This window comes from Anomalospiza imberbis, chromosome 4, assembly GCF_031753505.1.
Source record: "Anomalospiza imberbis isolate Cuckoo-Finch-1a 21T00152 chromosome 4, ASM3175350v1, whole genome shotgun sequence".
NCBI classification, from domain to species: Eukaryota; Metazoa; Chordata; class Aves; order Passeriformes; family Viduidae; genus Anomalospiza; species Anomalospiza imberbis.
In genome coordinates this window covers 35,688,792-35,760,880 of record NC_089684.1, presented here as the reverse complement: position 1 = coordinate 35,760,880, position 72,089 = coordinate 35,688,792, and the positions used below count along the sequence as shown (strand labels likewise).

The 72,089-nt window shown below is 37.2% G+C and overlaps 1 long non-coding RNA gene across 1 annotated transcript; it reads right to left on the bottom strand.

The window, feature by feature from the left end:
• Nucleotides 1-34,261: 34,261 nt before the first annotated feature.
• Nucleotides 34,262-43,469, bottom strand: LOC137473397 (uncharacterized). The gene is made up of 3 exons (XR_010998763.1): nucleotides 43,327-43,469; nucleotides 41,620-41,764; nucleotides 34,262-34,490 (listed from the first exon to the last, which is right to left on the bottom strand). It is a non-coding gene; the product is annotated as an uncharacterized lncRNA (long non-coding RNA).
• Between the last annotated feature and the right edge of the window lie 28,620 nt (nucleotides 43,470-72,089).

Here is a 72,089-nt window from a genome sequence, read left to right as displayed (position 1 = left end):
GCCCATCTAAATAGAAAAAGACTGTTTTCATGGGTGGATTTGAAAAAAGCAAAAAAGCAGAGAAGTTGTCCTTCAGTTCTCAACCCCTATCTAAGTCGACAAAGGAGATTTTGCAGAGAACTCCAAAAGATTTAAAGAAGAATTGGTGGCTCATCATTATTGTTCAGCACAAAGCTGCAAATCAGCCTGTTTCTGAAGAGCAGATGGGCTATATTAAATAGGCTTATAGTTCTGTGCTGGCAGATTCACATAACTGAGCTCTGAAAACAAATCCCCAGGTATTTGATGAAATCCCTAAAGAAGGGCCATGAGGATAACCTCCCTACCTTGCTTTCCTGACTTCACATTATTTTTTGATGACCAGACCCTGCAAAATGCTGAACTGGGGTCTAACATCTTAAAACAGGCTTTGCATACTGAAGTTCATTTAACGTAATCTGATGGTATCTGCTGTCAGGAATTCAGGACAGGTTGCACAAGGCTGAGGACAAACAGCAAATAGCCTCTCTGAAAGTACTCCTGCTTTAGTTTTGGCAATCACATACTTGAAAGAAACAGGAAATGGGTAAACTGTGCAGCCTGAAATTTCCTGCAGAAAAGGAAAAGTCTCCAGAAAACTGCAAGGACACTAGAAAAACAGTTCATTCTTTGAGTGATATTGAGGCCAACTCCAGCCATCATCTCTTATGGCCAACTTTAGCCACCTACAATTTGGCTCTTTCTGTTCCATTGGGCAAGGGGTGGCAAGGGATGGGAGGAGACAGAGGGAAGGAGGGAGAGACATCTGAAAAGCAGTTCTTTTAAGAGCTGGAGGTAAATGTCTACCCATTCTGAGCAATATCATACCTTCCCTAAAAGTAAGGAAAAATTCAGGGTGCCTTCAGTTAACTCTTCCAAGTTTCTTGTCGAGTTTGATGTCTTTAGTTGCCTCATGCATTTAACTCCTCTGAGTATATTTCATGCATGAAAAGTTGCCTACTTATGAAGTTCATTTCAAGTGAAAATTTGAATTTTTACAGAAGAAAATGAAAATGTAGTGAATTTAATTTAATTTCTTCAATTTCCAATTTTATCACCGTAATTGTTTTGCCAATTTTCTTGGAAAACTTGACTTTTTCTCTCCTATAGTCCATCCTGTAATTAGATTTATAGACTTCTTAAGGAGTCTTGAGATTCACCTTAATTGATCAAAAATATTTTTACTCTATTTTATTAATTCACAAGTTAAAAATGTGTTTAATATTTTGTGTGCACCATCAATGTTCTACATTGCCAACATATTAAACATAAATGTGAATTGTATTATATGCTGCCCCATATGAATAATGAATAAACATCTCTTCCGCAGAACCTTTACTAATTGCCAAAGAGGAGAAGAAAATGAGCTATTAAAAAAATTAGTGAGGTAGAAATCAGATTTCAGATAGCTTATCAAAATAGGGTCATTTTTTAAATGCTTCCCTTTTGTTATGTACTTTCTGGTTGTCTAATTGAACTGCAGCTACTTTCAAAATTAATTTCAATATTATAAAACAAATGTTTCCAAATGCATTTAAATTCTTCAACACAATTTCAAGTGATTTACCATTACACTGTTAGAGATTGCTTTCTCCTTGTGACCAAGTACACATATTGATTTCAGATTATTTAGTTATGGTTTCTTTCTGTCACCTGGAAGAAGGTGGAAAACGGGACTACTGAAGTTGTTTTTGTTTGGTTTGTTTTTTGCTGCCACTTATAATCACTGCCAAGAGCAGTCCCTGCTGCCTGTAATAGCTGATACCTCACATGTCAAAAATTTACCAAAACCCCAGCCTTCAGCTGAGTGTCCTTTCCAGCACTCATCTGAGCCTGCCACAGTGTTCGCACTGCACAAATCTGTTTACTCAGGGGAAATGGCTTCTGAACATTGGTGTGTTAGCAGTACTGGTCCAGAAGCAAGATGTTTGTTTGGATTTATTGTGTTTTGGTATTTACTGTGAGTGCAGAATGTTTATGTGACTGTGTTATCACTTAAAATAGGTAATCATGCTGCTGTAAAACTGCCTCTTGTAGATGTTCACCTGTACTTCCCCATCTGTGGACACTTTTATTTTTCCCATCTACGGGCATGTGTGCACGCGTGTATGCAGTATGCATGTTTTTAATATACATATTATGTACAACTATGCATGTTTATACATATATATGTACATAACAGCTGTGTTCCTCTATTTTAACTCTTAACAGCTTTTGCCTCTCTCTGTTTTTACTATTTCACTTTCCAGCAAATGTTCTTGGTTTGGTTATCTGGTGCCAGATTAGGTTTCTGTTAATAATTTAGTGAAGCCAAGTAAGGAAGGAGACAAATGTAACTCTGAGAAGCACTGAACATCATCTCGTGAATTCATATCCCAAATCCTTTTCTCAGTAGATGGAATTTCTCTTTTGTACTTCAGTAGCATCAAAAGCTTCTTTAATTCTCTTCTGCCTCATGGTTGGGGTGAAAAACCTGTGAAGTAATGTTTGTTTGCAAGATCAAATTATTTTTATTTATGATAGTGCATTTCTAGGGAACTCTTACTGGACTTAAAAGTGTGTCCTTTCAAACTTTTTTTTTTTCTGAGAGTTTTAAGCACTCCTCCAAAATTGTAAGGTACTGTAGATGATGGAGTAGTATAACACCATTGACTGCAATGGAGTTCCTGTGAGGATCAATGTGGTGTGCTTGTTGCATTTTTTCTGTGTTTTTAAATACTTTAGCCTTTACTGATTTGATTGGTACTGAATGATTCCTAGGTTTTGACTCTGTATTTTCTTGATAAAAAGAAATATTGAAAGTTCATGAGGGATTTTTTTTTTACCCTTTCATATAATTTAGAAATGGTATGAAATAGTTCAGAATGACAGCTGGCCTGATAGCCAGAAGATGTAAAGGAAAGAAAAAAATTGTCAGACTGGTGAGTGCACAAGGATACACTGGTATTTCACACATTCACTCTGTGTGGCAATACAGAATCTTATCTTCTGTGGAAAGCAGAGGTACATCCTCCAGATGTTAGCCTAGAAATCTTTTCCAGTCGCTAAGTATAATTTGAAGCTGCAAGCCTTAAATTCTTTCACTTGTATACAACCCACTTTATGACTTTATATTCTTGTGTCACAAATACTTGTCTATGCATTTCTTAGCTCTCCCTGCTTACTTGCTAAATAATGAATCCACCCTCAACCGAATCACATGTGGGTTTTTTTTTCCTTATCCTTTTGGAGACTATTTACCTTACTAATTTTCAGATTCTGAGTGTGTGTGTCCTTCAGCACTCTCTTGTCTGGGGTTATTGATTTATATGGAGACAGTTTGTATCCACAGCATCAGAGGTTAAAGTATGTTATGAAAATGAGTATCAGCTGCGTCTTTCTTCCCTTAAAAGAGTATGCAAGACCTCAATGTTCACCAACAGAAAACTATAACATGCTCTAATGACTTGGGCAGACAAAGTGAGTGAACATTTATGAGCCTTTTGTTACAGGAATCCCTCAATGATCTGGCATAGGAAGCCATCATGTTCTAAATTAAGTCAAGGTAGGCATGGAAGACAGGAAAAAAAAGAAAAATTTGTCTAGGAAAAAGAAAGATTTAGCTTTAAAAAAAAGATTTAGCTTTAAAAAATATTTATCTTTATTTTTTATTATAATTTAAAATATATGTGTGTGTGTATTGTTCAGGCTTCCTTTCTGGAAGTTACCTTTTCCTTTATTTTGCTGACACCTCACGATGCTATAAATGTGATGTATTGGAGCTGACCTAGAATATGATCTTCTATTGAGTTGTGTGTTTATCCAGTCCAGGTAATTATTTTCTTAAACATTTCTGACAAAATATTTCTGAGTTGCAAATAAAACCAAATGACAAGCAGATATGTGGGAATTGCCTATTGTAAAAATCCAATCTGTATTCCTAAATCTCAAGTGTTTCAGCTGTTCAGCCCTAATGCAAGAACACTAAAGTCTGTTAGATATGAGGAGCAAGTAATATGATACAGAAAATGAGAAAAATATGTAAAAATGACACACATTTTTCTGGATCAGGGTACAATTCACATTGCTTGATCACAGATACATTATGCATCCGCTACTACATGACATAAGTTATCAAGCAGAGATCATAATTTCCTGTTGGGTTTTATTGACAAGAATATAGGGAAATTATTCCTTGTTAAATATTTGACTACACAATTTCCTTCAGGTTTATGTGCACATACATTTTTGAGAGAATACAGAATCACAGACTGGGCAAAGTTGGAATGGACTACAGTGGGTCCAACCTCCCTGCTCATGTGGGCTCATCCTAGAGAACATTGTACAGGATTGTGTCCAGATGGTTCTCGAATATCTCCAGTAAGGGTGAATCCATACCTGAGGGTGAATCCACATCCCCTCTGGGCAATCTGCTAAAAAGTGTGATTACGTTCCCAGTGAAGAGATTCTTCCTCATGTTCAGGTAGAACTTCCTGCACATCAGTTTCTGCCCACTGCCTCTTGTCCTGTTGCCCAGCACCACCCAGCACCACACCTTGGCACCTCCCTTCAGATAGTGACAGACATTGGTGAAGTCCCTTCCCAGCTGTTCTCCTTGAGGCTGAGCATATCCAACTTTCTCAGCTTTTCCACTTAAGAGGGATGCTCCAGCCTCTTAATCATCTTTGCTGCCCTCCACTACACACAGCCGAGGAGCTCCACGTCTCTCTTGTAGTGAGGAGCCCAGAATTGGACACAGCCTTCCATATGCAACCTCAGAAGGGTTGAGTAGAGGGACAGGCTCACCTCCCTCGACCTTCTGGTGATGTTTTTCCCAATGCACTGTGGCAGAGGTGCTTCCAGACTGTAATGTTTAAAAAGTTTCGCAGTTTATAGTTAAAAAAAATTACCTGTTATGATCACTACTGTACTGCTAAAGCTGATTGCTAAAGCTTCTATCACAGGATCAAATGTTCAGGTGCAAATCAGTAGCTAAGAGTTCAAATAGGGAACTTGAAGAGAAAGGCCTTTAATTTTTTTTTATGTAATATCTTCCGAGCACAGGTAAAATGTATGAAAAGTAAGCATAAAACACTTTGAGAGGAGTATAATTAATTTTCTGGGAGAGTTCAACATTGCATATTAGGAATTTAGGGAAAGAATTCAGAACAGATGATGAAACATTTCAATGTCCATCCAATTATATTAATGCTTTCTCTTGAGTCTATTCCACATAACATATTGGAAAGATGTTGTGCATTTAAAACATCCATTACACTGTACATGTACAGACAACATCTTAATTTTGGGTTTTTTTCTCAAGAGCAAACATAATCTGTTATCTGAAGACATTCATTAAAATGCCTGTGTTCTCTAGTTTTATACATATATGGACAGAGACATAACATATGAGTAGCATATGGAGTGACATTTATCTATTTTGAATGAAGAAAGGTTAAAAAAATATTGTGTTAAGAAAACACGGGTATTCATACAATTTGAAAAAATACATTAATATTCTCTTCTACTTATGGAGAGAATACACTAATATTCTTCTACTTATGTCCAGCAAAAACTAACTCTGGTTTAGATTAGTTATGCTGACTAGTAGCCTCTGTCTCCTTTGTCAGTTGTTCAAGTAATAAGTGTTAAATATTAGTGAAGTAGTAATAATTTTGAATTTTAGAAAACACATGATGAAATGGTTTTAGGTTTATTTGCTTTGGTTTTTGTTTCCCCCAGAAGTGATTATAACAAAACAGTGAGTATCTGGTTCTCAGTACTTGCAATTTGACTGCATGGACAGGAACAGCTGAAGGCAACAAAACCTTTGCCTTAATAACAAGGAGAAAGTGTAATAAATAGAGATCCAAACCACCCCAGCTGGCTTCAGGTACAGGGGAAGTCTAGGCCTTGATGCCTCAGAGTTACACAGTAGCTGCGTGACTCTGAATCTAATATTGCCATTTAAGTACAAAGTGTTTCAAGCACTGAAATCTGAAGATCTCTATATTTCTTTAGTATGTAGAAGGATGAACAGAATGGATGTGTCTAACACACATATTCTGCATTGCATTCAAGGATGTGGTAATTACAAGTACACATGGTGCCTATGTAAATGTGCAAATAAAATATTTCATAAATAAAAGCATATTTTCATTAGTACACTTTAAAGCTGGCTTTTATGTTGTGAAATCTACTTGACTTCATGCCTTTCTAGTAATAATTACAGTTTTCTACAGTTTCCAAAGAAAAATAGTATTTTCTACAAGTTTTAAAATGTTTATTGAGGGTAAGATTTCAATAATGGGTAAGTAAATAAGAAACAATTACATAGTTAACTTCTTACTCTTGTATGACAAATTTGAAAAGTTGTACAACAGCATGTAAGTCAAGGGCATGAAAATGTATGCTGTGATCTGCAATATTTTGTAGAGTGTATTTATATACAGAACTCAGTGTTTTATTTAAATCTTTTACTTGTCAATTCCCAAGTCATTTTTTTTTTCTCTTTTTTTTTCATGCTTTAAGGAATTATAAGCCAATATTAATTTACCATAGAATATTACCACAATTTGGTATTTGTTGGCACTCCCTCTTATTATTTGTCCCATTGCTAATGAGGTAACCATGTAAAAACAAGGTCTTACCTAGTAGATCTTATGTCCTCACTCATAGCTGCCTCCTACACAGGTTTCCCAGCCACTACTAGTAATTAAAACCAATTAATACATAAAAAGAAGCAAAACAAAAGCAGTGTAGTAGGTGGAATTTTACTGCAGTGTGCAGAATCTTTTGCTCGGACCTGCAGGCAACATAAAGACTTTACATGTCTCAATGAAAGAGTGAATACTGTGTTGTTTCTTAGTCTGTATAATGTGAGCTCTAATAGCAGACTCCCCAATCCACCTAGGACCTGAACATGTATATTTTTTTAATCAGCAAGGGCAGAGTAAGTCTTCATATGAACTTTTTTTTAAGCTTGTAGTAAAATCTTTTAACTAGGCTTTATTAGTCTACTAAAGTAGAAGCTGCCTGTCGTGTTTATATGCAAAGTGTAGAAGAAGAAATGAAACCTTAAATGCCGTTGAAACCTCAGTATTTAAATCTTTAGTTTGACTTAGAAAAGAAGCTCTGTCTTGCTCACACATGCAGTCTGTGGGGTTTGCTTTGTGCAGCTGGGCCCCTTTGACCCTGGCACCAGTAAGGTAAACTTTTTTCCTTCAGGCCTTTCCTTTCTTTCTTTCATTAACTTTCCTTCCAGCCACCTGGTCTAGTGGGAGTTGTCCCTAATCATGGTCCCTTCTAAAGAAAATAGATAAAACTTTGTTGTGGAGTAGAGTGCCATCTCAGCTAGCTGGGAGAAAGAGGTGTTAACTGTCATTAAGAAAATTCCTCAAAAAATGTCTACATATTTCTAAAGTCTAATGTTACTCAGTCTTCCTGCCCCAAGAGATTGTAAGGAGGCAGGGTGTACTCCTATTCCATATATACTCCTTTCTCTCCCAGTCAACAGTGCCAAAATTCTCATCCTTCACTCACACCTTAAAAAAGTAAATAAAAGCTCAGCAATGATTAAAAAAATTAAGCATAAAAAAAAAGGAAAATACTGTAAAGCAAAAGAAAAAGATGTCCCTTTGGAGTGCTAGTATGTTTTGCATTCAAAGAGAAAGTCATTTTTGATTAACAAGGAGGTAATGTTTCCCAACAAGGGTGGGTTGTAGATGATGAATAAATAATGTAATCAAATATTAAATTAACTTTATTCAAAAAACTGATTTGCATGTTAAAAGCTTATTGATGTAGTATTTTGTTTACTGTTATTGTTCTGAGGCAATTTTGTAACAAATAGAGACAGGGAGAGGTAATAGCATTCAGTCTTTCAACACAAATGCCTTTATATTGATTACCTCTTTTTCTAAAAAATTTGTGAGCTTTTCCACCTTTCTGCATCAAAATTTCTTTGGAAACATATTTTTCTTATCATAATTGAATGTTTTTCAGCGGATGGTGTAAAACAAATGTTTGTTCTCCATTTCTCTTTATTGCTTTGTATCGCACCAAAGAGAAGTAATAACATCCAGTTTTCTGACACAGTTAGGTCAAGAAGGAAGGGTCATGCCACGCCAAAGAGGAAGAGTGGCCAAAGGACACGGGCTGCACTTACCTTGTCCAGTACAGAGCTGCCCTGGGATTTAGATTAATTACAGCAGCCCAACAATGGAGCCAAGGCTGGGGCAAAGGATCAGTGAAATATAAATGGCCCTGCTCTGTGCTGCAGACAGTATTTAGCCTTGGGGCTTTCCACTGAGAGAATAGGAAATCAGTGTGTTTTGGTAATACAGTTAGCTTTGGTTTTCCCTAATCTCCTGTGAAACTGGTTCTGTAACAAGCTTCTAGCAGAAAAGGGAAGAGGGTTCTTGTATTTCTATCTTGATTTTGATAGTGCAGCATGGTAGTGTTGCAGGATTCTTCTGTGATTTAACTCTAACACGTTCACTATATTTTAGACTTGCATAAGTTCATGTAGTATATCTCCTGAGGACTATGTTTCATGATCCTATGTGACACCAGGAAGGTTTTATTAATAAAATTTTGAGAAGATTTAAAATTATTCTTCTACAAAGGAGGTTGTTGCTTCTGATTAACACTGAATATATTTGATGGAAGTGTTTCTCTAGATGCTTGCGTAGTAAATTAAAGGCTGAGGTTGCAGGCCCAACAATAATTGAATTTATTTACTAGCTTGTGTTTCTGTTTATGAAGGTGAGTTGATGGGTTTCCATTACAACCTGTTTGTGTAGCAATATAGCACACCTGCTTTGCAGAAGACAGTATCATAAAGCACTCACTTAAATGGTCTTGACATTCATTGCAGAGGTCATTGTATCCTGTGCTGTATTAATATAAGAGCCAGAATGTAGAATAAATTTGTTTTAAATACAACAATTAACCATGGTAGTCATGAGGGATATGTTACAGATCAGGATATAACCCAATTTTTTGTGGAAACATTGAAAATTTTTAAATGATTGATAAATTGATGAATCTGAAACTGGCAAACATAATAAACATATCTCACTACTGAGAGATATTGATGTCCTTTATGCTCACAGAAAGTCAGGCATACATTGTACTTCAGGGATCAGTGACATCTTTGATGTTATGCCGTGCAGTGGGAAACTGGAAGAGATTTTATGAACGTTTTAAAATGGGAGGCTTTGTAACTGTGATGTAACTCCTACAAGGAATAAAACGCTAAGCAGTGGAAGAAATTTGTGGAATGGTACTTTTAAAATGGAAATATTTGATGTGATTCCCTTGGAATTGTTGCCAAAGAAATAGTGATGTGCAACAGCTGAAATATAACAGGACTAACAGGGTTCTGAAGGTATTGGTGGAAATTTTCAGTCCCATTAGGTGAATCTGAATAGACAAGGAAAACATTTTATTTTCTTTTAAGTGGTATTTGTGATGCCTTTATTTCAAGCACGAGGATTTCCACCTCTCAAATAAGACATCAACACTTCCTGATTGTTCATGGCCAAATTCATTGCCAATAAGGTGGATGTACATTTTCTTGTTTTTGCATATTCTTCAAGCTAACTCTGAAGAATCCGTGCTTACCTCTGGCTTGGCACTAAAATGTGAGCTCCAGGAACAGAACAGCCATAGTGCAGCAATGCCCTTTCAGGGTGCTGAAAAAAGGAGAGAAAAAGCATATCACTGAGGGTAAAAGTCCCATGCATGGGGCTGAGAGCCAACAGATTACTCTATTTGTGGCTGAAGACTATTTTTCTCCTGCAAAAAGCTGGTGGGTGACAGAACCTGCAAACTGACTTACCAGAGCAAAGGGAGGGAAAAACACTGTGAAAACTCAACCAGAGCAAAGAGGTCTTGAGAAACACAAGCTGGGAACACTCCTGGTACTTCAGTATTTTATAGTATGGGAAAATTTCCATTAATAACTTTGGGATTTAATTTGGACTATACTTTACAACAGGTATTTTGCAATGTGAGGTTGGTGTACCTGCAGTGATACGAGCTGCAGCTAATGAACGTCCCTATGACAGGCCTATTGCCATGGAAACAGGAAGGGTTGCAGACTACTTGATTTATAGAAATTACAGATTCAATAAAGCATTTCTTGCTCTTTTGAGTTCTGATTTAATTAGCAAGCAGAGTGATCTGTACAGTGTAGATGCTATCTCCAGCAGTTACTGGAGCTGTATATTAACATAGCTGTTGGCTTGCTCCATCTTAAATTCTCTGTGTTTTGACTGCTAAGCAGATCCAAATCTACCTGTCTAATCTGCCAGAATTGTTACTCTAAGGGTAACCCAAACTTCATAGGATAGTCTGAGATTGGTCTAGAAGCATGGCCATGATTGTGTTAGAAGGAATCTAGGAAAGAAACTACTTCAAACTGTGGCTGATCCTAATTTGCCCTTGGCCATAAAATGATTGTGTCTATAAGGTGATTTTTTTTTTTGCAAAGTAACTTGCTTTCAGAAATTTTAGTCAATTTTTATATATTTAAGGCTATACTGGAAATAGGGTGTTGGATCTTCTCTGCCTCTGAAGGAATTTTTCAATCTTAAAAAATATATTTCATGAGTATGACCCAAGTGTTGTTGTACCTTGCCCCTCTTTCTTAGAGATACAAAAGCAGATGAAGTCAGAAATTCTGGCTGAGATAGTATCCAAAAATAAGTAAAAACCCCTTGTAGTACAAGTTCTGTCTGATGGCATTAACATGTGTTGCACTAATTCATAAGCCAAAGTGCCAACAGTTTGCTGGAGAAGTCAAGAGGGGTAGTGCAAAACAAGAAATGTTTATACACATAGAGAGGAATGATATATACATACATATGGAAATAAAACAGAGTTGTAAATGGCGATATATAATTTGAAAATATGTTTATCTCAATGCAAGATGCAAAGCTCAATTTTAGAAGCAATTTTATTAGAAAAATTAAAAAAAGAGACCCTAGATTCTCTCTGACTTCTCTCTGTACAAGTCCCTGCTTAGAAGAATAAACATTTTAGAAGTTCCCAAATATGCAAGCTGATATGTTTTGAGATTTACCAAGTAGTGCCATCCCCTTCTTTCTCCCTCACTTAATATGTTGTGGATGTTTTAATGCAGAAATAGCCATCAAAGTGACCCTACATAATACACACTCCTGCTAACAGATCTGAAAAAAACAAATCTTTCAAGTGCTATAAGCAAAGAAGTTTAGAATAGATCTAAGAATCAACTGTTGCAAGTTTAGAAAGGAACAATTACTGCCACAGGCTGATGTGTGACACCATTGCAAATATTAATTGAGAAAAACACATTCTTATTGTTTACACCTTCTTTGTCCAAAATAACTGTTGACTTGTACAATTAATCATGTATTCTCTGAAGTCCTGACCAATCATCTTCGTGTCATATAGACACAGTATAGCAATATTTCTACAAGGCTTAGGAATTAGCTTAATGTACAGCAGATATATAAATATGTCCCAGGAGTTATTCATCTCAAGATTATAGTAAATATCTATTTCCATTTTTTTAGTGCAAACTGGGAAAGTGAAAATTAGTACTGATGATAGGTCAAGGGATAAAACTGCATTTTTAAAATTTCTCAGCTGTGAGTGAACTCTTACTACTTGGTCTGATGATTTTGTAATGTGCGCAGCAAACTGAGGACATCTATGCTGCTTAAGTGGCCTTTCTAGCCCGATTAGAAAGACTTATCATGTTTAATCACTTCACTTTAGTCACTTACAGTTATACCAGTGGAAGGAGTGATGGTGACTGTGGCCAGAACAGATGAGCAGAAATGCTCAGGTGTGTCTTCTACCTTGAAACAGTTCTGTTGACATTCCTGGCATTCAGATTAAATAGCAGAGGGAGAACTCATCTGAAAGGCTTTGCACATGGAAGTGTAGCTGCCTTGACATCAGGATCCCAGCTGTTCTGAATGAAGTTTTGATCAGTTGGCCCACTGCATGGCTGAAGGAATGCTATTCCAGCAGTCTCAAGGCAGTGGAACATCCAGATGAATAGGCTGATGGTACATTGCTTCAGAACAGCCACTGATCTGGTAAATAGTTTTTTTCCACAGCAGACTTCAAAGTTTCTCTTCTCCTAGTTGGGAGTAAATTTAGGGTTTAGCTTAGTTTTTCTAGCATTCTAACCACAGAAATACATGATTTTTCTTTCCTTCCTTCTGGCTGGTATTTTTTTCAGGAATGTCCTCAAGTTTTCATCTTCATTCTGGATTCATGGGTAAAATATACTCGAATTTGGAATATTAATTAAATATATTACTATATATAATTAATATAGTAATATTAATTATATTAATCAGAGCAGGATAAAGAGACATAAAAGAAGACCTTAAAAACACCTTCCCCCACCCTCCCCACTTCCCAGCTCTACCTTTTCCCCCCACAGTGGCACAAGAAGACAGGGAATGGGAGTTATGGCCAATTCATCACAGGTTGTTCCTGCTGATACTTAGGGAGAGGAATCTCTCCCCTGTTCCACTGTGGGGATCCTCCTACAGGAGACAGTTTTCCATGAACCTCTCCAATGTGAATCCATCTCATGAGCACCAGTTGTCCACAAATTACTGTAATGTGGGTCACTCTTCCATGTGATGCAGTCCTTCAAGAATAGCTTGTTCCAGCATGGGACCCTGATGAGGTCATGAGTCCTACAGTCCTACCAGGAAACCTGCTCCTGTATGGGTTACTCTCTCCATGGGTCTGCAGGTCCCTGTCTGCAGGTCCAGGACAGGCCTCCCATGGGTTCACAGTCTCCTAGAGGCATACACCTGCTCCTCCTTGGGCTGCAGGTGGATCTCTGCATCCCCGTGGACCCATGGGCTGCAGAGGCACAGTTGCTTCACCATGGTCTGAACCACAGGCTGCAGGGGAATCCCAGTCCTGGTGCCTGCAGCATGTCCTGCACTTTCTTCTTCACTGTACTTGGTGTCTGCAGAGTTGTTCCTCTCACATCTTCTCACCCTGTTCCTCTGACCTCAATTACATCTGTGCAATAAATTTTTCCTTCTTATTATTAAATCTGTTGTCACAGAGGTATTACCATAATTTTTAACTCGCCCAGCCTTGGCCAGCAGCGGGTCTGTCTTGTAGCCAGCTGGCATTAGCTCTGCCAGACATGGAGGAAGCTTCCAGCAGCTTCTCAAAGAAGCCACCCCTGTAGCCAGCCTGCTACCAAAGCCTGGCCATGGAAACCCAATAAGGAGATTCTGTCATGACTTAGCATATCTTTCCACTTGAGCTGACTTACAAGAACTCCTGCAAGAAACAGCACAGGTGTATGTAAATAGAAGAAGTGGGAATCTCACTTATTACATTTGTATATTACATACATACATTTGTAATGTATGTATTACATTACATACATTACATGTATGTAGGTACATTACATACATAATTTGACTTATTACATTTGTGAATCAATTACATTGATTCACATACATAAGTGAATCTCACTTATTACATCCTTACACTAAAGCATAGTGTGCTTTAGTGGAAGGACTCAGTCTCAGGACCAAACTTACTGTTGATTTGCTCCTTAGAACTGTAAAATGTGGTTGAAATATGGCTGATAGCCACTCTTTTTAGATTATGATAAGGTTGTTAAGAACGAACTACTTTTAGTATTAACTAGTTATGATGCTTCTGTGTTCATTTGGACTGGTTGTCTGTTTGCTACCCACTGTCATTTCTGTGAACAGTGTTGTGTAGGTACAATACTCTCTAATCAGGATTTTGTACAAATCTCACTGTGGTGGGTTAAATGCTGGCCAAATGCCAGTGTAACCACTAGAATATATTTACTCATTTCTTGCTGTGAGATAGGATTAGGAGGTAGGCAAAGCAGGATCAAGACTCTAAAGGGGTATAAAGAGAACTTTATTACCAGTTACTAAAAGAAAGAATAAGAATCAGAGTAAAACCTTTAGAACACTTCTACTCCCATCTACAACCTTTTCTTTCCCACTAACAATGTACAGAAACAATTCAGTCAGCTTATCACCTCTAGAATAGTTTTTCTCTGGTTCACTTAGGGAGAGGAGTCCCTCTTGTCAATTTATGGAGACTTTCATACAAGAAAACAGTTCTCTCCTGACTTTTAATCTCCACAAGCAGCAGCTGCACGGGGATCTGCAATCATGAAGTACCTTCTATTTTTCACAGCTTTCCCACATCTGCGTTTATGGGCCACATCAATTTATGGGGTATTATTTTAAGGATGAGCTGTTCAAGAGCAAAGGTTCTCTTTATCTATCTCTGAGATAATTTTATCTCTGGGAACAGAGATCTTCTTCTTTCCCTGGGGACAGAGGGTCTTCATCACTCTTCTCTTTCTCTGTTCAAACTTTTCATGGGATCATAGGTACTTCGACATCTGCCTGCTTTAACATAAATGCCTTTGCTCACACCTACTATTTGAACGATTCATCTTCCCACAATTTTCAATGAGTTACAGGGAAAAAGAGTCTGATGTATCAATTACATTCTTCTCCATAGCCTTACAAGAGGATTTCAGACCAAGATTAAGTCATCTCCTCATTCTCCTTACATCTAGGTCCTGACTCTTTCTTTACCGACCTTCGTGACTTTCATGTTGTTCCTCTACGTGCCTTCACTCTGCCCTTTTCTCTCACCGGAGGGAGAAGTCTTATCTGTGCACTAAAGAGTTACTATCTTGCCCAGGGCCTGTGGATGGTCATGTAATCCCTGCCTGGCAGTGGTCGAAGCAGTGGCAGTGATGGATTTTCAGGCTGCACTGGGCAGAGGCAGTGTCAGGGATCTCAGGTGGCCTGGCCAGAATGGCGGTGGCCGCTCTGGCGATATGGCTGGTCTCTGGCCCTGCTTTGTTAAATTTCAGCTGTGGGCTGATGGCTTCCCCTCCCCCTGCCCAGCAGCCACTGGGACCAGGGCCAGACCCCGTCAGGCCATCTAGACTGTGGCGGGGGGGGGGGCTGGCCCAGACTGTAGCCGCTCCTGGGGCTTGGTGGACCCTGACTCTGCCCGGGCCGGCAGCAGGGCAGGGCTTAATGTCAGCAAGATGCTGTCAGCCACTGCCCGGCCCTACCTTTGCTGGAGGCCCACGGCCTCCTGTTCCCTGCCCGGCAAGGACTTCTCTCTCCAGACACAGGAAGTAAAAGAGCTTTTCCCAGGGTTTGTTTGTTTTTAACCTGTGTGTTCACAGAAGCGTGTTCAGCTTTCTAGTGGTTTAACAAAGTGTCAATATTCAAAGCTAGTCACTGATTGGTTTTGTCAGGCACAGAGGAAACTATGAGCAGCTTCTCTTAAAAAATCACTTCCATGACTGGCTTCTTCCCTCCTCACCAAATATCAATTAATGCAAAACCCACACATGGAAGCTGAAATGTTAGATATCATGTTTACTTATCAGAAAAATTTTGATTTAGCAGAGGAATGCCAAGTATTCTAGAAAGCCATAAAAATGTAAGGTACACTTAGTGCCACACTTTGGATCCCTTTGTGTTGAGATCCAGCCAGCTTCCTTTAAAAGTGGGGTGGTCAGTCACACGCTGCATATTCCCTGGTCACTTACAAACATCACAGGCTGCTTTGTGAAGCACTGGCTACTTCTTAGGCTGCTTTTAAAGAAAAATTAAGACATAACCCCAGTGCACAAATAAAAATACATTAATTGATAAACATATAATATTTAATATATTCTTATTGATTTATAAACATATAATATTTAATGAATTATTATTATTGGATTTTCATTTTTACCAAGAGATTTATCACTTGGTGGTGTCCTGGACAGCATAGATACATACATGGGTAATGTATATTAAACCATTCCTTTAGATTATTGTGCTAATTTTTTAAAAATAAGCATGAAAAACATTCATTCTTGGTTAAAAAAAAATCCAACTTAAACCAGTTATATTGTGCTTACTTATTGTGTTTGTCAAAACAAACTACTAATATTTTTTTTTGTCAAGTGTCCATACCATATTTATTTCAAGATAAAACTTGTGCTTGGAGTTCCTAATATGCTTTATTTCAGTCACCATAGGACTGAATTTGCCAAAGGAAGTGCTAGAGAACAAAGCAATGGTTAAACATTTGTCTTTATTACCTGGGACACATAACCTTGAATCTCCTGCAAAGACTTCTTATAGAAAAGGAAATCTGCCTTCAGGAGTCTTGAAACAGTCACATCCCATTCTTTTGTTCTTTGGGGTGTGTATGGATGCTCCATCTCTCTGTCTCTTTCTCTCAGGCAAAATGAAAGCACGCTTAGAATTCCAGTATGTTTCTTTCATACTGGAAATTTACTCTATACTAGAAGCATGAAAATGTGTTGTTACCCAGCATTTTTTAAAATACATATTAAACTTTAGGGCTAACAAATATATTTCTAGGAAATCTTTCCCTCATACATTGCCTTGTACAGGGGTTTGTTCATGACAGGATGAAAGTTAATCAACCCACCTAAAAATGATACTAGCAGTTATTTTCCATGTGTTTGGAATGAACTCATGAAGCCTGTATGAAGGAATGGTTGGTGAAGCTCCCTAGCAAATACAGGTATGGGTTTCCCCATCTAAACACAGGAATATGTTCAAGCATGTACATTTGTTCTGTCTTGGACTGGAACAAAAGATTCCTATTTGAGGAAAGAGACGCAATTCAACAATGTAAAATTTTAATCAAAGCAAAACCCAACCAGTTAAATCAAATGAATGGAAAACCAAAAAGCTTTGATTTAGTTTTAGAAGTCTTTTTTTGTATGATTTTATTCCTTGAAACTGGAAACAATCTATTCCCATGGAAATTTTGGGTTTCTTGAATGAATATTTTTTTCAAAGAAAGGAGCTTTTTTCTAGAATATACCTTTATTATAGTTTTTGAATATACCTTTCAGCAGCAAACAAATTAGAAATGCACTTACAAATTTCATTTTGGGACAAATAGGCTGGGAGGGGTCATCTGTCACTGTTCTGATCCATATAAGTACTGTTAGTGATAGACAGTGTATCCTAGAGTTATAAAACTGTCATGCTTTAGCACCAGCCAGCAGCCCAGCCCCACACCAGCTGTTCAGTCACCCGTACCAGTGAGATGGGGGAGAGAAATGGAATGGTAAAAGCTAGAAAATTCATACATTGAGATAAAGACAGCTTACAAGGGAAAAGAGAAAGCCATGCAAGCCAACAAAGCAAAGCAGGAAACTGTTTCATTACTTCCTGTGCACAGGCAGGTGTTCAGCCATGCCAGGAGAGCAGGGCCCCATCATGCATAGCTTGGGAAGACAGAATCATCACTCTAAATGTTCCCTCCTGTTGCATCGCTGTTTGGGGTCTAGGTTAGGGGTTCTGATGTGTTAGCTAGCCGTCTTCTGTGTACCCCCGCGCACCCCCTGTGTCTGTTCCCCTTCCCCCCCCCCGCGGCTGTTCACTCCAGGTTCCTGGCTGTTAGAGTCACTCCTGTGACCACTCCCCGTCCTGCCCGGAAGGTTCAGGGCCCCTCACTCCGAATTCCCATCCCCCGTCCGCCCCAGAGCTCGGGGTCCGCCCCGGCCATGTCCCCGTTAGGTGCCGTGGTCCACATCATCACCACGGCGCCTGCCCCCATTGGGCGGGAGGGTCCCTGCTCTCCTTGCTCTCTCCCCGATATAATCCCGTGCCTCGGAGTGCCCGAGGCCGTGTTTCCTCACACGCAAGCTGGGAGCGGGTCGCGGCGCCTCGGCTCAACTCCCCGCGGCAATAAAGGACTTTCAGCCTTGTAAGCGTGGGAAAGGCGGACGTTCCTTCACTCTTTACTGGTGTCTCTCGCTCGCAGTGGCGAGAATTCGCTGGCACCCCCGCCTGGACTGCGGCACGGAGCCGAGCCCGGAAACACGCGGCGATCCCAGGTCCCGGAGGGAGGTGGCACTGCTCTAGGTGCCGGAGGTGCTCGGGGACTGGGAAAACACGGAGAGACACCGCACCTTCCTTCCTCTTTCTTCCCCTCATTTTATGTACTGAGCATGATGTCACATGGGCTGGAATATCCCTTTGGTCAGTTTGGGTCACCTGTCCGGGTTGGGTCTCCTCCCACCTTCCCGGGCATCCCCAGCTTCCTCACCAGTGTGACAGCACAAAAGCCAGAAAAGGTTTTGGCTCTGTGTAAGCCCTGCTCAGCAATAACAAAAACATCTCTGTGTTATCAAACCTGTGTTCAGCACAAATCCAAAACACTCCCATAACAGCCACTGTGAAGGAAATCAACTCTATCCCAGCCAAAACCAGCACAAAGACCCAAACAGAAAGTTCGCATTTTAATACTGTACACGTATGTATGCATATATTTAGCTGGATTAAGTTAATCAGATAAATAGCTAAAATTATTATTGGACAAACTGTTTTAAGAAGAAAAGTCATCAAGAGAGCATGAAAAATTTTTTTTTTGGTGTTGACAAAAACATCACAAAACAGAACAATTTGGTATACAAGTTAGTAAGGAATGTAAACAAAACCTGTCTATTTCTAAATCCAGAGTGGTGAGATTTTTGAAGACTATAGAAATGATATAGATTGATAATTGATCTGATAACTTGCAAAGCAACCACATGTCATTTGGACCCCATAATGTTGTAATCAAGATTTTTGAGTAGAGAACTTGTATCTCAATTCCACAATATATGACTTCATTATGATCACATTTCATCACATTTTAACATAACATTTAAAAAATGGTGAGGTGCCAGAAATTAATTACCAAAATTATATATTTGTATGAATAGATCAAATAATTGGAAAGAATCTCATGGTCAGTAAACCTCAGATGATAGACCAGATGAAAGATAGTAACAATAAGGACAATGAATATTAAATGAAACAAATTATAGAAAAGAAAAAATGCAATTAGGAAATTAGATTCAAAACGGTTTCTAAAGGGTATCTAATAAGTTCAGCTTAATAGTTCATTTTAAATAATATTACAGGCTTTTCAGCTTGCTGAAATACTGATGCGACTCAGCTTTTTCCATTTGTGACTGTGCTTTGATTCACATTCAGGTATTGTAGACATCCTGATAAGATTAACTTAAATGTAAATAATATGTACGTTCAAGATGGCTTGGAGGATTTTTAAATGATGACTATAATAATCTGAATGTTTATAACACAGATGGTTTAGGAAATGAATACTCTCAATTTCTATGATAATAAAAATCTCTTCATTCTCTTTAGATAGAGTATCCTGAGCTTTGTATGTCTGGATACTAGAGCAGAGTTTTTCTTAAAGTTTACATCAGGCAGATGAGGTGTGATTCACCTTGTAAATGACAACATGATTCTATAAATAAAGAAAAATAAACTCAGTGCAGAACTCTAACCCAGTCTAAACAAGTCTCTAAATGCTGGCACATTTTCAATAAACTGTGTCTACTAAGTCAGAGCTGTAATTGCCACTTAAGAAACATCCACAGTGAAATATCTCTTTGTATATTAGGAGAGACCAAAGAGATATTATGTAAAAATTGGTAATTAAGAGAAAGCGATTTTCCAGTTGATTTGCATGTTCATTATATATTGAATCTTATTTAGTTTTTTGTATCCTTTTTGTTTCTTGTAAACTTGACCCAAGGGATCCAACACGGTAAAAAGACATATAAATTATAAAATAAGACGTATATTTAACTGAGTCATTGAACTTTTGTTGTCACTAAGGATTCTTCCTGCAATCATTGCATTAGGGAAAACATTTCTTTTTAAGTAAATAATGTTCACTACCTTGTAAAGCTGCTGTCAGTGAAAAGAAAATAATCTACTGAAATATCTATATCATTTGATGATCTCTCTGAGGGCATCTTGTAGATTTAAATTAAACTGATCAAATAGAAAGTGATATACCCTTCAAAATACTTCAACTGATTTGATTACAAAGAAAAATAAAGTCATTCCATGTAGTTATGAGGAATTACTGGCAGGCTGAGTTTCAAGAAGAAAAGGATTGATTATTTTATTGAAATTGAAGTCTTTTCCTTATGCATTTTACTCATATATGGGTATATTAATGAAGAATCTAGCTCTACAGAAAGAAAGAACTGTGCCACCTTTACTTAGATGTAGTGTGCTTACACCTTTTCTCAGATGTAGCATAAATCAGGGTTGAAAACTGCGTGGACTCCAAGATGAAGTATGGTTTTTCTGATAATCTGAGTTTCCTATGGAACTGATTGATGACATTCTGTTTGAAGCTGATGGGAGACTTGCCATTGATGTGAATGACAGATGCCAGTATATTTTGGAAATCAATTTCTATGTGGAGTTTGCTGCTGATTGAATTTTATTTTGATTTTTTGAAGGATCTTCTTTACCTTTTTTAGCAGCTTCAAAGGTTCAATCTATGTGCTCCACTATAAGGGCTTGTATGAATAATTACTGCTAATTTTAATTAATGTGGTGATAAAGTTATAAGATTTTTCATTTACCGATTACTTCATTTGCTAGGAAATTTTAACCACTTCTGGACCTGACATTTTGCCTACTTGTATTTAATTGTGATGAAAGGTGTAAATAAGAAATTATTTCATAAGCATTGCATGTGAATAATATTTTATATTTCCATGTTCCCTAAATTCTTACAGAGATGATTTTCAAGCAGGCTTGCAAAGAGAGATGTAATTAAAGAAAAAAAAAATCAAAAAGTCACAGAAAATAGCCAAATATTTTGGTTTCATGATTTTTTTTTCCATATGCAAAGAAAAAAAGAATAAAGTTACTAATTTTCAAATCACAAAGTACTATGAATAAGATATCAATTAAAAAAAAACCCATAATTTATTACTGACATGGACTTTTCCTATTGGTTATAGACTCTATAATACAAGACTACAAGATACAGTGGTGCATCATATATTGAAAACCAGAGTTTGAGCATTAAAACTGTGTTTACCCTCCTGAATAGGATTAGGGGCACAAAATAATTCCAGTTCTCCGTTGTAGGAATGGAAACTGCTGTATTAAAAGACAAATGAATGAAACACTAGATGAATTTGAACGCTTATTATCTAACAGCATGAAAAACACATGAAAAACTTCCATTCCTACCTTGTATATTCAATATCTTTAAGAAATCATTTAGTAAATATTTTGATCTCTTACAGCAATCTGTATACACATTGTCTGCTGCCACGGATTTGGCACAGTTAGCAGTCAATAAGGCTGACCTCCTGTTTTCTCATGTAAAACCAGTGATTTTTATTACACAGGCATTCTGTGAGATCCATTCAGGCAGGATCATTTACCGCAGTCTTGGAGAGTAGAGTGTAGTAGTGTTCTAATTCTTACATTTCTCTTCATATATATCTGGTTTATCTTTTCCTCTTTTTGATTTGTTTGGGTCCATATGACATACAATGGGTAGAAAACATTATCAGCTTGGTAATCAAGTGGACTTTTTATTGCTGCCTGAAAAAGTAGTGCCCCAAATTCCACTCCAACACTTACAATATTTACAGAACAGCCAGAGTTCAGTTTAAAATTTTTAATGGTGTGAACAGAGATTTGGTAAGCAGGGAGTTGCTGCCTGGTATAGGTTCCGGTGTTCTCAGGAATGAGCCATTCACTCAATATGTTGCATTCACTTAGTTTGCACACAGAGAAAAGGAGTATAGTGGCTGAATCAGAAATAATTCATTTTTTCCTCATATTCTTAAATGCAGATGGAAATCCAAACCACTTTGGACTAGCTTTAATAGTGCTGGCTCAGAATAGATATTAAGAAAACCCCTTATATGAAGTTATTGCAGTAACCTACAAAATCAAACCAGTTTAGTTTCTTATATTCAGCTAGTATTTAGCATTCAGTGTATGGATAATGAATATATCAGGCAAAACTCACTCAAAACAACAGTAATACGGGACAAGCATAACTCCCAGCAGCCTGAAGATCCAACAGACCTAAAACAATAAAGAGGCAAGGAATAATATATCCACCATATCAATTGAACAGTTAAAATGGTCTACAGATGTTTGAAAGCTTTGGAAATGTAGAGACTTGAGGTAAGGTGTTCAGAGATGTGTTTATAAATACTGAAGTCGCAAGGTACTGAAGTGCAAGTAGGTGATATCAGAACAAAGTAAAATACACCAATGCAAAAGCTGCAGCTGCACTGTCTTTGGCTGATGTATCTGAGCTTGCTTCACATGAGTGTATTGCTTTAATCAGAAAAGTTTGTTTTGTTTTTTTGTTAATTTCTTAGTTTTCCAATCATTTTTGTTAAAGAGTTCCCACTTCTTTAAGGGGGAAGAACTGGCAGTATGTCAGAATCTCAGTATATTGTTATGCAGCTGGAATATGTACCAGGAAAAAAATATAAATCAATTCTGTGATGCACTACTGAATGTCAGAAATGCTTTTCAGAGATAGGAGAATCCCATTACAAATGCTGATTTTTCAAAATTATTGTAAATCATTTCCAATACTCACTGAATACTAAAAATTTAACAATGTATGCCATTTAATGATGCTGCCTCCAGAATATATGTCATGCTGAATTACCACCTGGCAGCCCTTCAAAATAAGGATATTTTTAATATCTCAGGTCATGTAAAACTAAACAGGTTAACCTAAACCCCTGTGCACTGTCATTTGTACAAACTGCCAATAACCATCACAAGGTAAGCACTTCTCTCTTGTGCTAAGGAATGCCGCTAAGAGGATCATTTTTCTTCTCTTCTTGGTTGAATCCGATTGTTTCATTCAATGGAGCTTCAATTCAGCCAAAAGCATTCTGTGCACTCTAAGATAAGGAACAATCATCAGCAAAAGGAAATACAGGTCTCAAAAGAAATTCTTTGAATTCATGGTTCTTGCTATATACCACATTTACTAAAAAATGAAAATACAAACACAAACAAATATATGCATATACACCCCCATGTATACACGTATATACAAAAACCACTGCCATCAAGAAATAAAATTTTTGCTTTTAAAAACTTGCACACTCTTATACTCTGAGATTTACTTTAGTAATCTGAGAATCTTTTGGTCAGATTTGTGAGTGTGAGAGGCTAGAATTTGCTAGAAAACTGATGTTGCAAAATTCCCACATGGGGAATGTAAAGCTTTATGTCTTTTGCAGTCTCTACACAATATCTTGTAGCGACAGAGAGAGAAAGAGCTTTGAACAAATCTGAGGCATAGCTCTGTTTCATATATTCCTCCACATATTTGTTTTAATGATGCAGGTGTTTCCTAAATAATATAAGGACCTTTGTACATATATGTATATATATATATATATATATATATTAGAGAATAAAGCGATTAAATTAAGCTTCCAGTTATATTTTCCTATGATATATAAAAACCTGTAGAAATATCAATTTTTTAAGTTGTTGTCATATTAACTATCCATCATTTATTAGCAGTGTGTGCATAACTGTTCACAAAATTTTGGGGGAAGGGACTGTTCAGAGTAATGTACTTTTGACATTTTCTTATTGCTAGGGGGGCTTAATTTTGTTAGTTTTCTTCTTAATTTTAATTATCTTCACAAATTTTATATATAATTTTTTTGGGAGTAGAGAAGTTGAATCTACCAGGTTGTGTGTGGCAACTGGATAAAAACTATGAGCTTGTGCATCATGACCAAGATGATTGCTCACAACCACCTGTCTCCATTCCCTAGCCACAGACATGTGATGCCATAAGAAATACAAAGGCTTTGGAAAATCAGAGAAAGACATACTAAACTGCCAGTCATCCAAACCTTGACTTAATCCAGTGTCCTGTTCTGGTCATGACAGAGTTAAATTTTTGCAGTAGGCAGGAGGAACATGGCCAGGACATGGATATTGTTCTGTACAACCTCATGTCATTGCAGGGGGTGGGGAGAAGGGGTTCCTTCTGGTCGAACAAGCACATGGAGTGGTGGGGTAACACTGACGCCAAGCCAGTCCAGAGGGAGCAGCCAGGACTGTGTTTCTGGAAGGTAGGAGGCCTCTGCAGAGGGACCAAGTGCTGGATCCTGCACTTTGGCCACAACAACCCCCTGCAGCACTACAGGCTGGGGACAGAGTGGCTGGACAGTGCCCAGGCAGAAAGGGACCTGGGGGTACTGGATGGCTACTGACTGAACATGAGCCAGCAGTGTGCCCCGGTGGCCAAGAAGGCCAATGGCATCCTGGCCTGTATCAGGAATAGTGTGGCCAGCAGGAACAAGGAGGTCATTCTTCCCCTGCACTTGGCATTGGTGAGGCCACTCCTTGAGTGCTGTTCCAGTTCTGGGCCCCTCAAATTAGGATGGATGTTGGGATGCTCGAATGTGTCCAGAGAAGGACAACAAGGCTGGTGAAGAGTCTGGAACACAAGTCCAGTGAGGAGTTTAGGTCAAACATAAGGAGGAAGTTCTTCACAGAAAAGGTTATTGGGCACTGGAATGGGCTGCCCAAGGAGGTGGTGGAGTCACCAATCCCCGGAAGTGTTTAAGAAAAGATTGGATGTGAAACTTAAAGCCATGATCTAGTTGACATAGTCTTGTTAGGTTACAGGTTGGACTTGATCTAAAAGGTCTTTTTCAACCTAGTTGATTTTGTGTTTCTGTGATTCTGTGGCTATGTTTGGGTTGAGTTCTGGGGTGAGCATTTTTGCATGTGAAACAGTCTCTCCTTTGTAGACTAATTTTTATTATTTTTTTGCAGTTACTGTTTGCTTCTTTATGTCATTGCTGTTTCCAATGTATTGTTCTTATCTCAATATGTGATCTTTACTTTTGTGTCTCCAGTTCTCCTCTGCTACCCACCACAAGAGGAAAGGTGAGGGGGGAGAGGTGAAGTGGGAAGAAGCGGTGTAGCTTGGAGAGTCTCAAGAGGGAGCACTAAACTGGGAAGTACCATTCCTAAGCCATGATAACCTTAATTGGCCCCTAATGTGGGGCTCAAAGAGATAACAACAGATTTGACCAGAGTGGGTTGGAAACAAATTCTGTCTAAGCATTTGTTGCATTATATCCAGAGCCCCTGGTCACAAAGCTGCTTGATCTATTCAGATGCCCGTGGTACCTAACCCTGAATCTGTTTCCATATATGCACTGTGTGCCTGTCATGGTGCTCTTTTTCAGAGCAGGGAGAGGGATCAGGATTGCTTTGTTGATGTACTGTGAGATATCAGCTGATGACATGATAACATCCAGGGCAATGAGGGTCATTTGGGAGGTGCATTCAGTGTTGCCTTTCTACCCTTACCTTGGGTAAGGCTTCCGGAAGTCCAATAATAATAGTACCCAGTCTGTGGGGGAAACAGGGTGGAATATTTTTCCCTAGCTTTCCTTCCCTTTTCTCTCCTTCAGGTTTGCTATAACAGTTTTTGAAGATTTAGAATTTCTCTTAGATGTTCAGGCAAACATGTTCTTGTTGCTAGCTCTGCCAAGTCTCCTCAGTGCTGTTCACACCATGTTTAGAGTTCCAAAAGAGCTTTTTAGAAGGGTCTTTCAAAGATCTGCCCTAAGGGTGGATAGTTGTGAATGGCATGGAAGGTAGGAGAAAATGGAGTTTGAGGGATTATTCTTCTTCAGCAGTTTGGAAGTTCACCCCTGATAAAGTGGCAGAATATTTGAAAGAAAAATGCTTTAACAGTTCGAAAGAGGCACAAAGTTGTGTAGTGTGCTGGGTCCTGGCTACTATTTATCAGACACAATTTGATACAAAACAGTGCCCTCAGGGGCAGGGGGAGAAAACCAAGACAAAATCTGTTCAGGTAGTAAGGGATGAAGAGGAAGTAGGGCCCAAAATCCTTTGGGTTTGGGGGCAGCAGGCTTCCTCACAACTCTTAGAGCCAACAAAATATTTACTGAAGACAATATGCAGATATCATATAAATAAAATATCAGTTTTCAAATAGTGGCTGTGGGACATGTAATAAAGTGAAGTCCAGTGATATGCTAGCCTAGGTATGCAACCCTAGTTCAAAATATGTCATGTCTAATCTTTTGTCTAAGCATGGACAGGAGGTTTTCCAGCAGCCTGGGTCTGTTGTTATGGTTAGGAATGAGTCTAATGTGCCATGTTAGAGATGAGATGATGCTTACAGACAGCCTGCTGGAGAGCTCTCCTGTGCATCTTTCAACTCAGTGGGCTCTGAACAGGCTAACTATCCCTGGCCTGAAATGATTTTGTGGATTTGATACGTGTTTCCCCATAGCTAATAAACCCTTGTAGTTAATAAACCCTCGCAGGGCACAACTTAGTGAGCTGCAAGGGATCACTGGATCCATGGCAGCCAGGTACAACAGACTGACTGCACTCAGTCCAGTGAGCCTGGCAGAACCCAAACCCTTCCTGGAAATGGCTAACTTATTTTCCTGTTCTCTCCAATACACTGGGATTTGGGATTTTAATCTTCTACTCCCCCATAACCCTATGCAATTATGTCCTGCCTAATGCCTGTTATTTTCTGTGTGTTGAATGAAGCAAGTTTGACTTCTCAGACTTTTCCCAAGTTAATTGCTGTTCTCACTCATTTCTAATGCATAGGCTTAAACTCAAGAATTCCTTAGCTGGCAATTGCACTTCTACTATGGAAGTCACCATGTGTGCTGTGTGGGAAAAAGTTCTTAAGGGGTTAAGGATCTTGACCAAGTTTTCTGAATGCATTTGTTTTCTCTTCTTATTTTTTTGATTTTTTTTTTTTTTTTGGCAACTGGAGTTTTCTAAGATTTTTGTTTTTCAAAATCAGAAATGAAAGGGAAGCCTATAAACTGTCCATTTGCATAAGCAACCTGTAGTTATATCCACATTCGATTTTATAGTTAAATTAGAGACTGGTTTTCCTTTATTCAGCACTGAACTTATAATTTTCCCAGCACTTTGTCACCTCAGTTTCTGCTTTTGTGAAAATTTTCACACAAAAGCCTCCTTTCTGATTATTGTGAAAAGTTGATGAATCAGAAAGAAAATTGCCCTGAAGATTGAGCTGAGGATTCCTCTTGAATAAATGAATCTTCTGGTGATTCAGATCCAACCCAGTCTTCATGAGTTTCACATTGTGGAAGACAAACCTTTGTGCTAAGATTTAGAATAAGCAAATATTGGGACTGTAAGTGTAAAGTGTTTTTCTCTTGAGATCTTGTAGTGGGAACTTAGGACCTCAGCTACATTTTCGATCAGTTGAAAAATTTTGAAACAATTAGAAGTGGAATATGTCAAAAAGCCATTTCTCTCTTGATTATACTTCTATATGCTTAGAGTAGCCTGCTGTCTGTTTTTTTCTGTCTCAAAAAGAGAGGGAATTTGAACTTCATATTTTAAAAATATCTGAGGAGCAGGTCTCAGTCTTGCATATATATATATATGTATGTATGTATGTATATATATATATATATATGTGTGTGTGTGTGTGTGTGTGTGTATAGGGCTGCAGTATCTATATTAATTTCTTTTTATGTCCTTTTTTCTTAAAATTCCAAATCAAAAGTGTACCTAATAAGATTAATCTTTAATTACCCATTAACTTTCACCAAGACCAACAAAAGTGACAGAGCCTGTGGTACTTCACATGAGCTGAGTTTACTGGCATGAGTGTTTTTTAGGAAGCAAGTTTTCATTCTCTCCCTGTGTAAGACCTAACAGCAATTCAGGGGGAAGACAGAGAACTGACAGGAGCTTATTGGCTTCACAAGCATCCCCCTGATTACCTGTAAGAGATATGGTGTTTGATGAATGCTGTGAATATTAAACATTTGATTTCCTGTTTGTCTTTACATTTTGACACCATGTAATCTTGTGGAAGTGAAAACAAGTAGGATCTGATCTGAAGTTTTAATCATTCTGGCATTTTTCCTGTTCTGGATCTCATTACTATTTCCCTCACAAATTCCCAGCATCCACTTTTGTAGCATCTGTGGTTACCTCCTCCAACTTCCAGCATTACCACCATGGAGGTTCAGATCTGTACCTGAAAATTGACCCAGTCTTGCAGATCTCACCTGTAATCAGGAAGTGGACCTGTTTTTTTGAGCCATCATTTTATCTTGGTTTTTCCTTTGTGGCTTTCAGTCTTTTTCATCTACCCCTCCTTGCTTTGAATCTCTCTTAAAAAGTCCTCAGACAATTTATTTGTAAATATACCAAGTCATTATACCAATAATCTAAGTGATGTTTTCTTTAGCAGCATAAGACCCTGAACTCATTCTCACTTCATGGTATTTGGGAACAGTAAAGGAGTTGGATTTTGATCTGCTTCATTTTATGAGTCTAATATTTTATGAGTTTGAGTTGGCAAAATTCCATTAAAAATAGACTTCCTTTATAAAATTCTACAGTAAAAATAAGCTTGTAGTTTTATGAACAGCTTTGCTTTGGCTGTTAGTCCAGGTTTTTCTAATAAAACTTATGACAATATTCTGAAGATTTTACTAGAAACTGGTAATTTGAGGGTTTTTAATATATTCACAGAGTACAGTAAATAAATAGTCGCAATTATATAAAAATATTACTTTAGAGGATCTTCTATAATCATTATAGATGCATATGGAATTTCTGAGTTTCAATTTTATCTTGGGTTCATGTCTATTATAATTTGCAACAGAAATCTCCATTATGGATAATTTTCTTGCTGTTCAGGGTGCAGTCTGAGTTGACTGGCATGAAGAAATAAAAGTGATATAGCTTATTTAATTTGCTTCAGCTTATCAGAAACTTCTCACCACAGATGATTCAAGTTACTTCAGAATATCTAAACCAGCACTTTCTTCTCCTATTTAATTTCCTTCGTCTCTGTTTTTCTTTTCTAATACATCCATTTCTCACTCCATTAGTAACAAATTCTTCATATCACTTGGATATTGAATTGAGTTCAAATGGGTACAAATGCTCTTTTAAGTCACACTGAATATTGTCTGAAAATCCCAATGAAGCAAAATTCTCATCTTTTTTATTTCTTGACAAATTGCATGAGAAAGTTCTGCAGAACTCAGTAAAAATCAATAATTTTTGTAGACCTTTTTTGCTGAAAGGACCAGAAATAAAAGTTTCCATTTTAGCTTTCTCACTCAATGTCATTCTTGGAACTTTTTACTATCACCTTGATATAGGTGCAATGCTAATATAATATTTGTCATACTGAATTCCTTAGATGAAATAACTGAAGTATAACAGCCTTTCTTTGAATAACCTGTCTTGTGGCAACACCCTTGCCACACTCTCTGTGCTACCTGCTGCTGCTGTGATGCCAGACTGTCTTGGTTTTGCCCCTTTAAGGGGGTGTTTCAGGCTGGTATGTGTAGCCATGGGGCTGCATATTAGATTCCCATTATTTTTAATACACTGCAGATACTGCAAGAATATTCTTGCTTCTGTAACTCCTGGTTCTTGGGGAGTAATTTGCTCAGAAAGGAGACTTAAATTATTTTGAGTCTTAAACAAAGACATTTAAAAAAAAATTAAATTGTACAGACCAGTTACTAGCTTATGGTTTATTATGCTTATCATGGTAAAGCTATTGGCAGTTTTTTCAATCCCATGGCAGTACCTTATCTGTTTCCTTCTTGCTCAATTGTGGTCACTGGATCTGTAGGTTTCATTTCTGATGAGAAATCTGATATGTAACCTTGTGTTAGATGAGGATGTTTGCCATTTGACTGCAGATACCACTAAGTCATTGGTACATAATTGATGAAAAAGAGATCTCAACCAAAAGTGCTCACTGCTCATGTTTCTCTTGCTTGCAACCTGCTCTGTTCATGCCATTGAAGAATGCCAAACTAATATAGAGGAAAAATCCCAATAGTTTTGAATAGCTGTGCTTCTGTTGTCTTTGTTTACTGTTTAATCCTTCTTTTCCCCTTTCCTACAATAGAATTTTAAGGAAAAATCCAGGCAGTTCCCAAGCATGAGTTTGATGAAGATAAGAGCCTTTATTAACTTCAAAGCATAAGTACAGCAATTGTAAAAGGCAGTTTCAGTCTGGGCAGAGGAATTTTCAAGGTATGCCACATAACTCCAGGAATGTATATTCATCAGCCCCCTTTTATTCCTGGGATTAATTTCTGTTGTTCATATCAATAAGGTGTTAAATTAGACATGCTTGTGGATCATAGTTGTGAGAACTGATTTTGGAAACCAGACCTAACTCCTGTATATTCATCGCCAACTTTTGACCTTGCTCTGCTTTTCTGCATCCTTCCCTTCACCTCATTACCTTCCTTCCAGCAGTCCCAGCCCAGACATGTGGGAAGGCTGTCCCTGGATGAAATAGTGACCTAGTGCAGTGACTTCCACAGACCTGCATTTCAAAAAAAGGTGAAACTGCCTCTTAGAGAAATCAGTTCCCAAATGGGTTATATCACCCTCTTCAACACCATCACCTGTGTTCTGTATTCCTTGCACGAATCAAGGAGGATTTTGGTATGTAGGAACTGTACCCTTAATAGAACAGTTTCATTGTTGTCACATGGAAGAATGATTTGCTATTTTAGAATAGGTTGGGGAGGAAGAGAATCAAAATGCTCTGCAATTAATTCATAAGCTCTTCTGAGGTTTACCTGGCAATGGATTAGAAGAAGATTAATTTACAGTGTAGGTAACACCCTATAGCTATGATTTCTTTTATCTGATGTGGTTTTGTAGAAGAGCTCTTCTTCGTTCCTAGAGAGGTTATTTCAGAGCGACATTTACATTTATGGTATTGATTATATAGATAGTTGCCAAATATATCTGTATAATAGTTTCATAAATAATAACTGGCGCTGCACGTAATGCAAAGTGTGCATTTGGTCTTTAAAAGACAGAGAGAGAGCGAGAGATGGACTGCAGAACAAAGCTTCTCATAATTGCAGTGCAAGGAAACATGGCATCACAGACAGGTTTTCTGTCCCTCTGTTAATGCTTTGCAAAGACAAGATTTTCTGAGATTTCGGTAGCCATTATTGCTTCAATCTTAACACTGAAGTTTCAGTAAAATTTTACTGAAATCCCTCTTTTTGAATATTACACAATGACATAATAACTATGGAGGCAAATTTTAAATTTTCATGTAAATTGCCTCTGCATTAGCTTTGAAAGTTTATTTTTGCTTTATAATATTCCTTGCTCTTAAACTTCTTATTTATAGAGGCAGCGTGTGTATTTGGAATAAATGTGATAAATTGAGAGATTAAGGTAATATTTCTTCTATCAAATCTCTTTATTTAGAAGCCAATACAAAGCTAGGATTTACAATTTTTGTTGTTAGTTATTTGTGTTTGTGTGTCTATGCATGTATTTGTGTGTATATGTCTTTTAATTTCAATCCATACAAGTACTTGAAAGGTGAAATTTTTAAGCTTGTCCCAGGCCATCAGAAATCCTTGGAAACTAATCCTGAAAATACATGGAAAATACTATGAATGTTCTTGTATGTACCAGAAGAAAATAGATTGTCATTGGGAGCTTTAAATCAATATCCCCTATCTCTCCTTGCAATTTCACAACAGGATGAACACAATTTTAAGAAGAAAAATATTGCACACATTCTCAAAAATATGATATTCATCATTTTATAGAGTACTTTTCCACAATGTTAGTGGATAATACAGCAGTTCTGGATTCAATTTGTGTGACATATTTTAAAGTTGAACGTGAGATATTTGTGTCATGTTGACTGTGCAAAATTTCTGTGTTTTCTCACAGTTATGAGAGTTTCTGATTTCATTGCATTTCATGCTTATTTATTTCTCTGATATGCAAAGTATGTTAAATCTGTATTTTCTCCTGACCTGCATAGTCTGTGAATTCTAGGTTTTGTGAAAAGAGATGGTCTTCGAAGCTGTCTGTCATGTCAGAATGAGATACAGCAAAGACAGACATTAATTACTGTAATTATTTTCTCACTATATACAAATCTTCTACAAATCTAAAATATTATGTGAAGTTTTATACAAATTGAAGATATATTAGAGACATTAAATATGAATGTGTAAATTAAAGTTGCATTTTAATGCTTACTCTTTTGTAAGTTACAGCTGGCCCATGCTGGCTTTTTTGACTTATGTAAGGAATAATAGTCTTCCACAGTGTGTATTTTTGAAAAGTGTAGTCAGTATGGTGCAGGAGAGCATGGCTTTACTGCATTCAGATAGAAAGTACAAGTATATCTGCTCCCCCTTTGGTGATATATATATATATATATATATACACACACAAATACACACATATATATATATATATGTGTGTATGTATGTATGTATATGTGTATGCATTTGAGTGAGTATGCAGGTGTGTTTGTGTGCAGTTGTGCCAGAAAGGAAGAGTCTCAGTTAATTTGCAGTCACAGAAACCTGGTGACCTCAAGTAGTGATAGTCAAATTTGTTGCATGTGTTTGTCATATTCAGCAGATAAGACATCCCAATGTTTTGGGGTTTTTTTCTGAAGGAATAAAATAGAATAAAATTGTTCAGATGCCCCTCAGGAAAAAAAAAAATCTGTTATTATAAGCTAGTATATCTGTACAGTATTAAGTCACCCATCAAAGCCAAGTGTCTGATCTGGAGAAATACTAGATCTGGAAGTGACAAACTCAGAGATTTGCCTCATTATTTTGAAATGGTTCATAGAGAATCTTTCCAATATTGTCCTTGGGAGATTCTCATTACAGTTTTCTATTTCTCCCTCCTTCCCATTATTTTTACCTTTCTACATTCTCTCTTTTCCTTTTCCCTTTCCTTTCTCCTTCTCTCCTTTGGAAACTGCCAGACATCACCAGGGAGATCTTCCTTTGAATGTGCATGCAGGATTCCATCAGCTCGGTGTTTGAAAGCATCACTGCCTCAAACATATTGTGTCCTGACATTCTATGATTCTATGATAAAACTGACGATTATTTTTCTTAAACCTGCAGCCCATAAATGATTCTGTGATGCTATCTTTTGAGTTATGCATGAGAAAGATGCTCTGATGTGCTATTCAAACATGAGTTCATTCTAAGTCAGAGGCACTCGTGCTCAGGTAATAGAGATTTTTGAGTGGGACAAATGCCGTAACAATGGTGGTAAAGATAAAAATGGTCATACTAGCCAACCAGGAAAGGCAAAGATTCTATTATTTAATAACTATGACAAAGACTCTTTAATACCACAAAGTATACAGCGTGGTAAGGAAATTAAAAAGAAAAGGAATGAGATAAGAAAAAGAACATATTTTCCTGTCAGTTCATATTTACTTACATTTTTATCTCCGACCTCTCTATAAAGCAAGATTTTCATTCTTCAGTCCCCGAAGAGATAAATTCTGTTCTTTCAAATAAGAACAGAAGCAATGAAGAAACATGAATGCAACCACTAGAAATGTAAGGACAGCCAGCTGGCCCAATAATTGCAAGACATTCTGCCTTGATCTGCAGGACCAGAATGCCAAGCAGGTAGGAGGTGCAAAAGGCACTGCCTAACCATCATATGCAATGCTAGTCGTACCTTTCACACACTTTAAGAAAGTTGAGGCTGTCATTAATCAGTCTTCAGGAAGCCTGGCATACTCACTCCAAAACCAGAAGGAATTCCATGGCCTGGATATTAAAATCTGATTAAATAAGGTATTTTCTTAACAGAGCTTGTCACTCTTTAAACTAGCTCATTTCCTTCTAATTTTAAAACTAAAAAGAAGTTGGATAGCTCTTTCTCAGGAACTAAGGAAAAAAATATTAATGGTAAAAGGCAAGATATTCTATATTCTGTGATCACTTTTAGAATTTCGGATTGACTTAGAATGGTTAGGTTCATCATGCTCCTGTTCTGCATCATCCTTTTTCCAGCCATAAAGGATGATTTGCAAGTTGTTCTTTCTTGTTTAGAAAAACTCTTGGAAGAATTTTTCAAGTTTGTATGCAAAAATATTACGAATTTTACAATATTACAAAAAAAGAGCTTTTGCTACTAGGGGTGTAGGTGGATGAATTTTAATTTTGTGCAGATATGAATTCACTACCCACTCTTCCTGAAGACTTCTCTCAGGCAGATGCTGCCAGCCTAGGCTGTGGCATTGATGCAGTGCATACAGTGGTTGTGAAAGTTCCTGCTGGCTCTTATGGCTGTCAGGTTATTTCCGGAGCCAGGAGGAATCCATTTGTATATCCTCTAATTTTGATACTTGGTTATGAGTTATAAAGACAAAATGAAGAGTTCTGTTGTGCTGAAAAACAAGGAAAAATAGGACCTGATTCAATACAGACATTTTGAAGAGGGCCACCTGCATTTAGTTTTCACATTTAATAATTCCATACCTCTGCTAAAATGATTCAGCATAAAATTGTGTTGCATTCTTTTCTTGTTTTCATTTTGGATTAACAGATCTTACTGCATTTTAGGTAGCTGTAGTTCATGGCTTTGCTGTAGAACTCCCTGATGATAAAAGGTCTGTCTGTGTATGTGTGTGTGCTTTAATGCTGCTTACTCGTCTCATCAGCACAGCGTAGTTTCATGCATCGTATCGACCACAGTACATGCAGCCTCTTTATGCTATAGATCAAAAGGAAGAGAAAAGAATGGAAAATTTATTTCCAAAGTGTTAGTAAAAAGCTTATTTCCCCAGCATAATGGAATCCAGGTAGCTGGCAGGCAGGCGTATGAACTGTCAGATCTCCCAAGCTGGTGCACAGTTTCAATGCAATAATTATTCTCATTCGCACTATCCAGCTACTCTGCAGCAAGTGGTGCATCCATGCTGCACCCAGTGACTGGAACAGCATTAAAAAAGAAGGTGAAAGAGCTCTTCACCTACATGATAATTTTCTTTCTTGCAGGAAAGGCTCAAGTTCATGTTGCTGAAAATAAATAATTACAAAATGTGATTGAAGACTGGAGTGGCCTTGTGGTTCAGCACCACTCTGAAATCAACGTTGTAACAATTCAGTGTAATAATCTGCTTGATGCAATGAATGGGCTTTAAAGTCCTTAGTCCTTCACGAGGCTCCAGGAAAATTAAAAGACAATGCAGGTTTCCTGTGAGCATGCTCTGCTGCATTAGTATGCGGTGGCATGGACTGACAAGGCATCATAAGCCACTGCTGCCGGTTTCGTTTACAGACCTGCCAATAGTGGCCAATAATTGCCTATGAAAAGACTTTATACACTGGCTCATAAAGCCACACAAATTTTCATGATGTTTCACTTAAAAAGTGCTTGTTTTGCAGGATAGAGGCCAGGTCAATAAAATGGATTGGGTGTCACTTAGACCAAGTGATGTGCTAATCTCCTGGAGGCCTTGTGTCCTTAATCTCTACAGGACACAAATCAGTTTAGAAGCATGAGCTGTTCTCACAGGTAGTAACTATTGAGCTCTTTAATGTAAATTCAAAGGCAAAGCTTATCAGTGTGTTTCAGAAATTGCTTCAGTGTGGTTGCTGTCTATGGGAAAAAAATCCACACAGTTCCCCCAAAATCCCTGGGCAACTTCCAAGCTTTCACTTTGCCTGCGAGCACCTTTTAATTATGAAGAAATTGTTTTTGGTGATATGTGCCTTGTGACCAATTGGATTAGAGGCATTTCTTCTGGCTATTATTAAGCTAACTTGACTATTGCCATTGTGCTGAGCATGATCAAAATGTAAAGTATGGGAGAGATCTAAATTATGAACCATAGTGCAGTGCTCCTGCAGACTGAATTCTTTAGTTCATTAAAAAAGCTTCAATAACTAGTAATACTGTAATGAAAGAGCAGAATAATAGGCACAGGATCAAGGAGGCTGTGGCTCATCGAGCTGAGTTACAAAGGCTGTTGAAAGATTCAGACTGGGATTTTTAGCATTTCAGTAGCCTGGTCATTTTTAGACAGCATGTAGGGCTGCTGGAAAGCTGTAGACAATCTGTAACTCCCTAGAGGGACATAAAAATGAAGAGCTAAAGTCTCATTGGAATGACTGAAATAATCTGCTAAATATTCTAAGATACTAAAATACATTTTCTGGTATAATTCCTTCCCTATTTTTATTTATCTCTTTTCTCTCCTTACTAGTGATTACTACTTTTCTATTCATTTGAGCTGTAGCAAGTTTTTTATTAAAGAGCATATCTGTGAATCAAAACCACTTCTTCAGAGCTTGTAAATCCAAACCAAGGAGCAGAATGTTTATGTGTATTTCTGACAGTCTGATCTATCTTACTCTGAAATCATGAACTGAAACCAGTACAAATGGATGGGCTCCATTTATTAGTCCATCGTTGCTTACTAAGAGCAGCCTTTTCTGGCTGGGTGGGACTACATTTGGAATTAATTGAATGATAACAGGGCCCCAACCCTTCAAAGTATTTTTACTGTCCATACATAATATGAAGAGGGTAGAAATGGGAGTAAGAACAGAAGAACTTCTAAGAGATCTGAAATGTGTTCATCACAAAAGGAGGGGGTTTGTTTCCTAGAAATAGGAGCTAATTGCAAGCAGCAACATCAGAAAATGTTTCAGCTAAAAAAAATGTATTAGTAAAATAAAGTTTTTCAGGCATTGTAAAAAATGTACTAGAGTATATCCTCAGTGTGATAGGTCACCACCACGTGATTGAGAAGATTTATTGATACTGGACAATATCATTGCTAGCATTACCTCATTATAACAGCCTTGAATAAAAGCCTTGCTGTGGAGGTTTAATTAACTCTTTTGTGGTATTGAAGTTTTTAAAATTTTTACCAAGTCCTGATATTAAAAAAAAAAAACACCAAGAAAAGATCTCTTCAAGTAATTACAAATTCTCATTATAAAGCATCAGTATAAAGTATAAAGCATCAGTCAGATCCTCCCATTTTATCACACACAAGAACTGGGAGTTTGGGAAGTTCAGCCACTGAACTATCATTGCTCCCATTCCTAAATACTGAAAAATAGCTTCCATATGAAAATTGATCACACTCTATTTGTGCTTACCGATTGAAACCCTGTTATTTTCCTTTGATACAAATAAATGTCTCTACTTTCTCTTATTTTTCTCTTGGGATATTTGTAGGACAATTTAGCCCCATCTGGCATTTAGCTAGATTGAAAAGCCAAGTCCAGAAATCTTCTTGTTTTTAGATGCAATTTTGATGTATTCCTTTGATCACCCCAGTAGTCATTACCTATATATTAAGTCCCACTTCTCTTTTTTTTTTAATTTTTTTTTTTTTTTTTTGTAAATGTTAAATGGAGTAAAATTTTAAAATCTTAAGGTTTCACCACTGACTTAAATAGCAGCACTGCCATTTGGCAATTTCTACTGGAAATACTTTGTGTGATAGATACTTTGATTACATTTGTCTTTTGCCTGACCATGTTACACAGTACAGAAAAATCAGTGTTATACAGGGTGGCTGAGTTTTGTTCCTTCTGTCCCTGTGTTACATTTTTCTGTGGCATTGGAAAAGAGAATAGGAAAAATTATTGATAGTATCCTGTAATGTATAATCTCATTTTATACATGTGGCACATACCCAGTGCTATCCCTTTTCCCTGCCATGATATATTTATATGTGTCTTGCTGTTATTGATTCAGTTCAACATTGTACTATGAAGAAATTCAATTAGTATCCAACTTTTTTTTGTATCCCAAGGGTAGCTGTGAAATTATTAAATAACATTGATCCTCAAAGAAAATTTGGAAAACCCAACTATTGATCTCATTCCATTACAGCTGCTAGTTCAGGACAACCTGTCATCACCTGTTGTCTAGTGAGGACCTTTGGTGTTTGAGATTTCCTCTACTAGTCCCTGTCTTTTCCAATTATAGATTATATACAAATGAATTATATAATTATATACAGACAGTGAATAATCCATGCTACGAGCCATAGAGTTTCCCCTTCAATTCAGTAAAGTAATACATAGTAGTAAGTGTTGCCTTTGATGAGAGCAAATAGATTATAATAGATAGAATTATAATAGATTCCATATTTTTTTCAACTAAACTAATACATTGAAAATCTGATATTATAAAATATTATGTGTTTGATTCACATGACATTTTGGATTGGATGCTTCAGAGAATAAAAATCAGAAGAGCATTAAAATAATCTGCACTGTTTTTAGCCCCATGTCCTGAGCAGGGCCAGCTGATCCCCATCACTGCCCGGTGTGCGACACAGGCAGAGAGGAGTTAATGGCTCAGAGTAACAAGGTGTTCTGTGCCAGCACTGTGCAGCTGTAATAAATTGACTAAAACATTAGCAGTATAAAGTAATTCAAGATTAAATTTTATAGCTCATATTTTTACAGTGAGCATTACGCACTGATACAAGATATTTCCATCTCATAATTCAAACCATTTAATATGAATTCTCATTTTCGCTGAAATCCCTCCTTGTTGGCCCAAAGACATGTCATATGTGAGAAGCTAAAAGCAAGGAAAAACACACTTAGAAACCTGAACTAGAACTGTCTTCAGCTGAATATATTTTTTTATCATCTCATTTGGTAACTGTTAAATAATCCACACTGTATCCTGTTTCTAGCATTCTACTATTGCTACATGAAACAGTTCTATGACAAACATCTCAATGTTTCTTCATTCTTTTGAGATATCAGGAAAATATTGTGTCTTAAAAATGTGTCTTGATGCCACCATTTCATAACCTTTGACTTTTACTTCCTTTTGAGCTAATATGGTAGTAAATAGCAAATGATCAAGTTGATCAATATGAACTCAACAAAAAAATATTAGCTGACCATAAATCAACTTATGTTGAGATTATTTTACTGCTCTGAGATTTTTATTCTCTGAAGCAACCAATCAAAAATATAATGTCAATCAAACACATAATATATTATAATATCAGTTTTCCAATGTATTCATTTAGTTGAAAAAATGTGGAATCTGTGTTGTAATTTACATTTATTTCAGTAGGATGATAGGCACAGGAAACAGTCTTTCTTCACCAGCTATGCTTGTAAATTCCCACATTTCCTCTTCAGATCCATTATTTCTGATTATGGATCTATCAAAAGAAGGGGGGGGGGGAAAGTGAAGAACTGATCCAGGTTAAAATCTTATACTTGGTCTCAAAAAAGGCTTTTTTCACCTTTGCCAGGATCTACAGGTGGTTGTGTTAGGGTGGCAGTGAGAGTTAGGATGAGCAGTAATGATTTGAAGTAAGAAGGGCTTGCATTTAGTTCTGGGAATTTTTTTTTTCAAAGAAGGAAAAAAAAGCATGAGAAAATAAGAAGGGAAAAGTCAAAACTTTGAAAAGGATTTCAAAAATGCAGGTTTACTTTTGCTAAGGAGACAAATTCTGGTACTGACGTTTGTCTTTAGAATGTTCAGATTTTAACACACTTCTGCAGCCTTCAAACTGATGTTCAGCAATTGAAAGATACATTTTGCTTTGAATGAAAATTGGTCATGAATCTTGCTGTTGGGTTGGATTTGCCATCCTTCTAATACCTGTTTTTAGGCAGTAAAAACAAAAGTCAGCCTGACAGGCCCTTAGTATATTTGAACAGAGGGATGAATAAAGAGAAGTACCTTGAGGGGCAAATATTGAAAAACAAAAGCCTTCTTGGAAGGAAAAGAAATCTAGCAGAAAACCGATTTACAAAGTGGTGGCATAATCTGTTAATAGTTATGCAAAGTTTAAAGTGGTACAAGGTCAATATGCTATGAGGGTAAATTAGTACTAGGTACACAAACCAATTACAGAAATAATCATGCTATGGAAACCACCAACATTTCAAGCAGCGACAGGAAAGCTTTTGCACACTGAAACTTTTCAGTGTCACCTTTGTGAGGATTACTCTGAAACTTCTTAGTGATTACTTTAGGTTGTCTTTTTGCAGGTGGCAGGCTTTTAATTTACATCTTCCTTCTCAATAGAGTGGTATCCCAGAGCATCTGGACTGTTCCCCACCAGTACAGCCTTCATAATCTTATAGCTTGCTGAAGTAAAATCTCACTGTCATTTTAGTGGGTTTATGGCCTCTCAGAAAATATTCTGTCCTTCTGATATTTGTCAACAGTACTGCCTAACCATGTGCTTCTAAAATTTTGCCCTCAGTCTCTTCCTTTTTCTTAACAGAAGTATAAAGGAAATGAGTTCTACTGGGCTTCACTGTAATTAGGGGTCTTAAAATGCTCTAGGAGCAATAAAATAACCAGTAGGTCTTTTTGTGGGTTTAGACTAAGCTGGGTAAACTGTTCTTTTTTCAGATGCTACCAAATGCTTTTTTTTTTTTTTTTAATAGACTGCTGTGGGCTTTGTTTTTTAATATGCTTTTTACTAGGTCATGGAGCCCTGGTAAAGCTGTTTCCTTTAAAGCATAAATGGAAAATATCTGCTATTTATTTATTTTGATGAATTTATTGCAATTACATTTGCAACTCATTTTATCTCACAGATTTTTATTTCCTTCTGAAGGAAGCAAAAGGCAAAAGAAAAAGCTTTTGAGACTGAAGCTTTTCTCTGGAGAAATGGAAAACACTTCTTCCAAATTACTAAGGAGGTGGCTGTGACAGAAAATGTGAGTACTTGCTTTTGTTGAAACTTTATGAAACATGGAACAATGAGGGGACAGAACAAGCTCCCAGTCCTGTTACAACCAGGGTCTTGTAGAGGGAATTTGCAGCCCTGCAAATTTTACCCACCACGTCACAGAATACCAGGTCCCTTGCACTTACTTTAGATAAAAGAAGAGGACTTTTAAATTAAGCTAATATTAATTATTATTTGTCCTGGGATTTGGAGAGGAGTAAAACTAAGGCAAGTTTTATCTTTAAGAATCTCTCACCCAAGCCAGGCTTGTGACTTGAGACAGTGAAGAGGATTCCTGCCAGACATTTTGGTTGTGGAAGGTTCCTAAACAATACAGACACAGAGAAACACCATCAAGGTAAATTCCCTTTGAAGAAATATCAATGTTTAGTTCAAACATCAGTGAACCCATTTGGAACTGACTGGTGGGTTTATTTTAGGATGAACTTATCTCTTCTTCTTCATCTAGCATGTTTATAGTAGGTTTTCAGTCTCTGTTAAGAAGCAGGGAATTTAAAATAACTTTGTGTAAAATCCAAGCTAAGTCTTCTTCTAAGGTGTGTACGTATATTCCTGAGTTTTTCTTTATGTTTGCTGTGTGCTCTTGTCTAAAGACAGATTTTGGGAGGATTTTTCAAAAGATTTCCAAAAGATTTCCTGTCCTCTGACTGACACTATCAAAATGATAGTCCGTTCTCAATTCACAGATGGTTGTTCTGGGAATTTCATCAGTTCCATGCTGTGAGAGTGAGGGATCTGCATTTCTACAAATCTTAGAATCGATGATTATTTCTTGCTACATCCTCAGGGTTAAAATCCCCCACCAAAAGGAAGTAACTTTGAACAGAGTACCCCTCTACACACACACAACCCAACTGGAATAACGTTTGAGGAGTATTTTCTCTCTTAAATTTGCCATAGGTATGAGACATTTGTTGGTGTTTCTCTGTGTAGGTGAAGTGTGTCAGTAAAACACACATAAACATTTGTAATAGTTATTTAAGCCCTAAACTCAAGGCTTCAGGGATGGATGTGGCTTACTGGCTTTCAAAGATACTCTTCAGAAGGAAGGTCAGTGAATTACCTAAAAAAGGCAGCCGTACTCATAAGGATGATTTAAAATTTTCCTCACAAATTTGTCTTCAGCTCACACATTACCTTCATAGCTTGCTTTAGGCAAGCTTATGTTAGAGATGCTCTATGTTACTTTTTGTTTCAATGGGTGAAACACATCAGTAAGTGCTGCTTATCCTCATTCTTCTACTTCCTGCTTCTTACACCACAATTGCCTGATGCATCCAACCTAGTAATCAAAAACCAAACGTATAAATCTGTATATCAATCACGTCAGTATAGATACACAACAGAGGACTGAATTTCATTCCACTTTTTCTCTTATTACTTGACAGAACTAGGGGGCATGAAATAGATACAATATATTTCAAGGCAAAAGAGTTTACATATATATATATTTCAATTTTAAATAGAGTATTCAAATAAAATGATTTCCCTTAAAAAACATTTTACTGTTACTAATTCTAACAACAGCTCATTCCCCTCATATCCACTCTCCAGTCTGTGGGATCATAACATGATAAACAAACTGCACAGAGTTTTTTTATAAACATAGTCTTATTCCCATAAAAGGTTGGCCAGAGAACTGAAAATCACGCGGATTTCAGCACAGCAACTCCCACTAGCTGAAAGCTGATAAAGCTTTTAGGAATCTCTCATGATCCAAAATGTCTGAAGTGATCCTTGATAGCCCACAGCCAACTGAGCTGTGGCTGTCCACCACTCAGTGTATTAGAATGCAGCTATAAACAGAACCATTTCTATTTTTTATAGTTCCCTAATATGGATAATTGCACAGACTATTACATCAGCTGCCAAGATGATATAACCACACAGAGCCTCAATTTCATAGAACACATTTTGAGAGCTCAGTGTGGTACACATTCCTTTTTATGTCATGTCTGTTCTATTTTTTCACTATGTAAATAGCTTCTACTGTCTTTTCTTTCCTTCTGGCCCTCAAACAGCAGACTCTGTAATGTGAAAGAAAGGTAGTACTAAGAACAAGCCTATTTTTTGAGCTAAAATAATTCACCACAAACAAGAACATCTGCAAACCTAACCCAGTTGTTGAAATTCATCGTGGGTACCCTATGTATTTTGATTCCTCACATTCTCAAAGAGAGGACTTACTTTTATTTTGTTTTACTGCTGATAGACCAGGCACTCAAGCTTGTGTATGCAAATATCAACTGATATAGGGTGGAGAAGAAGCCTTATTCTTGCTTTCCTGGGACAGTGAACACTCATAACTGCATTTTTTGCACTTTCTTCATTGTGCAGGCTACTTTGTTTGGATAACATAATGAATTAGGTGCTTAGAAAGAAGAAATATGGAACAGCATGAGCACTCTTCCCCAAAGCAGGCTTCCAGCTACTTGGCTATGGGGTTTGTGATGCATGGTTTTCTAGTTCTGCATTTGTAAACTGCTGCTGCCCTTAGCAGAGGAAGTTTTAATTTCCATCTACAGTTGTGTGCATTTCAAGTGCTTTTAATCTGGTTCATTTTTTTTTTTCTAAGTCACTTATAAAGAAGTGAGTCTTTGCAGGTAAAAAGAGATTTCAAGTCTGTTTACTTTTAGTGTAAGAAATCAGGATTGAGTGCATTATTATGGTGCATTATTCAGTTGCATTCTGCTTTGTTCTGAATTTTCCCTTCCTCAAGGATCTACACTTTATTCAGTACGTAGTTTATACTGTGCTGTACCTCTTTTCTACCCTCTCATCTCCTCTCATCCACATTCCAGAGATTGACATCCACCACATCCCTCAAGGAGCCTTGTTACCCACCTTTATGAAAACATTTGAACTTCAGTTTTACCATCTGAAAGAGGTCATTCCACTAATTGTATCAAATGTAATCTTGGGAGAAACTAACATAGCTAGTATCAGAGTAAATCATAAAGTTTAAACACAAATCTAAGAGGTTCTGTGTCTCATTCCAAAGGACAATAGAAGATTTGTGCATGTTTACGACATCATAAGGATATGCATCATATTAACACAGGCCAATAAATCATGTTTATCTCTAGATACATTTCTGTGCATCAGCACCTGTACAGACTCTCTAGATGATCTTTATTCTATCCCTATACATCCTGCCTTGGCTGACACCTGGCTTGCAATTTTAACTGAAACAAGAAACCACAGCATGGGGGAAACTTTGTTGTTGCTGTTTTGCTGTGGAATTACCACTGTGAACAAGAAAGGACATGCTGTTGCTCCCTGGCCCCTCTCCTGAACCTTGCCTTTTCTCAGGAGTGCCTGGATCCCTCCAGGGAGGTGTCCTGGGGCATCAGGGGCAGAGTGAAAGCTGCCACCAACATGTCTAATCACTCCTTTCCAACAGGGAGGGACAGAGTAACATGGGCAGGGTTTTTCCTGGGCATGGCTCCAGCATCTGCAATCATGCACTTAGGCAAAAATCTTTTTCTAGAGGGATTTACTCAGGTTCATTGTTTCTGAATTCCAGCCAGCAAGTGGAAATTCACACCAGAAAGTGGGAGGAAAATAAGTGTAAAGACATCTGAAATAGAAAGGATAAAGGACAGAATAAATTGAGTGACCACAAGCATATATAGAACAAAGAATGAGAAAGTAATCATCCACTCCTGGAATTTAACAGGATTTATTTTAAACTCCAACTGCCTGTTCATGAAAGGCAGGCAGAAAGCAAAATAGCATTTTCCTAAGTATCAATTAGAGAGCAGCAGAAGGTGCAGGCCCAGCCAAGTGAAAAATTGTGTATAATTTTTAGGTGGGTGACACTGGTGTTTCTCTTTTGGAAAATCCATTCTACAAGGAACAAGGAAAAATCTTCAGATTCTTCAGAGAGAGAGCTGAAAGCGCAAGATAGTGCCAACAGACTTGTTTGTATTAAAAGGGACTATTCTTCAGTAATGTTTTATTCCAAGTTTTATGTCAGGAGGAAAAACATATTTTAACCAATTGATACAAGATCTAATACTTTTTTTTTCCTAATACAATTCCCTCATAAAATGAAAATAACTCAACATTTAGAAAGACTAGCTATCCAGACTATAAAGATTTTATAAATCCAGGAATATTCCCCCAGGTGAACATTTATCAAGAGGAATCAACACCATGAGATCTGAGAAAGTTGTAGCCTGCTTTTCCACATTTACACTTTCAAGGGGATCATAGTTGTGTTTTCACCTTGAGGCTTTAAAAATGAAAAAGACTGGTTTTGTTCAAAAGGATACTGTCATGTTCTAGGGGTCTTCTGGGTGTCCTTTTATTTTTTATTCTTTTGGCTAAGAACTGGAGTTGTAAGCCTTTCTTGTGTGAAATATATGGCTAAACCCCCTGTCACACGATATACTTAAGGAATTGAGTTTGTGTGGCAGAGATTAGACATGTAAGGAAGGGAAAGCTGCTAGTTTAAGAACTGAACCCTTCCTCTCCCTGGGTATCTAATTGATTGTGTGGAAGCTGCCCACATGCAGCACTGTACACTGCTGGAAGCTGCTGATCCTCCCTCCAAGCTGGCTTGGCTCAGCGGGTGCTCACACATCCTTCCAGTGTCCTGACAACTGGCTTAATGCCTATGGGATGAGCTGTCTTCCCCATGCACAGCCTCAATTCAAATCATAACATGTAGTAAATCAGGTGTCAATGTGCTTGTCTGGACATTTTTAAAGAGGGCAAAAATGCTGATTTGCAGCATAATGGGTAAATTGATGATTAGGCCAGGCAAAGAGAAGCACAAAGCAAAGTACCTTAATTCCACAGCAAAGAGTAGCAGGAGCTGCATCCCAGTCTGCAGTGTCTGCCCCGAATCAAAAGTAGAAGATTAAAAAAACAAAGGTAGAAAGGTAGAAAACTACGTGCTATAAATAGTACTGCCTTACAGAAATATAGTGCTCTTTCATCATGCAGGTATCTAATATTTTCTACTTGTTAAACTTTTTTAAAGGCAGCAAGAAATATTGCGGGGCAGAAATGAAACACATGCTCACATTTGAGTATCTTAAAATACATGTCTGTATGATTCTTGCCTAGAATCATGAGGGAACATTCAGCCATGATGTACCAGCAAAGACAAAGCTCTATCTTAAACTTCTGTTTGATGATTGCCTAGCAAAAGAAATTCAAAGAAAGGTTATGGATAAATAGCATGCTGTATTTATATAATTTAAAATGCTGCTGGATTTTAAAAATAATGATCAGCCAGTAAATGGTTTACAGAAAAGAAAATACATTTAAAGTGAGAAAAAGATAAAGATTAGGAGATTAGTATTAGTGTTGCTAAAACTAAGTGAATTCGTGGCTGCGCGTTACTTTTCTCAGCCCCGGTCAGCTCTCGAGCGCCCGGTGTGGGCATCTCAGCTTTTCATCGGGGCCGGGGCTTGCCGCAATTCCCAGGTGCTTCTGCTGCCACACTCCAGGGTGGGCTGTTGGCTGCGCTTCGCCGTCAGTGCAATGGAAGAAACAAAGAGGCAGGGAATTTGTCCAAATCTGTCCGCGTGGCGGCTGGATGCTTTACTGACTGCGAGAGCTGTGGTGGAAAAGCTGCAGCCCACTCCCAACTTTGCACAGACGCAAATGGCCTTGAGCATGTCGAGGAGTGGGGTGATATAGGGGAAGAACAGGGCGGATGGGGAGCCCTCCCGCCCAATGGATACAGACATCGTGGTGATGACGTGTACTACAGCAACCAATGGGAACACGGCAGGGGCGGACACGGGGCTTTGGGGCGAGTGGGACTGCGGGAATGGGGTGACGGGCATGAAAACCTCAGGAGTAGGGGAAAACCCGGGAGATGCACGAGGGTACACAGAACCGGAAAACTAACAAAGAAAAAACCCATAATTTGAACCCAAACCCAGGATGCAACATGAATGAAATTCTATTTTTAATCTTTGTCATTCAATGGAATGATCCTTTTAAATAAAAAAATATTATTTTGTAGGAACTCTAAGGGAACTTCTTTTGATTATTCATCATTGAAGAAACCAAATGAGAAGTCTATCTGCAATTTATTATTTCCATGTCAGTAGAAGGAGAGGGTGAGGTTCCTACACTTTTTTCAGGACTAGCTATATTTAACTATATGAAAAACTTCACAGTACTTGCTATGGAAATGAAAAATCAAAGTGAAATCACATTCCTCTCTTGAGAGAATAGATTAGAAAAGCAAAAATTACTGTTAGTGGTTGCCCTCATTTTAGGCTTGAAGCAGACTGTGATAGAAACTACATTGTGAAATAAATTGTTCCTTTTTAATTACTTGCAATAGAAGTTATACCTTTATCTATAAAATCAAAGTAACTGATAGATAAGAGGCATGTTGACTTATTTAATGGCTAAACTGATTTACACCTTCAATTCATGAAACATGGAAGAGGATGTGATCGTCTGTTACTACCGTGTAGGAGTCTGAGCAGCCCCGATGTGCTGGCAGATTGCATTCAGCAATATGCTTCTTCTCTAGGGAAAATGCTGGATCTTATTTTGAAAGATCCAGGCACTGCTCAAATATGAGTATCTATAAAATGCTCATTAGGGACAATAAAAATAATTCTTAATGACTGCAGTGATATTAGGTGCTTTCAGAACCTTGATAAATTTTCATACTTGTTTTGGGGAATTTGCCTTGTGAAGTTATTCTGCAGTCAGGGCTAACTTGTCTTTTGGGTTTATGCTCTCATTTTGAGCAAAAGAGAGGATTTTTTATGCAGGGCTGTCCTCAACTTGCATTTCCTCAAGCTCCTACTCCGCACCAAAGCACTAAGGCCACAAAAGCAAAGCTGCCATCCTGGGTGGGCCAAGGGAGACATCTAACTCCATACCTAGGCTCTCACAGCATCCAGCAGCTGAATTATAGAAAAGTCTGAAAACTGGATGAATGCAGAGGGATAATTTTTTCTGTGGTCTTCAGCTCCCAGCAAGCCCCTCTCTGAAACTGCAGAGCAATAACAGAGCGACCATTATTTGGTGCAGAAAGAGGTCATGAAGAAATGGCATCTGTGAGGGTGTGCTCCCTCTCATCAGCTGTTTCTCATTAGCATGGCACCTATGCATCTTTTTGTGAAAAGACATCTAACAGGCTGCAGAAAATAGGAGAGGAAGAGTCCATAAAAGAGTGTTGATATATTGGTAACCTGTTAGCTTTCTGGACTATCACCTAAAATAAAAGGGAGTAAGAAGTAATGTTTCCTTTATGCTTAATGCTATAGTGTCTTACAGAGCAAATTTTTGGCAGAGCCACTGCAACTCATTCCTTATTCATCTCTGCTCACAATCACATTCATTGCTAAATCATTGTTACAGTATTATGTTTTTTATTTAAGTCAATTATTCAATCTATATGTCTACTGCATGAAGTGAAAACACTTAATTTCACTGTACTACTGAAAAAAAAAAAGATTAATTTTTTTCAAGTAATATTTAAGGGGGAAAAAATGCATACATAGAAAATTTTAAGAAACAAGGTGACATTTTGCCCACTCCCTCATTCCTCTTACCCCAGTCCCTATCCTACTGGGCTTATTTAGATCTACCATTCATAAATAAATGCAAGCATATAGAAATAATAATATGCCAAAAAATTCATTAATCATCTATGCAAGGGGTAGTTAAAATAAAACAATTCTTGTCAAACAGTCTAAAATAATAAAATAGGAACAGTGTTCATTTAATTAGAGTAAGGTATCAGTTAAAAACTCAGTGTAATATTAAATGTATCAATTTATCTAAGAAAAGAAGAAAATTTATGTCTTGGCAGAATGTACTTGCAATTTTTCTGGCACATAATTGAGTTATGGTAGCCAGAAAAGACAATATGTTCTGAAACTGGTAACGATTAAGAAACAGAGTTAATAAAGGCTTTGTCTGCTCAAAAAAAAAAAAAATATATATATATATAGGAGTAGATAGATGTCCTGGTTCTGTCCAGATCACAGTTAACTTTTGCAGTAGCCAGGAAGGAGCATGGTCAGCACCTGGAGGTTTTGTATAGGACCTCACATCATTGCTGTGGGCAGGGGAAGGGGATGCTCTTCCAGGGAGAGTGGGTTTCTTCCACTTGAGGCAATGTGGCTGACAGAGTAGTTGCGCTGCTATGGGGAGGGGCAGTGTGGTGCCAGTCCTGAGGTGGAGGGAGTGGTATGTGCCACTGGCTGTGGTCAGGGCGTGGGCTTTGCACGTGCTCCATGGGGAGCATATTCTTTTTTTTCAATTTTCATGTTAATCACTCTACCTTTTTTTATCATTATTAATTTTGTTGCTGACACTGTTCATTCTCTTATCTCATTGATTTTTCCATTAAATTGTTCCTATCTCAATCCATGTTCTTTGCCTTTTGTGTCTCCAGTTGGGGGAGGGAGGGGAAGTGGCACCTGGTTTTATCAGGAGTACTGAGAGACAGAATGGAGAACACCACTCCTAAACAGGGCAATTTAAGCAATAGGCATCCAGAATTTTAAGGAAGGGAATGAAGAAGGGAAAGAGAGAGTACTCCATCAGAAAGAAAGTTTTGTCAAGGATGCAGCCAAAGAAGTACTGTATATCTAATATACATCGCATCCTCCAAGTATATGAGTTTTCTTAAGTAAATGAGCAAGTTAGTAGCGAGCTTGTGCTGGTTTTATCTGGGGTAGAGTTGATTTCTCTCCCCATGGCTGGTATGGGGCTGTGTTTTGGATTTGTGCTGAACACAGGGTTGATAATACAAGATATGTTTTTGTTATTACTGAGCCAAGGCCTTCTCTGCTTGTCATACCAACCCTGCTGGTGAGGAAGTTGAGGATGCCTGGGAGGGTGGGAGGAGACACAGCCCAGACAGATGACCCCAACGATCCCAAAGGGATATTCCAGACAATAATATATCATTATATATAAGTATATAAACTGGGGGGAGGAAAGGGGAACATTTGGAGTGATAGGGTTTGTTTCCATGAGTCACCGTGATGGGGCCCTGCTCTCCTGGAGATGGCCGCATACCTACCTGCCCATGGGAAAAAAATAATTAAACCTTGTTTTGCTTTGCTTTTGTGCATGGATTTCGCTTTCCCTATTAAACTGTCTTTATCTCAACTGATGTGTTTTCTTGCCTTTATCCTTCCCATTGTACCTCTAGGATCCTGCAGGTAGGGATTGGAGCAAGAGATTGTTGGTTGTAGTCGGGGGTTACACCATGACATGGTCAGACTTGGAATTTGAGCAGAGCTTTAGGCAGTTTTTATGAAATGTAAAAATAACACTTCAACAGCCATTTTTAGATACGGAGAGGTATCTCCTGTAAATATTTCACAACTGAGAATCCGGACATAAATTTAATCATATTTATCATCAAATACTTGCTATTTTCTTTACTTCTCATCCTGTTTATAAAGCAGAATTCAGGTATATGGTGATACTGTGATCTCAGGAAATTGAATGGCTACAGTGGAGCAAATTTGCTGTAGTCTTTTTATTAGAGCTCTCTCAGATTTTTTGTTTTGTAAATACATATATGCAAATATTTGTATGGACATATACAATTAATTGCATATGTCTATTTTTTATATTAAAAAATAAAAATCATGATCCAAGTCTTGAATGCTTCTTTTCCAATGGGGCTACCTTTTTAATTGGACAGTGTGCCCAAGGACATGAGACAGGGAAGATAAATGTCATCAAGACCCTTCCAAGAGTTTATATATAGTATGACTTAGAGGGTGTGAAGTTGTTTCAATTCCTTTCCTGAGGTTAGAAGTGACATTGGATTTATCTTGACTCATGGGTGAACAAAATGTTTAATAAGTAATTAAGTAATTAGTAATGACTGACAGTTGACTGAACACAACCAATTCAGTCAGCCCCTTGACAAAGTTATGATTATTGGCTATAGAAGTAAGAAAGTTCTACAAGACCAATGAACCTGCCCACTTCACATGATGCCCTTCTGAGGCCATGGTTTTCTCATCTTTCCAGCCTGTTATTCTGGAAAGACCATGTTTGGCAATTTTTTTCAGATATTTTTTCAGATTCCTATTAGTGAGTGCCAAAGATTTCTGAAGTTCAGCAATTCCTGCTGCCTATGGTATAATGACCTTTCTAATACAAGGGAAGCAGTGGCAGATGTCTAATATTTTTTGGCAAAAAAAAAAAAAAAAAAAAATTCCAAATGTCAGATGCAGAGACCTTATTCAGACAAAATAGTTGCTTCTAAATTTCATGCAATTTGGGATCATAAGGGACCACTACTTCTCTTATCCTTCTCTTCTTGAAGGTTCATACCCTATCAATGCTTTCCTCGGGATTTAATAGGAAGGATTTTATATCCTAAGGATCATGTTAGGAAATAATGTTTGCCAAGAAGCTTATTCAGTAGTGATGTTGCTAAAAGCAACTTCAAACATTCCATAGCTATGTTGGTAATGATATCAGTTGATCCTTTAATTCTATTTCTGTGAATTTCCCATTCAGTCTTTGATGATTATTAGTTACATATAGGTCTAACCTTTTCTGTAAATCACTTTGGAAACACTAAAGCAAACATCTAGGAAAATTCCTAGTATACTATGCCATTTACTACTCAAATCCATAAGCCCTTCAAAGACACTCCCTATGCTCTTTGAAGCCCAGCTGATGGGCAGTACTTACACTTGTAATCTAATAAAGATCAGATTGACTGGTCTGTTGTTCCTAGTTATTCTTTCAGTTCTTTCAGAATTTTCAAGGATTGGTGACTCTCTAAACTTCTGGAATGTTCCCAGTTTTGTAAGGACATGAGGGAATTAAATATTTTTTACCATTTTCTTCATGACATTTGACTGTCACTTTCTTTGGCACAGTTGATTCAAAAATACTTTTTAATGATAATGACTCTTTCCAGTCTTATTGCAGCTGACAACATGTTTATTACACTGAATGCATGCCATCTATGCCCCTTCACTTTCCATTGTATGGATATAATTTTTCCAGCTCTAGAGCTCTCTGTAGAGTTTGAACACTCACAGGCAAGAGCACTTAGCAGGCAGCTTGCCTTCAAAAAGAAACACCAAGATTTATCTCCAGTATAGCCCTGGTGTTCACAAGGTTCACCTTGTCTGCCTTCAAAATTTTCTTTCACCTTACATACTAAATTGGAATTTTAAGGTGAAAGTAAAATCTTCCTTGTCCTTTTTTTGAAGTGCTGCTGGACAAGGTGGGTGGGTGAAACAACTGTCAGGACAGCTAAGAAAATACTTTAGATCTGACAAATATAGGTACACAATCATAAACAAAAATTTAACGACAGCAAACCACAGACAGCAATCCATAACATGCCCATTTACGTTTTACAATAACTTATTTAGGGAACCAGAGTAATGAGAGCCACAGTATATTGTATTGCTTTTCAGTAACAGACTACTTTGGGATCATTTTATGATCTTGTAAAAGTAAATGTCTGTACATGACAATCCAGGATGACAGACAGCAGAAGTCAGCGTTACCGTGCTAACTGACTCTACACATCATGTTGCTTATAAATTGATGATGTTAAATTAATCTCAGTTCATAATGAGGGACAAAAATGTAAGTAGGCATAATAAAATTTCTAAATGGAAAATTCAGAATTGATAACATCCTAATGTATATGAAGCCATTTATCTGTTTGGTGTGAGCCTGCATATTTCTGGTAATTCTCGTGTAGCAAAGGTTTCCTTTTTGCCAAACACATACTAAACTTTATTAAAACCACTTTGAATCAATTTGCGCTGTATGAGTACTAATATTTCATATTTCCCGGAAGGACAGAAGGCAGATATGCCAAGAAACCAACAGTATTTTAGACTGTTGTCATCCAAATTTAAAAAACATGGCAGTTGTGCTGTGGTTACATCCAGAAATCCACACTGACTTACACATACATAAGTAAAGCTGCTCCTGTCATGCCAGATATAGTTTGGCTTTAAGTGAAAGAGTAGATCAGTCTCATTTCTAGTGATGTAATATTACTTTCTCTGGTTTGTTTACAGACATCTATTTTAATTTGTCTCTCTGAGTTATGCCAAGCATAATCTTTTTCACCATCTGTATACAGTCTTTCATATATACTTATGATATTTCTGTCACTATAAATAGCAGTAGTGATTGTACTTACTAACCCACAGTATAATTGGCTTTGACTAGGGTTGATTTCATAATTAGTCTCAGTGTTTATGTTAGCAATATTATGTCAATATTAAGTAAAGTTTCTTATACATACTTTGTCGCTGAAGCATTCAACTTCTTTATGGTTAGGTGACATTAATACATCTCAAATATTGCTTATATGGTGAGACTCAACCATTATCCCAAGAAAAATAGGTTTGTCCCTAGATGTAGAGTGGATGGGATCAGCAATTGCCTGTCTCACACCCTTTCTATTTCATACTGAACAACAAGGGAAAAAAAAAATCAGTAGATCCCTACAGATTTTGCACTCTTGAAAAAATGCAGTGGCAGAGAGGAGGCAGAAAAAGGAAAGCTTCCCTGCGTGTTCAAATTATGTTCAGCACTAGTTACCCTGAAATTTTGCAAAGAAATATTATGTACTTTTTTTTTTTTCCTTCAGGATTTACTAAGGTAGCAACCCAAGTGCTGTGTGAACATTACAAAGACACAGCTGCCTCTGCGTCCTTTGCAGCCCCAAAAGCTGGAAGATTTAGGAAAATCTCCCAGAGTAACTTCAGCTCCTTTCAATTCTTTATTTAAGCTATTACATTTTTCAGAGAGTTAGGATTTTCCATACTGCAGGAGATCCAAGAAGCATTTTTTTTACTTTTTAAGGAGTCATCTTTACCATCAGAGCCGCTTGCTCTTCTGCATATGTAGCTGTTTCTCTTTCTCTTCTGGTGTCTTTTAGAAGATTTGGCAGGATGAAAAAAATGCCCTTTTTTTTTTTTTTTTTTTTTAACCAAGTATGGTCCTTTCCTACTTTTAAGAACTAAATTTCAAATTTGAGCATTTCAACAGAATAAAGTAAAAAAAAAAGGAGGTCTCCTAGCACAGACCATTCTTCAGATTCAGGTTCAGATTTGAATGAACAAATAATGTGCTTGTTCTGGTTATTTTGCACGTGGAAAGGTGACTGGACATGTAAAATAGCCACAACTGGCAAATTAATTATTGATTACAGTGTAGCCTTCAACTAAATGCAAAATTAAACATTTTTTCTGATCAATAAATGATATGACAGTTGTGGCTATTCCCTATATCAAGTTGGATTTCCATATATCTGTGTCCCAATTAGGTAGCCTGGGCTCAGAGCTGTGGGAGACCTGCTGGTACCTAAGACAGGAGGACAATTTGCTGGGCTTGCTGCAAACAAGTGTTTCATCCTGGATCCTTTCTGGAGCAGTTTCCCACCCCTGGGCTCAGAGGGAACACAGGGGAGCTCAGGAGAGCAGATGTGCTAGAGGTGCCCAACGTGAATCCTTGGAAGGTGAGAGCATCCCTCCTGCAGCACAGACAGGGGTTTTCAAGGTGTCTCCTTATTAACTCCTGCCTTTGGGGAAGCTAAATCTCCTTACAAAGTGTAAGTGGTGAACAGGGTAAAGAGCTGATTTTAGGTTGTTTTTTCTGCCCTCATCTTCCCCATCTAATTCACTCTCTGAAGAAAATTTGTCATTTTTATTTTGTGTTTCTTATGGCACTCCTTGAGTGTTTCACTTGCAGTACCTTTCTATTTGATCAGGACATTGTTAAGAGGAAATACTCTTAGCCAGAGAGAATTGGAAGAGAAGAGAGGTAGGGAAATTACAATTGTTTTCCCCAGGAAACGAAATAAAGTGTGAGAACTTGCTTCTCTTGTTCAGTGCCACAATCAGACACACGGCCAGTAAATTTACAGTTGACTATTGTGTTCACACTGTCTATTTCAGATATGGAATACAAGGACAGAAAGCTTTAAAAAGTGGGCTTTGGATCAGGTTTTAGTTGCAAGAAAATAAAACTAATTTTTGAAAAGTGTAATTTTTTTTAGTACAGTGTATGGCATACCTTCACGGCCTCAGTGGGGATAAAGAATTAAAATTTTCTGATGAATAGTCAACTGTTTTTGAATTCTATTATGATGATGATGTATAGGGTTCTAAGTGTTTTGCACCTGCCTCCAGGAATGAAATACATATGATTTATGTATCTGGAAGGGGAAAAAAAATGGAAAGAGAAGACAACTGTCTGATCCTTCCCTACCATGACAGCATATCATTCTGAGAGGAGAAATAACTGTTTGAGGTTAATTTAGATCACATCAATCTGTATTACTTGACCTTTTCAGAATAAACAGAACCAAAAAGTGACTACACAAAAAAGTCAATTTTAAAGCCAATTACATTAATAGTATTTGATGTGTAAATGGGTGTTTATTATTAAAAAAAAAAAAAAGCTGCAATAAAGCTGAGGGGCATTTAAAGACAGGAGATGTCTAATTGTAGCATATTCAGTAATGAAATCACAGTCAGCCTAGTAGCTGATTAAGGTTAATTTGAATCACATCAATGTGAATTAACTTGGCCTTTGCAGAATGAACAACACCTTTGTGCCAACATGATCAATTAGTCCCCTTAACTTCATACGTCTGCTTGGAAAGGTTAGATTTATTACTTATCAAGATAACCACTTGGAGATTAAAATCTCAGGCTTGTGTGCATTTTTTCCCCTATCATACCTCAAGGAATGAAAAAAAAAAAAAAAAAAAAGAAAATCTGAAACTTTTTAAATCTTGGTACAGTTTGATGTTTTATCTAACAAGCTTGAAAAGTCATGTTTATCCTAATGTTAGGTAAAAGGCCGGAGTCTGGACACATAATAGAACTGTCTACAAAGCACTGACTGTGCTCACACTCCTGTAACACTCTTGTAGCTACCTATCCCAAAAACATTGCTGCTGCCAATTCTTTTTGGAAACATTCATCCAGTGTCAAATCTATGCTTTGATTTTTCCCTTCTCCGTGACCTCCCAATCCAATGCATGGGGTTAGAAAGAGAGGATATTGTGTTCACATATGAATGCTGGTAAAGACCTCAGAATGATCCCAGTGGCAACACCAGTGGTCTGCCACCAGCTACAGCCATTGCTGTGGTGATGTTTCACACAAAGAAGCTGGAAGGTCAAATTGCTTTATATCCTCCCCTGTCAATTCCCTATCCATAGAACAGGCTCTTGTGTCTTACTATGTTTAATGAAACTATTGGAGATAGGGCGTTGAATATTTTATAGGGGATGTTTCCATCTCAGATTGTGGGACTAAGGCATATCAGTGTTCTCTATATTGATGCTCCCTTTTGACCTGCTAATAATAAATATTCCAAGAATCCTGGGATCACAGGGCACAGACTTGCTGACAGAAACTCCTTGTCCCATATGTACTAATTAAAGATTATATAAATTTGATGCACTCTAAGAAAGTCAGTAGTTACAGGGATGAGAGGTTCAACAACTATACCTGACACCTGACAGTATAAGGTGGATTGAAGGTCCTGCAAAAATGTTTTGTTTCTATTTGTGAAAGACAGTTTAGCTTTGGTGCAGTTCTGTCTAAATAGAGCCGAACCTCTTTTTAAGCCATATACTCTCTGTACACACCATGACACTGCTGCTGCTTTTCTGCTTCCACAGAGCCAAAATGACGATGGAAGACCTGAGCAGCCCCGCAGGGGGACAGAGAAATTGCCATGGCCTACTAGTGCAGGTCAGTGAACTTCAGTTTTTCATAGAAAAAATAAGTTTGTTATGACACAAGCAGAAAATAAAATTTTGTAAAAGTTTTTGGAAACATTGTCATTGATGAGCAAATCTGAGAGAAGGTAGTGGGAAGCTGAGGCCTGGGATACAACTATGAAAAATCTCACACTCCAGCTCAAAGAGGGAAACATTACTTGGAGAAACAAAATGTATGCAAAAGAAAGTGATAGCTGCAGCTAAATTAGACTAATTTATTTAAAGGTCAGGTTGAAACATAAACTTTAAGAAATTTAGAGATTTTAGAGGAGCTAAAGATTTTAGTTAGAAATAAGCTTTATTGGAATTAATTAAAATAAATGAGTAGGCCTTGATGAAGTTAAGAGTTAGTAGTTAACTAATAATTGATTGCTTGTCAACACAATGTTTAGTTAGCTGTGTTTGTAATGAGGAATATAGAAACTGACAAATAGCTTTTAGGAACATAAGACAATTGTGGGCCTTTTCTGTTCCGAAACCAGCTACAGAAAAGAAATGGGAGTTCTACCAAGAGTTCATTTGTCACATTTGCATTGAAAAGGTAGAAAGGTCAGAATGAGGAAGACTTCATTTACTTCCTCATTTTGGGACCCCTCCCCATGAAAGGGACCACCGACCCATTTCAAGGAACAAACTACGCATGCTTAATTGCTTTTGAACTGATTAGCATACGAAGCGAGGAATGGGATGTACCAAAATGATGAATATGTATTTGTATTTTGGGTATTCAGTACTTGTATGGCTAAAAGGACTCTGTAATCACCTGAGGGGCGCGGTGTGTATTTGGGAGCTATCCCGCATGCCGCCCGGTGTCGTAATAAACATACACTTTCTAACTTTAAACTGTTAGAGAGTTTTTGGCCGTCACAGGTGGATATAGGTGTTAGCTCAATATCCATATTTCTTTAATAAATCAAGGTCACAGAGGGTGATATCCCTTGGAAAGGAAGACCTGTGAAGTGGCAGTCTAGTCACCTGTATTCCTTGCACAGTAGAAAGTGTGACATGGTAATTAAGACTGGAGACAACATTTCCCTTCCTATTCATGGTCATGTGAACCACAGGTCTCATGCATTCTCCCATCCATGTCCAATCACAGAATAATCCTCTTGTAATTAAAATCGTAACTTGCAAGGAAAAAGGACATGACTGATTTTATTTATTTTGATTTATTGTGAATGGGCTTTCATGTATTTTTAAATTCTCTCTATTATTGCAGTTGTATCTAGAGGGCCAAAAGCTGGAATCCTGATCTGCTGGATAGATGTGTGCATTTAGTCAAAGAAAACTGTTCATTGCTCTGTGCATGTTTGCTCTTTTCCCTGTGTCCCTTCCCAACAATCAGTTCTGCTTCACTCAGATGGAAATCAGGCAGAGTGGGTGCTACTTGTGCCTCCTGTCCAGCTGCAAGGGCTTTGCAGACTACCAGTTGTTTGTGGAATAGAGTATGGATAGAGTGGTGTTGCTTTTCTATTCAGCAGAAAAGCAGCAGCAGTGGCAACATTTCCTATGCATGGAAACTCAGCACAGCCTTTGCAGAATATTTTGGAATACTGTCATCTGGACAGCATTGCCAGTCCACACTGTATCTGGAGCAATCAGAACTGGAGAGCTGACATGTTACCTAGTGACATTTACAGAAAAGAAAATCCACTGATGCTTCTTCAGAATGGATATAAAGGAAGTCACTCATAAAATCACACAGACCTGCCTTAAAGCTTATGTTATACATGGCTTCACAGAGATCCAGGACATTAAAGCTGGTATCTGAACTAATTTTGTTTCTTGTTTTAATTTTTATGAATGATGTTAAAATACAATGTACTTTCTTACCTGAGTCTCCGAGTCACCCTTAGATGATGCACAAACCTCAGCATAAAGAGGGGCCTGCAAATCAAGTCTGTTGGTTTGCTTTGTAAAGAAGCCTTTGCTTTGTAAATTCTGTTTTTGGCCATGTTACTGTCTCAGGCATTGCAGTGATTTCCTGGAAGAAGAAACAAGTTAATTCAACACTGTGTATAATTTGTTTATAATGTCTGGCTTAATTCTTTATGCATTTTTTTTTTAAATAAACTATTATTTCTTCTTTCTGTGCATTTCAGTTTACTATTATTCTCATTTGTTTTCTTACAGTCCAAAAAAGGTGCATATAAAGCATTTCATACTGCTCTTTGGGCACAAGCATCTGGAGTCAGGAAATGACTTAAACCTTACTGCTGTCAAGGAGAAACCTATGAAATCAGCCAAGTGTTATTTACTCCTGCTTGAAAGTACTTGAAATATGAACCTCACAAAACAAATGTCTCTTTTCAAGACCACCAGAAAGCAAGGAGAAAGAGCAAAGGCTGGCCAGTGAGAAAAAAGGAAAAGACACTTAGGAATGAACCCACAGAAACAATACAAAAACCCCTTCACTTGAAGGAAGTTTTTTGTAAATTGACTTCACACAGGTAAACAAAACATTTTTTCTGTTTTTTTTAAGTTTAATATTTTTGTAGATTTATTCTTATATAATACATGTCATATGTAGTCCAACATGGATACATACGGAGGATATATTCCTTACATCAATTTTATGATATTTAGCAAAAGAAATTGCATGTTTAGTGATGGATTTCAAAATAGTCTTTGATCACTCTTCCTGTCCTTTCTATCATTTTTTCTTCTGTAAGAAATCTAAGTTGACTTTCATCAGGGACCTAAAGATGGTCCCCACACATTGACAAAAGGGAGATTAGTGTGCAACAACTCTGGAATCTCTGATACTTTCTTTATGTGTTATAGTGGTTAGGCTGCACTATTAAATGAAACAAGAAATGGCTGATAAATAAAATACCCTGAAGCATTTTTGATTCTCTTGTATATCAGATTGCTACTTAGCAAAAGGAAACCCAAACAAAACAAATCAACCCCCACCAAAAAAGCCCAAAAACAACAAAAAAAATCCTACAATTTGCTCTCACACCTGACTCAGATTTTACAGTTTTATACTTTTTAATTTAACTGTCTTTTCTTTATGAGTGAAAGTTTTGCCAATTGTAAAAAGGCAAAGCAAATATTCAGAAGAGTAAAGAGTGAGGACACCATAGCTAAACCCTCTCAGTCATTGACAACAATAAAAGTTAGGCCAGGATATTTCAATCTGGTATCAAAATTTAGACAGAGATGAAAAGCAGAATGATGGGTTTCCAGGGTAATCTCCATTTCCTGCCTCATCCCACATGTGCTCTGTTGAGTTCAGTGGAGTTTGAGAGTTTGGGTGATCAGCTCCTTCCTTCAGATGGGTGTGTACAAAATAAGATGTTTTGTCACACAGATGGGGAGAACATATGAGATGGAGTAGACTCACAAGATGCAGAATTGTGGTGCCCTGATGAGGCTGCATGGATGCTCTGGTACCCAAAATTTCTTTGGAATATGGTACTAGGATCCTTACACCCGTGGCATGGGCACTCTCCAGCCACTGCTGCTCTCTTGCCCCTGCTTTCACCATGATGACTCCAAAGCATCTGCCAGGAGTTTTGGGTTATACATCATCAATTTCCTTGAGCTTTTGTCATCCTTTTATAGGCTGATGTGGCTGTCTTTGAATTTATTTTGCAGGCAAAAGCTTTTTTTTAGTTTGTCTGTTCAGAAATTTGCACAATATGTTACCCAATGGGACCTTAACCTGTAGTCAAGGCTGAAGGGTTCCACTTCTTCCATGGGGCAATGTCATGCTCCCCCTCTTCTGTGTAGGAAAGCTATCTTCAGGTAATTGACTTACAGCCTTCCTCTTCTACCATTCTTTCTCATTAAAATAATGTATTTCCAACCCTGAAGTTATTATAGTTGAGGCAGGGATTATACATATCTTAATATATTTCATGTGTGTGTGTGTATGTATGTTTATATATTGCTGAAGGGGTTATAGGCACATATTTTACTATTGATATGAAATAATGCCTTAGATTGTAGGTAGATTTTGCACTTTTGATTTATTAAAGTTAATAACAAAGACAACAGCCCCACCAAATCTTTGTTCATATAAGTTTATGATCCTTGGTTAGTTTTCTCCCCTTAGATTTTTCTGCCTGACCAATGCAATAATACCTAACATCCACCATTATCACAAAATGTGGGCAGTCTTACTTATGATCCTTGGTGATGGTGTCTGTCAGTCACTCTGTACTCCCTGTGACCCACATCTGTCTTCTTCCTCTTCACTGGCCGATTCCCAGTATACTGTGCCGTGAACTCAAGGAAAAGAGAAACATATCTGCATTTGCTTTCAAGTCTCACAGTTGTCTGAATACAGAAGAAGCTTGTGGCAATTTATGCCCTGCTGAAATACACTTATCTTAACTGATATATAGGGATTACCATAATATTTCTTATTAAGTCAATGTGATTTTCCTCCCATTTCCATAGATAAAAAATGGTAATGCATTATTGCCAGTGACATTGCAGGCACTGACTTTAGCTATGAAAATAAAAATCTAGCCATATACATAAATAATGTTAAGATTTTTACTGTTATATGATGCTGATAGAAGTATTCAGTCTTTGTGATCTAAGGTTATGCTGAACATACTGAACCTTCCAGAAATCTACTTTAAAAATGCTTGTAGTTGAAAATACCCTAACTAGCTCTTCCAATTTCAGAAGTTAGCAGGCATTATCATTAATAGTTCTAAGAGAGCCAACAATGCAATGAATCAAAACACAGACAGCAAATACTGTACAGTGTCTCTATCTTTTTATTCATGCAGAGTGACAAATATACTGCTTTAAATTGGTGCTTAATCATTGTTCATTTTCCTGCATTCCTCACCACAAAGAAAAATTCATTTACAGGATGAATTTGTTACCAGTGCTCTGGCTGGTTGCTGGAAATTTTTTTCTACAAAAACAATATCAGGGTCATTATTTTATTTAATTATAGTGTTTTTCAACAGAAAAAGCTGTGATTCTTTTTTATCTCAAATTGTCACCTACTAACAGTTTGTTCCTGCAGCCATGTTGCATTTTCACTTCTGCTCTCCTCTTCCATGCCCTTTATTTGTGCTTGTAAAACTATCTCATACCATCTTTTCAGCTGAATTACACTTTGCTACTCTGTTTATGTGAGGACAAACATTATAAAAAATTGATTTGATTTCTGAAGTTTTGTCAAATTAAGTAAATGTCTGTATGTTAAACCTGTTCCATTTCTCCTAGAATAAAGAAATGCCAAAATTCAGAGAGGAAAATAAAGTATTTTCTTCTGACTGAAATTATGTTTTATTTTTTTTATACATGTGAGCATTCAGAGTTTGACTCAATAACAGAAAAGACATTAGGACCAAGAAAGAATTTTTTTTGCATTTTTTCACAATGATTTTCCAAAATAAATTTAATAGTACAGTAGCTGTTACCTGCTGGTACTGTTGGTAGTAAATTATACAAAGGGGCAGAGCTGAAAATATATGACTGGCATAGAAAAATATCCTACACTCTCCTGTATATTTTCCTTGCAGATTGTACAGCTTTTCAAAGTAGTAACTGTTCCTCCAAGGACTATTTCCTTGGTGCTTTATGTCCCTTTCAAAGCGATCTGGCTGCATCAAAGCCTTGCTGTGCTCTGGTGGGGCATTTGCCCATGCAACCTTCCTAGTATGCTACACTGGCATAGAGATTCTTAGTGATAAAACAGAAATTGCCTTTTTCAGCCAAAGTATTAATTTTAGGCAAAAAACCCTCTACTTGATCAAGGTCAGCAAGGAAATAATGTGTTTGTGTGATGCTCAGAAGTAAGCAGTTACCCCTGGAGCTGGGACCTGAGAGGACTTATTGAAGCTGGGTGAATAGTTTGAAACTGAACAGCAGCCAATGGAAATTGAACAGTATTTTTGTGATTATAGACTTTCTCCTCATATGTGTGTATGCTGGGTAGCTTTTATTGCATTCCATTTTGGAGTATTACCTGCTGCATTGTGTCGAAATGATTTTACACGTTGAATGAAGATAGTGAGTGCCAGTAACAGAAAGAAAGGAAAGAAAATCCTATTTTCCAAATGCAATTTCTGCTTCTTCAGAGCAAATTGGAGCATGAGGACTCAGTCTGATAAGAAATAACATATTTAAAATATAGAAGTGGACATTAAGTAACTAGAGAATTGCATGACCCCACTTTAGTGTCAGAGTAGAAGTGCAATAGATAGATTCAGGAATGCCCCAGCCACACATTCCTTTTCCATTTATTTGCCAAAGTGATATGAATTTATCATTGTCCTACTGCTTATTCCTGTCCCTGCTTATAAAAAGTGGTTAAACTTTATATTTGAGAAAGGTGTGGTCCAGTACTATGTGAGAATACTTAAGTGACTGTTGAATCTTAAATACTTCATTCCAAATTATTAAACTTGAAAAAATTCTCTAAAAAAATGTGTTTTGTGATCAAACAGACTACTTGTATCTTGTTGTATTACCTACATAATTTAATCATCTCAGAAATTATGCTTATTTTATTTCTTTAGCAATAGCCTAGCTACTTTAAATTTTCAAATGTTGATGATGGTCCTTTCTGGAGAAAAGCAGAACGATTAGATTAAATTATATGAAAGCACAGTTTTACTCTTGATTGTATTTTCTTATGTCCATTTGCTTGTTTGTTCACTTGCCTTTTGTGTTCATTTGTAAAAGAATAGTACTGTAATCACAGACAGTTTAAAGGGCATATAATACAGTTTCATGACCCTGTTTTAAAAATCCTGCTTCCAAGTATTTGAGTTTCATTATTGGTTTCTTAATTTTCTGTACAGAAGTGAGCAAAGGGAGTAGTTCCAATCAAAGTAGAAAGCCTTCAGACTTGTGTAAAAAGAAACTAGAGTAAAAGAAACACTCAAGAGCTCTCTCATTGCCTCCCTCAGCTCCTTCCCAACTTTTTTTTCTGAATGAGATGTAACAAGAGAGTAATTCCTTCCTAGTAAAATGTTTATAGAAGCAGTTTTTTTCTTTTTGTTTTTTTCAGTTATATTGACACTCCTTGACCTCTCTAGTAAATAAACCAATTGACCCTTCCAATACATAAACCAGAGGTAGATTAGGCAATAAAATAAACTTTTTTCAATGATAGTTTTACAGAAACCAAAATATTTATGAGCAATATAAGCAATATTTATGTGATGAAAATTGTCCTGTCTTTTTATTGCATATTAACCTGCACATATATTTAATCAAACCACAAATAATATCTAGTGAATTAATAACCAAAAAGGGCCTAATTTAAAAGAGCTGAATGCAACCCTAAACAAAAAGCTCTGATTGGAAATAAATCATGTGTTGTCATCTGTAAGAATACTAAATGAATGTGTAAACATACTCTGTGCATATTGAATGCATAAGAATATTTTTTCAGGCTTGTCCAAGCCAGGTGTAGTTGCATTCAAAAAAAATAAATCTGGTTTAATTAAATGAATCCTCGGATATGTGGCAATGTACAAACTAGAGATAAAACATAAATAGACGACATTACTAATAAAGAGGGAATTTAATGAATTTGCTTTTCTTCCTGATTGCTGAGGAATCTTTTTTTTGATGTGTGACAGAGGCATTCAGGTGAGCTGAAGAGAGATTGTCCACCTGGATGATCCCCATTTTTTCAGGGGGGACAAATGAAGGAACTATGGACTGGGGATCTGAGGTGAGGTTTCAGCAGAGAGGGATGTAGGTCTGTAATAATGTGAAAGGTTCTGAGAAAGACTACCTGGAGGACTTTGAGAGTTGTAGGAAGTTGGTATTGGTGTTTTGCTGCTTATAAACTGCTGCTGATGGGATATGAGGTATGAAGGCATAAAAGGAGGTAGTGGAACTCACATTCATCTAGCTAATTTTATGGGAAATTAGCACTGGATGTTCTTGCTGTTTTTTTTTTTTTTTTTTTTTTTTTAATCAAACTGCCATTTTATTGATAACAACTGCATTGACTAATGTACTAATGAACATGAATTTATTTAAAACATATCTCATTACAAAAATGAATAAGCCCATGGATGCCCATAGTCAATTCAGTTACCGTAAAACACTTTAAAGCTACCAGTTAGATTTGTGTTTACCCACATCTGCTTGCAGGAGATGGGGGCTTTCAGTGGTGGTTCACTGATGATGGTAGGAAGCACCTGGCAATTCCCAAGAGTTTTCCTGCCAAAGGAAGGAAAGACAGAAAGAACATTGCTAAAGAGGAAGGAGGCAATGAGATAAGGGATTTTATGTTGTGGGATGTTTTTATTGTTTTCAGCAGTCTCTCTCTAAAGTGAAGTACAGGGAAAATGAAAAAGTAAATGGAACTGATCTATGATAGAAACCTTGAGGCATTTTATTCTGATTAGGAGTTAAAATCCCAAGGTGATGAAATTGTTACAGGGAGAGTGATGTGAAGGATTGGTGGCCTTAGTGAGAAAGCGGCCTTCAGGGCTGTGTGAAGGTGTGACTGAGTGGATGACTTCAGGTAAATTTGCTAGATGCATGTTTTAACTCAGCTTTGAAATACTATTTAATTTGAATTATGTAAAATACTTTGTCATCATAGCTCCTAGGAGCAGCAAAGGAGATCCTTAGTGTGGGCTGGCTGTTGCAGCTCACTGGACTTGATCATATGTGACTTCTAGTGCAAAAAGCCACAACGAGGAACTGTTCTTATCTGACTGTAGGTATTTTCAGTAAATTTTAGTGTTGATGCTATTCAAGATTTTCATTCAGTGATATAATTGTTGTGACCATTTGCAAAGGGAACTGAAGTGATGTACTGCAATGATAAGCTAAATTAATTAGATGGGATTTCTTAGAAAAGTTTATTGGAAAATCTCTTTAAATGCTGCCATATGTTAAGCTTGATGTGTAGGAATGCAGAAAGTAGCATGGGTTTATGAGAGAGAGAGCTGCTTGGTCTGAAATAAAGATTCTTTGGAGAAGAACTTGATGGAAATTCCAGAAAAATGATAAAAAATTTGAGCAACTGATGTAATGCTTTGACTAAAGCAGTGTTTATACTTGATTACTGAAAATCAGGGAAATTAGGCAGGAGTTAAATAATGAAATTTGTAATGAAATCACAGTCAGTTGTTATGCTGATTTAATGCTAAAGATAAACTGGAAGATAAGGAAGAACTCAAACTGGAATTGCAAGGATACTTTATGAACTAGAATACAAATGTAACAGGTACAACAATGACTAGCTTTTCAAGTGGAACTAATGTTTAATTCGGTAATAGTCTGATACTACTTATTTTGCATCATGCAATCAGGTTTTGGATTTTTTTTTTGTTTTATTTTGTTTTGTTTTATTTTTTCCCTAAAAGTGTGTGTACTTTGGGTGGAACTTTTTTTAGCATTTATACTATGTTCATATATATACTCTTAGCTTACAAATACACTGTTTGATGTGCATCTGTCCCTACAGTATATGAGATTAGAACTTGGTGGCATTCAAATATGGAGTTGCACTGAAGGGAACAGCAGGTTATGTGGAAGATAGTTCAATGTCTTTAGAAATTTTTGTAATTATTAAGCTCATTTTGAAGAAGGAGGCTCAATTCAAACCAGTTTAGGCAGCTTGATATACAGTCCTCTGAATTCCACATTATAGCCAGTTTAATGCAGACACATAGAAGGATATAGCCTGGAAATAAGTTTTAGCACAGTCTGGAATGTATTCCCTCTAAACCCTGAGGAGTACTACTTCCCTGAGAAGATGCAACACAAATTCAGTGAATGTTTGTCATTGTAGTCTTGCCAGAAATATGCAATATTCTCCCACAAAAATGAATGGGTTAGTCCATACTACATCAACAACTATATAATAGTTTTATTAAGAGCAAAAAATAAGAAGCTAGCTCAGATTAAATTTCTTTGTCTATACAAAGAACTCAATTATTATAAATCAAACCCAAATTAAAACTGCATTGAGTTTCACAGAGTAGCCAGCACGTTTTTAGTGTTTTAACCAGGAAGACTTGCAATGGACCTGTACTAATGGAGAGCAAATATTACAGTTTGGAAGAGTATAACTCAGCACTTCATCCTGGCTTATCTTGTGTATGCTTTCTAGATTTTTGTTCTTTATGCTGAAAATCATCCTTATTGTTTAAATTGCCTCTGTAAAGTATGACTTTCTTTGTGCTAGAAAAGCAAACGTTTTGTGGCACACTCAAGGGATCTGTTTTAGTATCAGAAAAAGCTGTGTGTGGGTGTTTTTTGTACCTGCTTGAAAGCAGGTAGAACACAACTCTGTATGCTTGATGGTCCATTTACTTTTCCTCAGCCTTCTCTTATGTAAAATAATTGTATGTTGTCTGCCTTGCAATCTCTGATCCTTTCGACAAGGATAATTATGGAAGTGTGAATGTGATCTCCAGCTTTCCCTTGAAAGATAAGGGAAATGAGGAGCAGAGTGGAGCCCTGAATGAAGGCCAGCAGGGAGAGTTCTGGGGTAGTGACTGAGGATATTTGCTGGGGAACAGAATTAAACTGTGTCCTTACCCCATTACAAAAGCAATGATTTCCAAATCTGTTATTTTCTATAGACCACACAACCCACAGTACAACATGTTATTGCAGTTCTTTGCATTGCATCTGTGCTTTCAACTTGAGAGGCCTTTCAGCATCCACCTCACAGCTTCAGCTCTGTTTCCAGAAAATCATTGTCAGAAATGCATTTATCAAATTTCTCTTTGGAGTTTCAAGCCTTTCTTTTTGTTCTTTGACTAGAATTGGAGAGGGGAAAACATACTAAGCAGGGCCACTCTGCCAAAGAATCCAAGTGTGTGTAAAGCTTATCATTTTTTATCTTCTCCTAAAGGAAAGGGAGCATCACAGCTAAATGAGCTTTTGAATTGACCTAAAAGAAAAGGCCAAATTTATCTTACTTCCTTCCATGTGACTACAAGGGTAGGAGGGAAAGTCAGGATACAGTGTGCGTCAAGTTCATGGTTTTGCTAATCATCAGAAATAAGTTTGTCAGCAGAATCTAGGTTTTGTGTGTTCTTGGATGAAACAAAGGTAACACTATACCTGAAAGCTTTTAATATGAATTTTCACAGTAGTAGTATTTATGATGCCTTGCATTTCTGTAAGCTTCCTGACCATAAAGCTATTTTAATAGCTGATTAACCATTTTGTTACAAAAGAAAAAGCCAGTCTATTTATTGAGGAAATTCAAACATATGATTTCAATGTGTCTTGGAAGTACTCCTGCACATATGCAGTAAGCAATTTTGGTGTGCTTTGAAAATCACGACGTTAAAATATATGTCTTCTACTACTCTAGTTTATTGGAGTGTCAACTGGACAGGCAGCTACAGTACAAGGTCAGATGCCTTTATTTTTCAAAGAACACAATTTAAAAAGTGAATATATTTAGTTATTAGCTAAGAGGTACAAAACACGTGAGGAAAGAAATGGTACATCTTTTCTGTCTTGAATTAGATAGCTGAAATTTTAGCTATGTCTAAAATATCTGCTTTGTTATTGAAGAATATACCTAATATTAAGTTCCTAACACTATTTTTTTCTCTATTTAATAAACACAGTCATCCAAATTGATAATTTGATCAGTCTTTAAATTCCCCAAGTTTAGAAACTAGATTTATATTTACCTTTGATAGTTTGCAGCATGTGAGGAAAAAGTTGAGTCTGAATTGAATAATAAACAGTTTGAGCCTGTGAGAGAACAATTATTTGGGTTTGTTTTTCTTCGTGGAACAACCTATTAATAGGAGTTCCATAGGAACAGTTTTCTTGTCTTTAATAACTGTCAGTTATTTTAGACAAATAGATTTTATATATGCACCAAGAAATTTCTGGCCTTTGCTGTCATATAAGTTCATAAACTGCTTAGTAGCTGTTGAAGTTGTTAAAGGTTATTGCACAAATAGATTATAATTGTAGTTTTTCAATTCATAGACATGTTCTGTCACCTATGTGTGAGCAGCAATATGATTACAATGATATAGGAACTGGGACAATTCTTGGTCATTGTTTCTTTTCAGAAGAGAATTTGGCTATGTATCACCAGTGGCAACCTTGAGATCAATTTTGTATTAAGAGGATTATCATTTTATTTTCACTGGAATTTTGTATGTTGTGCATCTAGCACAAACATATAACTCAGTAAATTTAAGGTATTTTTAAACAATTAATCAAGTTTGAGTAACATCAGATTAGAACCTTGGAGGAAAGGAAGAACTAATATATGCCAGCTTGTGTCAGAACCACGAGTTTTCATCCTGAAGACTGACATTTAGCATCCAGTGCATTGTACCCTGGAAAATATAATGATGCCAAGGCTATTTTTTTGCATAATCCTCCTTGGACTATGGGAGTAGCAATGTTCTTTGTTCCTCAAGGGAGGAAGTAATGATTTCCTTCAAACACTGCAAGATGTTATTTGCTATTATAATCTTGATAAACAGTATGATCCACTTGTGTGGTGGCCCTGTGCGTTAGTCCAGTTTTAGGATCTCTGAAGAGTTTTTGAACTTACCCTAAAGAATAGGGCCCGATCAAGAATACTGAAACAGTAGTGGATGAATGCAAGGTGTGGGCTATAAATGCACAAGGAGGATACTTCCATGTTGATGATAAACCAATCCATGTTTAGCCACAAAAACAAACAAATAAACCCTAGAAAGTGGAACAGAAAAGATAAAGAAGTGAAAATCTTTTAATGTTTGTGTATTTTCTATTTTTTTTTCCTTTTCTTTAAAATTAGTACTTGGTGTGTTTGACCAAAGGTCTTGGAGTTGCAGTCAAGACACCTTCAATTTCTGGTGGAATATTCATATAATTTAGGCACTAAGAAGATAGTGTGGATCTTCTGAGATTAAACTATGCCAGGTCCATCTAATTTCTTCGTGTTTTGGGGTAATGAGCACTGCAGATCAAGGAGAAACTGTAAAGTTTAGAGTACTTTATATGATACTCTCATAAGCTTAGAAGGGATACTATGGATAGGTAAGTTCAGAAGTAATTAGGAGAAGCACAGTCTGAGAGTATTTAGCTGTCAACTTCAAACATACATAGGGTGTGATTTTCATGGGCCTTTCCTAAATTCAGTTCTCTTCAATATCTTTCATTAATAACTTGTAAGCTCGGTGATTTTTCTATTCTGCTAAAGTGCCAGGTACTGCTGCTGTTAGGACGAATGGCAGGTACAGACAGAATAGCTGCAGTGCTGAAGTGTCCTGAAAGGAGAATTATGTGAACCAACAACAATTTAAGTGTAAGGTAGTTCCAGCTGAGTTTCTATGGATCAAATGGAAGTCTGAATAGCTAGAGAGGTAGATCTGCAGGGAAGAGCAGCGGGCTGCAGGCTGAGCATAAGAGCTGCCTTGACAAATGTCTTTGTAAAATGTAAACCTCTGACTGGAAGCAGTGAACAGGATGCCATCCATCTCTCAGGTAATCCTTCTTGTCTGTTCATACCTTTTACACAGCAGTGTATTCAGGTTTGGACAGCACACTTGCATTTAATTCGGTCAATTTGGACTGTTTTCTTTATCCTTCTTTCTCCTTTTCCTCTCTTTCCTTACACCTACTGTATACAAAATCTATGGTTCTGCTGAGTCTAGAGAAAATGAGCCTTGGATGACACAAAGTAATCAGAAATCCTCTTCTCTCTTGCAAAACTTTGCATTAGGAGTAGATCTGATATATAGCAGATAGGTTTTTTGTAGTCTTTTTATTTAACTTACAGCAAAGCACTCCTTGAAAAGATCATTGAATGCATTGTTTCAAAACCTTTAATAAGAAAAAACAGGCAATAGCTTTGAGATTTGGTTCCTCTTTTTTCCATTAAGTGCTTCTATTCCCTGTGTCTCCTTTTCCTGCAAAATTTTGAGTCTTCATTTAGCTGCTGTCATTCAAATCTCTGAGACAATTCCACTGGAATGTGGTTCCTGTTGAGATGTTTACATACTTTTTACAATAACTGAAGCATGGAAGCCTATTTAACTGTGCTAGGTCAAACCATGTGCAGCTTCTCAATATGCAGCTTTTTTAACAAGTCTTGGAACAGCTTTATCCACCAATCAATATATCCTGTACTAGATCACATGCCAAATAAATTTACAGCTGCTCTTTTTTCAGCAACTCTCTTGATCATAGAAATTCTTTCAAATTCTTTCAAATTCTTTCAAAGTGGTCTGTATGTCTGTGGCATTTTATACTAATAAAGTGTCTAATATCTATATCACATCTAATTTCAAGTTTCCAGAAGGCTTTTGCATGACTCACAATGTGACTGGACTCTGGGAGAAACTTTCTTTAAAAAAAAAAAATCCTGTAAAGTGTGATGAAGTAATAATATCAAGTTGGTTGTTGAGTATTCCATTCACAGTTGAAGAATTTATGGAGAAAAGGGATTGGTAGAAATGATGAAAATGAAGAAATAATAAATGATGAATGATGAAGAGAAAGGTTTAAAGGAGAAATTTTATTTTGTTATTTACAAGTCTGGTTTCTTTGATCTTGTTTTGGTATTTGTTTTAGCATTGTCTTCCCTGCTAAATTTATGTGACAGATCTGGATTACAGAAAGGCAAATCTTGCAAGAAAGTATTTTTAAACTTGAGGTTTAGGACACTACAGAACAAATCCTGTCTTGAGACTAATACAATGCCATTAACATCAAAAAGGCAACAATGATTTACATGAGCTATATGTCTGACCTCTTGTTCTTAAGAAACTTTAGAATGGTTTACAATTTAATATCATACATAGTTGTTTTTCAAAACAATTTCATTTTAAATGTTTCTGTGATAATGATAACTTTGCTTTCAACTGTCATGAAAGTCTAAACTAAAGCAAAGCATAACATAATCAAAATACTTCAAAAATGCAGCTCATTTATTAGGTAAATTCTGACTTATCAAGTGTCCTTGAGATTCTGAGTTGCCTCTGATCTTACATCAAAAATTCTCCTTGTGCCTTCTCCAACACTCATTATTACTCATTAAGGGTTAAGATTTAGACATTGGAAGTAAATGCCAGATTTTTGAAAAGCAATAGGTTTTTCTCTTAGAAATATTTTTTTTCAGGCATCAACATTAATTCAAGCTTTGAAAGAGGGCAACTGTGAATAGACATCAGGGATACGGGCAAATAAGTTTCAATTACAAAAAGTAACAGAAGAAACCTAAACCTGCTCATGCTTTTAAACTGATTTCTCTGGCATCCTCTCATGCTTGGGGAAAGCAGCTGATGTGGTGTTTTGAGCTTTGTCACTTAAGAATAATCCAGCAAGCCCAAGAAAACCCAGAAACCCAGACTGTTGTGCATTTCTAGTAAAAGGCATTTCACTGAAAGTAAACATGTAAAAAAAATGTCCCCAAATTTAATATTGTCTCACTATGAGAAATTCCTCATCAGAAACAACAAAAAGAAGCCTGAGAGTAAAAATATGTGGCCAATATCTACTGTGCCCAAAATGAGAAGAGAAATGCCAGGATATTGCTCCAACTGAAATTACAGCATCTCTGAGCATAATGGAGCTTAGTTGTATGCCAAGAGGACAAGTTATTTCTACCCCTTTATTTAGGTGTCAAGATTTTCTGTAATTTGTCTAAAATAAATTCTCAGATTTCTGTTTAGAGAGGAAATGATTTTATGGCTCTGTGAAGACATAAAAACACAGACCTTTGGCAGCCAACTGTGTTGCAAACATACTGGAGATGTGCATGATACCTCACACACCTTTCTCCAGGGTTCAGAGTACTTGCTCTTCTCTGTGGAAGATGAACCTGCAGGTGGGGATGCAGAAGTTGCCAGGCTGTGCTCACTGGGGGGAACCTGAAGATTGCAAAACTGACTGTAGTGTGTATTGCACATGGGGTGTGGTTACAGGC